The sequence below is a fragment of the Marmota monax genome, unplaced genomic scaffold (genome assembly GCF_021218885.2).
Source record: "Marmota monax isolate L192 unplaced genomic scaffold, Marmota_monax_Labrador192_F-V1.1 WCK01_AAM20220418_F8-fsc00444, whole genome shotgun sequence".
NCBI classification, from domain to species: Eukaryota; Metazoa; Chordata; class Mammalia; order Rodentia; family Sciuridae; genus Marmota; species Marmota monax.
In genome coordinates, this window is record NW_026692644.1 from 238,252 (window position 1) to 310,340 (window position 72,089).

General features: G+C 39.1%; 5 protein-coding genes and 1 long non-coding RNA gene across 6 annotated transcripts in view; 4 read left to right on the forward strand and 2 right to left on the reverse strand.

Moving 5' to 3' along the window:
- Positions 1 to 434, forward strand: part of LOC124093773 (olfactory receptor 2L13-like) — a 939-nt gene extending 505 nt beyond the window's left edge. Inside the window, exon 1 of the mRNA XM_046446335.1 lies at positions 1 to 434. This exon is cut by the window's left edge and continues 505 nt beyond it. Within this exon, the coding sequence (XP_046302291.1) occupies positions 1 to 434 (434 nt within the window).
- A 10,746-nt stretch (positions 435 to 11,180) lies between these two features.
- LOC124093771 (olfactory receptor 2L13-like) lies at positions 11,181 to 12,119 on the forward strand. The gene has a single exon (XM_046446334.1). It carries the CDS (start codon positions 11,181 to 11,183, stop codon positions 12,117 to 12,119), a length of 939 nt encoding a protein of 312 aa, XP_046302290.1.
- Positions 12,120 to 18,261: 6,142 nt separating this feature from the next.
- On the reverse strand, positions 18,262 to 36,712 carry LOC131423145 (uncharacterized). The gene is made up of 2 exons (XR_006852044.2): positions 36,378 to 36,712; positions 18,262 to 18,794 (listed from the first exon to the last, which is right to left on the reverse strand). It is a non-coding gene; the product is annotated as an uncharacterized LOC131423145 (long non-coding RNA).
- On the forward strand, positions 26,005 to 31,886 carry LOC131424237 (olfactory receptor 2L13-like). Its single transcript, XM_058579902.1, has 2 exons — positions 26,005 to 26,086; positions 30,461 to 31,886. The coding sequence occupies exon 2, from the start codon at positions 30,468 to 30,470 to the stop codon at positions 31,419 to 31,421; it is 954 nt and encodes a 317-aa protein (XP_058435885.1). The 5' UTR covers positions 26,005 to 26,086; positions 30,461 to 30,467; the 3' UTR covers positions 31,422 to 31,886.
- A 2,239-nt stretch (positions 36,713 to 38,951) lies between the features above and the next one.
- On the forward strand, positions 38,952 to 39,890 carry LOC124093778 (olfactory receptor 2L13-like). Its single transcript, XM_046446338.1, has one exon. The coding sequence runs from the start codon at positions 38,952 to 38,954 to the stop codon at positions 39,888 to 39,890; it is 939 nt and encodes a 312-aa protein (XP_046302294.1).
- Positions 39,891 to 48,633: 8,743 nt separating this feature from the next.
- On the reverse strand, positions 48,634 to 49,566 carry LOC124093786 (olfactory receptor 2L3-like). The gene has a single exon (XM_046446342.1). It carries the CDS (start codon positions 49,564 to 49,566, stop codon positions 48,634 to 48,636), a length of 933 nt encoding a protein of 310 aa, XP_046302298.1.
- Positions 49,567 to 72,089: the final 22,523 nt, after the last annotated feature.

The window sequence follows — 72,089 nt, forward strand, 5'->3', positions numbered from 1 at the left end:
GGTCCAGAGAAATCAATCATTTCTTCTGTGACATCCCAGCCATGATGCCTCTGGCCTGTATGGATACCTGGGTCTATGAGTACATGGTGTTTGTGAGCACCACCCTGTTTCTCTTCCTCCCTTTCCTTGGCATCATGGTCTCCTATGGACGGGTCCTTTTTGCTGTCTTCCACATGCGCTCAAAAGAGGGAAGGAAAAAGGCCTTCACCACATGTGCCACACATTTAACTGTGGTGACATTTTACTATGCTCCTTTTGTCTACACTTATCTCCGTCCCAGGAGTCTCCGCTCACCAGAAGAAGACAAAATCCTTGCAGTTTTCTACAGCATCCTCACCCCCATGCTCAACCCAATTGTCTACAGCCTGAGGAACAAGGAGGTGCTGGGTGCCATGAGGAGAGTGTGGGGGATGTTTTCCTCCAGGAAGAAGTGAGCATGGCTGTCCCTGCTCCTCTGTATGGCTTCTCTCCATGCAGACTAAGCAGTGTTCAGAAGGGCTGACCAATACAAGTATGAGACACATACGCAATTAAAGTTTACTTGCCAAACATTTAAAAATAAATAAAATTCATTATGATATCTTGATGATTATTAAAAATTGCATTAATTATTGATATTTGTATTGAATTGAAAACATTGCAATCAATGTTAATATTAACAGTGATGAATTAATTAAAGATCAATTTATATCATAAGATATTTTACACCATCTATACACACATTGATATTTATGTAATAATATTTGTTATGATATTGACATTATGTCTACCTATTTATACATGAAATTATTACTGTGCTTTATATTTGATTTTTATTCTAAATTTTCAAGTCCTGTGTGTACATTATATTTTTAGCACATAGAAATATGTACTGTCCACATTTCAAGTGTCCACAGCACATGTGAACTGGCCAGAGTCTACAAAAGTGCAAGACTAGTGGGATTTTTAATCCTCTCCTTCAGGGATGGTTTTTCAAAGATTTCTGTTTTGGGGACAAAGAATTTTCTGTTGTACTCTAAAACACAGCCATTTATTTTTTTCTTCTAATTTTTAATTTTAGTCTTGTGGCTCTTAAAACCTCAGTTATTCCCACCTCTAATTGGTCTCCTGGCATGTAATATGTAAAGAAGCTTTCTTTGCCTTGAGGACAAATGCTAGACTTTTTTTCCTGTTGTTGTTTACTTCCCTGTTCAACTCCTTGATTCAACACTGTGGATGCTCCTTGGCTTTACTGAAACAGTCATCCTTGGCTTTTATCATCATTGGCTCATCTGAGCTGGATTTTGGGGTCTCAGGTTTGCTAAACTATAGATAGATACTGATATGTGCCTCTCTACGGCACATGCATTTCCCAGGCAAAGCATCACAGAGAGACTTGTGCATAGAGTTGTGTTTTCATTAGCAGCTTAACACATGACAATCAGGAAGCAGAGAGAATGGTAGCTCTCCAAGAAGAACACATACCCACAAAGGCACGCCCCCATGACACAACACCTCTACACACCTTCTACATGACTGCAGCTGTCACCCAGTTAATCATAATCACACTCTCATAACCTGGTCATTTCACTTCTGAACTTTCTTGCATTGTCTCAGACATGAACTTTTGGGGGACACCTAATACTAAACCATAACAAGTTATCACTGTGTCTCATCCTTTCTAACCAGTTTGCCTGACCATTTTGGTGAGCCATCTGCAACATGTCCAGATCTCCCTGGAGTAACTCTCCTTCCTGTCCCCTGTCCACAGTCCCAAGTCCATGCTCATGAGCTGCCATCCTGCTTTTTTTGTAAGTGTAGATGGACACAATACCTTTATTTTGTTTATTCATTTTATGTGGTTCTGAGGCTTGAACCCCGTGCCTCACAAATGCTAGGCGAGCACTCTACCACTGGGCCACAATTCGGCCCTGCCATCCCTGGTTTTGATAGTCCTAGAAGAGTTAATACAATTTTTCTGCTGTTTCACTAAGTGGCCACTACTAACAACTCTGTCCATGCATACATGGGACATTGTCCTTGGTGTGCACCTGCAGCCTGATTGCTCTTCTCATCCACAGGCTGGAATTGTCATTGGTGTGCACCTGCAGCCTGATTGCTGTTCTCATTCATGTGCTGGAAACTGTCCTTGGTGTATACCTGCAGCCTGATTGCTGTACTCATTCACATGGCTGGGCACAGTTCTTGGTGTGCACCTGCAGCCTGATTGCTCTTCTCATTCACATGGCTGGGCACTGTCCTTGGTGTGCACCTGCAGCCTGATTGCTCTTCTCATTCATGTGCTGGACATTGTCCTTGGTGTGCACCTGCAGCCTGACTGCTCTTCTCATTCACATGGCTGGGCACTGTCCTTGGTGTGCACCTGCAGCCTGATTGCTCTTCTCATTCACCTGCTGGGCACTGACCTTGGTGTGCACATGCAGGCTGATTGCTCTTCTCATTCATGTGCTGGAATTGCCCTTGGTTTGTGCACTTGCAGCCTGATTGCTCTTTTCATTCATGTGCTGGACACTGTCCTTGGTGTGCACCTGCAGCCGGATTGCTCTTCTCATTCATGTGCTGGGCACTGCTCTTGGTGTGTACCTGCAGCCTGATTGCTCTTCTCATTCATGTGCTGGGCATTGTCCTTGGTGTGCACCTGCAGCCTGATTGCTCTTCTCAATCATATGCTGGGCATTGTCCTTGGTGTGCACCTGCAGGTTGATTGCTCTTCTCATTCACATGTTGCTTTATTTTGTTCCTGAGCCAGAGGACTTGGTAGGGCAAGGGATTTTTAGAATCTTTCTGGTAGTTAAGATTTACAAGCATGAAAATTGGATTAAATGTGACATTTGCAGCAGTGTCAATGTGAAAGTCAACCAAACAGGCAAAAATAAAAAGATAAGTCTTCAAAAAAGGAATTTTCTCTGGGAATGAAGAGTGTAGGACACCAGTGCACAGGCTGGGTAGACTGCAGTGTGTCTGGAGAACACAGAACAGGCTGCAGGTTTATTAGGAGGAGGAATCTTCAGGATTGTTCAGCAAGCTCTGAAAGGAGGTCCAGCAGCTACCTGGAGCAGCTAGTCTCAAGGTCATGGTGGAAAGTTCCATCACAGTTGTTAAGGAAGAAAATGTAGTCTTGAAGATCAGAGACTGATCCCCTGGATTGTCCTGCTGGGGCTGTTGTGCTCTGCTTGTGTGTCACCTTGGTGCCTCCTCCTTCTGGCACCTCAGCTCTGCCTTAGAGGGTGTTACAAGAGTGTTTCTTGTACTGTGTGCTGAACTTCCATGTCAGCAAGAGGGGCTTGAGAGACTCCAGTGCAGACGTGGTGGGGCACAGTGCTCCCATTTGTTCCAAGACATGCACGGGTTCCACAAGGCCATGGTCTTTGAGAGAAGAGTGGACCAGGCTTTCCATTCCCCCATAATTCCCTGCCCAGAAGGAGCACAGGGCCCGCACTCAGCACCTCTGCTGAATTCAATGTCCTTCCAGTTTGTTCCAGAGACAGCAAGTGACCAGAACAGCAATGACTGCACCTTAGAGCAAACAAGCTGTGGTGACAAGAAACCTTCATGTAGGAAGCCTATCAGCAATGCACATCTATTTCTGCTGATTCAATGTGTGGTGGGGGCTGCATCCTGGTGAAACATGGGGCCCTCTTGCTGTATCTTCACATGGTGGAACGGGAACAAACTCTAGGAGCTTGTCCATTTGTCAGATCTGACATTCATAACTGATTGATTATTCCCAAAGACCCTCCCTCCAATGCCATCCCTGTGGGATTAGAACATGCATTTGGGGAGGACACAAACTTTCCCCATTTAACATTCTCATCTATACCTACATTTCCATGATGTCCTTATTATCCTACCCCTTTGTTCTTTCCTTCCTCAGGTTGCCTTGGGACATATGACCTGGGCACCGGCCTGGTGTCTTACGCTCTGAAGCCCCCACATTGATTTATGGCTGTGCTGCTGCCACATTGGAGTTCCTAATTATTTCATCTCTGGTCATGCATAAAATCTGAGTCGCTCAGCAAGTGGCAGCATCAGCAGGGTTTAGTCCAGCAGCAGGGCTTGCACGTTTGCTGTCAAGCAACATGTACATGAAGAAATCAGCTGTGCTTCTCATGGGCACAAAGACTCCTTGGAGCAGCTCATGGTTCCATGGAACTCAGTGAGCTGCAGAGATGGGAAGGGGTGAGATGATGCTAGTGATGGCAGCAGCAACAGCAGCAGATGTAAGAGGTGGGCCTAGTGGACACTCCCCAGAGAGAGCAGGAGCCTCTGCTGGCAGAGGTTCTACCCATGGAGGAGGCTGGTTTCCTCCTCTGTTCATAGCCCTTTCCTGTGGGGTCTGTAAAACTCTTTCCATCTCATCTAAATTCTAGGAAAGGAGATACCTGACAGGCTAAGGATCAAACATCACCATGAAATTATTACAAAATTAAAGTGTACATGTAAGCACATAACGATTCTATGGATTTGGACATGGAAAATACAAAGGGAACTCTTACCACTTTAAATATTGAAAGAAAATGATGGATCACCTGGAGATTTAAGAAATTAAAAGTAAAGATTTTTGAGAGTTAAAATGCTCTTTAATTACAAAGAACAGAATGAACCAAGTATTAACAGTAAAGTAGTTTACCTTGTAGTTGAAGATAGATCAGGTTATAAAATGCATAAATAAGCATTGAAGTATGCATTCCCTCTGGGCTTTTCTTAAACAGAAACAAAACAACACAAAAACAACAAAACAACTTCTATGCATTACCAGAAGGTGAGAATCATGCTACTGGTAAGTTTGTATTTAAACCAAGGCCTCAGGTACAGCTCAGTGGAGAAGCCCTTGCCTCCTAGGCAAGAGACAGTGGGTTGGTCAGTCAGCACTGCCAAAATCCAAATAACCACTGGACAGCAACAAATGCCTCCTGGAGGATTACACACTTCAGCCACCATGAACACTTTATTTAGAAAAACATTTATCAGAAATTCATCACAATACTTTTCTACCTGTAACCCTTCTGGACAACCCTAGAAATATAAGAAATCTTTTTCTCAGAATTAAACTATTAAAATGGATTGTCATATAGCATGGTAAGAATGAGTGAGACCACTTGGTCCACACCTGTTCACTGTCCCCAACCCTCTTCAATAGGCGCATGAAGCACAGCACCTGGGAAGCAAAGCCTCTTCTGCAGACATGGTTTGGTCCACGAGTAGCAGTGCCCCGTGGGGTGTAAGTGGGTTGTGTGCTGAACACGGGGAGGATGCCAGGAATGGCCTCCATATTCCTAACTCCACTCGCCACACTAAACCCTTGACCCATCCATCTTAGAGTCCACCACCCCTCACCCTTTCCTATGCTGGTCCCTCCCATGTTTTATTGTTGGACATTGCATTAGACTTCATCCCCCACAAGAAATATTACACTATCGTGTCATCGAAAGTGAAAAACACTACAGGGCTGGGGACGTGGTGCAGTGATGAAGCACCCCTTGGCACAATTCTTGTGACCAAAAGAAACAAAACACAAAACAAAACAAAAGCCTTCTTGTGAAACACTACAGGAGCCAAGATGAGGTTTGTGCTCCTAAATTACAAGAGTTCAGTCATCATGGCCTGCTGTCTCTCCAGCCATGTGTCAGTGACCCTCATGGATTCTCGAGCCTGCTGACAGGCTGGAGGTGGGATCAGCTGGGCTGGTGTCGAGCAGGTAAAGGCAAAGGCAGTGGGTGACACTGCCCAGGGGAAGACAAAAGCTGCACACAGAAGTCAGCAGTGACAGTGACAATAGAAACCTCTACGTTTCTGTACTTTATCCACTTGCCTTATCCAAAACTTGTTGAGTTTTGCACTTCATCCTATTTCCATGATACTGGCCACAAATATTTATTGAATACAATCTCATGGAATGATATTGCTGTCTCTTTTCCTGACCAAAGGACACAGGACACAGACAAGTACCCCATAAACTTCAAATGCTCACCTCTCTGGTTTAAAATCTGTGGACTGGATGGGAGACTGAGGGATCCTATGTCTGCCCATTCTGACCCTGCAACAGACACTTTGCAAACACTTGGCAGCCATACTTCCAGGCATGTCTAGAGTATCCCTCCATTAGTCTTGTTTTAAGGACTTGGCAACAATCTAATGTCTTCTGTATATTTGCCAATATAATGTCCTAATAAGGGGTAGACCTAAGGCCTCATTTCATCACAAGGCCTCTAAGATTACTTTCTACTTTAGTATAACTGCTGAGTGTATTAGGATTTTTAGTAATCATCTGTCTGCTTCTCAAAGAGAAGGAAGGATGTTGTCATAGCATAATTTAATTTAGTCATAATCACCAATAAATGCCTCTGGAAACTATGTTGGACAAGGTCATTGCTCCTGCTATTATAACTCAGCAAAGTACTAATAAGAGTTGCCTGCTTCATGTTGATCCTAAGTTCTATCCCTTACAAACCAGAGGATTTTGATGAACATTACCAAATATCTCATACAGCTCTCCATCATGTTCTAGATAGCTGGATTCATCCCCCTGGAGACTAATTCTGGGCAGCAGGCCAGAGCTGCAGAGCTGAGCAGGTTGGTGGAGTTGCTCTTAAGTTTGAGCTGAGTTCATCTCCAAGTCAGCAGAGTCAGGTGAAATGGCCAATATACCTGTCCCTGTGGGCTTGGACATTGGGGGTCCATTAGAGGCAAAGGGAGGACATGTGAGGCTTGGTAGAGGAAGGTTCTGCATATCAGGTGCAGCAGCTCATCCTTCTGTCCTCCTGTAGACCTCAAGGAAGCAAGTGTGACATGTCTTACTGTGTGAGCAAAGCAATAACATAGGGAACACTGCACAAGGTGAAGAGCTTTGAGATTTCAGCATAAAGACTTGGTAGAGGTGGGAGCAGTGGGTGCTGCATGTGTCCTGAGGATTCTCTCCTGTGCCTTTGGCTTCTCCTGTCAGAAGAGCTTGGTGAGATCCAGGCCTGCTGCTCAGTGGCAGGAGCTAGCTGCTGAACGCTGCAGACTATTTAAACATATTGAAGAATTCATTAAACTCTCAGCAGACAAACTTTTAATTATAAACCTATTCCTTTCATAGTCCAACTCAAGAACTTCAGACAAGGTGAGTCAAACTGGTACTATGAAACCGAGTCGATTTGGGCTAGATGTAAACAAGAGAGATATTTTTGAAGTGTGACTTTCCTAACATAAGGACACACTTTCTGTTGAACAGAGATCAATTTGTTCCATAACACATTGGAAAAAGCAAGAACAATCTTAAGTGACTGTATTGATGTGAACTGTTAAAATTCTACCCTGGGGTACCCGCCAGTGGTGTGAATTTAATTGAGATATGGATTTTTCTGTGTCTGAGTGTCCTCAGGGATTAATGCAGGGAAGAAAGAGGGGAGAGGGACATACCTTCAGGCCCCTCTATGAGCTGGATACACACAAGTTACTTACTCTATCTCCACAGCTCTTACCTGAGGATGTTGAGACCGAGTGAGCTGCAGGTCAATAATTTCCTCATTAGTCTTGGACTGATTGTCTACAAGACTTTTAAAATTCTTTTCTTACGACTTCCAGAGATAAACTCAGAGTGCCACACTTGGTACTCATACATGTATTTTGCCCTGTCACATGAGGTTAGTTTTTTTTAAAATTCTATATATTTAAGCAGTATGACTTGTAGCATGGTCAAGAGGGACACAGATCTTGCACCCAACTGAAGTCACAAGAACAACACTGTCCAAGTTATATTGTTACCCAGAAGTTGGTGTTTCATGTAATTGTGATGCATGAAATAAGGAAGTCTCCCGCAAGAAAAAAAATCACTATTCATGGATGGAAATAGACCCTCTGGCTAGCTCCAATGTCTCAGATCCTAAAAGCTTCAAATACCAGATGTTCAGGATTCTGAAAATCACTGTCTGCAATGATTGCCTGACAATGTGAAACTTGTCAGTGTAGGTAAAAAATGTACAGCTGTAGTAACTATCATCAAACCATTTATATAATACTCTGAACTCCAATTTAGGCAGCAGATAATCTAAATATAAACAAAAGCCTTCCTTCAAAATGACTGGTTCAGAGAAAATGTAAGTTTACAGTAGACTGTGTGCTCAGGGCTTGGCACTACCAGGACTATTGGTATCTTTCCTCCTCTGAAATTAAGCGAGGACTAAACCTAGAAAGGAGGAAGGCAGCACAAGAGGCTCTTATGCCCTACATGGAAGGATCTATATGTTAAATGTTGATATATAAAATGACCTAGTCACTTTTTCTTAGTTTGGTCTTTATTGCTAATTTACCTCTGAGGTTCATATTTGGTTCTGTTAATCAGCAGAACTTCTGAGAGCCCACTGTGAACTAACCCCTGAGCCAAGCAGTAGAGAGGGGTGGTTCAATGGGTCCTACCCTGTCCCTAAGCAGCACCCAGCTGAGCTGATGTGCCCAGGCCTCAGGGGTCCCTGGCATGCTTGGCTTCCTTTGCTACACCCAGGATAGCCCCAGCTGTCCTCATTGCCCACTGCCCAGTCTCTGCCCTGGGCTCCTCCTCAGCTTTCTCCTAAACCAGATCCTCCTGTGTGAGCTCCAGAAGGGGACCTGACCCCATGCCACACGCACTGGCCTCTCACCTGGTCCAGAGCAGAATCTGAGTCCTCACTCCTCCCTACACACTTGCCCTAGGGCCTGAGCTTCCAGAGCCCTCTTGTCCCTGCTGCTGCCCTGATGACCCAGGCAGGCTCCCTCCAGGGCTGGCCCTGCTCCTCAGTCTGTGCAAAGTGGTCCAGAGCCTGAGGGCTCCTGCAGCAGCACCTCCTTGGAGTGTTGCTCAGTGCTGCTGCCCAGCTGTCCCTCTGTCCTTCCTCCATGCACTTTGGTTCTTGCTGTCACTAATTTCCACACAACTCACAGCATGTGTCTGAGCTGCTGCTCTGTTGTCACCCACTAAATATGAGCTCCAGATTGTGGAATGTTGTCTATTTTAACCACTAAAGCAAGTTGATACCTGAAGCACGGCCATAAAGCAGAAGCAGTGAGCACATTAAGGCTGATTGTGTCATGATGATGTGATCTATGCTTTTTATTTTTTTATGAGGTCATGAGTCTTTGCTTCTCAAAGTTGTTAGAAGCAGAGGAGCCTGGGATCCCACCTCTCCTGCTGCCCAGGGGACATGAGCAGGTATTCTCACTCTCAGCATCTGACAACTGCAGAGATCTAATAATGCACTTTCATTTTTATGATAAGCTCTCTTTCAAAATTTTATTCCTGTTTACCCAGTTACAAAAAGCAACAATTTTGTTTAAGTTACTAAAGGTGAATAATAGTATCAAACTATCAATTACTGTTTTTTTCCTGAGAAAATAGCAATGATCCAAGATGACTATCAAAATTAATTTCTAAGACAGGATCTGGCACCACTGTGGCTTTCAGATGGAAGAGCACCAACATATTAAGTGGAAAAGCCAAAACCAAGTGCAGGGAAGAAGTCAGACTCACATACTGCAATTGAAAGAAATGCTATGATATGTTTTATGCATATTTGGAAAAATGAAAGAAAAACAAAAGCAATTGCCAGACATGGATGGCAGAAAGGGAAAAAGAAAGGCTGTAATGAGTTGAGATAAAAGTTGCCAAGAAAAGACCTGGACATAAAAAGTAAGGAAAAAAATATCAAGAAAGGTAAAGTCACTCATTTTTTCCACTTTTTCATTTTTTTACTGTCCATGCTGAACGTCTAGTTTTTGTTACTCTCTTGTATAATTAACTCTGAAGAGGGCACTAAACTGCACACAGCTCACATCCTTCCTCCTTGAACAGCTTAGCTGCACAGTTGCCCTCCTGCCTGCTCATCTGACAACCATCCACTGGACAGGAAGTGTAGGTGATCAGTTCCCCTTAGCTCTGTGCACCTTAATTAACCTAGGTGGAAATGTGGAACGCAATATGATTTATTTTTGCAGGAGAATCGTGATTACACACATTGAATTGAATGAATAAATTTACACACAGTAAATCATTCATCAATTGCTGAATTTGGCATTTTAGAAGATTAGAAATATGAAGTACGCACACAGATTCAGGGTCTGATCCCAGGCATAGCTGTATTTAATAATGCTATTCTTCACATCAATGAGTGCTACCATTTGCATTTGGAAAATGAGGGTGTTAACACATAAATATATAGATTTGTGTTAGGGATGGGCAATAATAAGTTTAATTATGTGAAAAATAGTTCAGAGAAGTTAGGGAATGGCAATGTTTCACACATAGAAAGAATATGTGAGTGTATGGTTCTGTTGTTCACATCCACGTTATATTTCTGTTAACCACACTGGTTCTAGGTGAATCAAGCAAAGAGCACGAAATCTACATGCATTATTTACTCTGTCACCTTAATCATGGGTTTACACAAAGAAAAGAAAAATGTGCATGAAAATCTAGATGTTGGATATTGGGTTTGTAGGGCCTCAGATAATGGAAGCCTCGTTAGGAAAAAAACAAAACAAAACACTAAAGAACACATTATGACCAGGTAGATCTCACAGGACATAGAAGCCTTTTACAGTTTGATTGTGTTTAGTGACACACTGAGGGACCAGGAGAGGACTGTCTTTTAGAAGGTGAGCTGTACAGTACTGGGGAGAAGATCCCAGTTTATAGAGTATCAAAGTGACATCTGGGGAGGAAAGGTCAGAAATGAGGGATGTGGAAGAGGCAAGGTCGTGAGCACCTAGCGTCACGTGAGCCCACAGGGGTCTTCTGAGCACACAGGTCATGTGTGTGGTAAACGTGAGTATTGAATTAAGGAGGCCAGAAAGGAGGGATCCCGGCTTCCTCGGTGCTGAGACCCTTCATACAGCCTTGAGGAAGGTCCCCTGCAGGAGTCACCAGGAAGGAGCCTCCAGCTGCTTCACTGAGTTTGCTGTGCCTGTTACTAGGCTGTATTTCAGGACCATGTTTGTGTCTATGACTTGCTAAGATGCTTACCAGTGAGCACTGGGAAAGGAATGCTTAATTCAGGTTAAAATGAATTCAACAAGAGCTGTGATGTTGAACGAAAAAGATTTCAGTCTAAACAAGGTCTCATAAAGTCAATTCCTTGTTATTCTCCTGTGCTGATTCATTTGATGTTTCATTCTTAGCTTTTCTATTTATTTTTCTTTCAAGCATATCAACGCAGTGCATTTCCATGGAGAAATGGAACCAAACTTCAAGTGATTTCATTTTATTGGGGCTGTTACCGCAAAACCAAACTGGCCTACTTCTCTTGCTCCTGATCGTCTCTGTGTTTGTTTTTGCCTGTTTGGGGAACTCAGGGATGGCTGCCCTCATCTTCTTGGACCCCCGGCTCCACACCCCCATGTACTTTCTCCTCAGCCAGCTCTCCCTCATGGACCTGATGTACATCTCCTCCACTGTCCCCAAGATGGTATACAACTTCCTGTCTGGCCAGAAGAGCATCTCCTTCCTGGGCTGTGGTGTACAAATCTTCTTCTTTGTGACATTGGCATGTTCTGAAGGCTTACTTCTGGCCTCCATGGCCTATGACCGCTTTGTGGCCATCTGCCACCCCCTCCACTACCCCATCCGCATGAGTAAAAGGGTATGTGTGAAGATGATCCTGGGGTCCTGGACGCTGAGCTCCATCAACTCCCTGGCACACACCATCTATACTTTTCAGATTCCTTACTGCAGGTCTAGAGCCATCAATCATTTCTACTGTGACATCCCAGCCATGATGCCTCTGGCCTGTGTGGACACCTGGGACTATGAGTACATGGTGTTTGTGAGTGCAGTCCTGTTTCTCCTCCTTCCATTCCTTGGCATCACCATGTCCTATGGACGGGTCCTTTTTGCTGTCTTCCACATGCGCTCAAAAGAGGGGAGGAAAAAGGCCTTCACCACGTGCTCCACACATTTAACTGTGGTGACATTTTACTACACACCTTTTGTCTACACTTATCTCTGGCCCAAGAGTCTCCGCTCACCAGAAGAGGACAAGATCCTTGCAGTTTTCTACACCATCCTCGCCCCCATGCTCAACCCAATTGTCTACAGCCTGAGGAACAAGGAGGTCCTGGGGGCCATGAGGAGAATGTGGGGGATGCACTCCTCCAGGAAGAAGTGACCGTGGCTATCCCTGCTCCTTGCTATTGCTTCTCCCAGGCAGACTCAAGAGCTGTGGTGTCCAATAGAAAGTATAAGACTCATATGCAATTAAAGTTTTCCAGTTACACGTTTAACTGTAAAATTAATTTAAATGATATGTTGATGTTTATAAGCTTCTATATTTATTATTAATATTTTTATTTAATTGAAAACATTGCAATCCATGTTAATATTAATCAAACTGATATTTTTTAGTTCTTTTAAAATTATTAATAATAAAAATTATAGATTATTTTATATCATACTCTATTTTACACCATTTGATTGTATACATATTAATATTAGTGTAACAAAATTCTTATGAGGTTGGTATTTACCATGGCTTCATATTACTCTCCACATTTCAAGTATCCGCACCACATATGGTCAGTGTCTACAAAAATGCAAGAGCTGGTTGATTTGTAATCCTCTCCCTCTGCGAGAACTGTTCCATGATTTCTGTTCTTGGGATAAAGCATTGTCCTATGTACTCTTAAAATCAAGCATTCATTTTTAAAAAAATTTTTAATGTTAGTCTTGCTTGAAGTGATGTGGAACTCCATGTGGCTCCTAGAAACCTGTTTTTCACATCTTTAATTATTCTCTGGCCATGTTATGTGTAATTTTGCCTTGAGGACAAACACTACACTTTTTATGTGTGTTTATTGCCCTGTTCACCTTCTTCATTCAACACTTTGGATGGTCCTGGACATGCAGCCTGATTGTTCTTCTTATGTGTGTGCTGGGCACTGTCCTTGGTGTACACCTGCAGTCTGATTGCTCTGAGCCACCATTTGGCTTTCAAGTGTTCCTTCATTTTTCTTCTAGTGGATGCTAATTTCTTTCATTCCCCTTCAATTTAAAATCTTGTGTGATACAATCTGATTTCAATGCCAATTTGAATGTAACTAGAAAATTCTATGGACATTAATGGCTGTGGTTATAATGATGGAGGTGGATAAAAATATTTTTGAATAATTAGGAGATGGAAGTATAAATTTTTTTTTTAAATTTTTTGGACTTGTGGAGTTGGAATAAAAGGACTCATTTAAGGCCAAAATGTTAATCTGACCTCCATTTTATGGAACATTACATACCCACCTTTGGGTGACAGGCAATGTTGTATGTACTCACTACTCAGAGACTTTTGATAAAACACCTACTCCTGGATATAATTGTTTTTTTCCCCCCACACACATTTTAAAGGCAACAAGAAAAAAAGTGATTACCTTGGTTGAGGTTTTTCTTAAATCAGGAAGTTAATCATTACTACATTCCACATTATCACACTGCTGAAAGATATTTGTGAAAAAAAGATATTCATCTGTCAATATAGAAAGAAAGCAGTACCTTTTTCTTTCCATAAATTAAACTTTATTAAATCAATTTATAATAAAACTGTGAATGCACACACTGTCCACTTTAAAACAGATAACACGTGCTCTAAATTTTGCATCTCACAGTTGGAGGATAAAATTTAATTAATGAGAGGAAGGCAATATAATGACTGCAGATTCATAGTTTTCTGAAATGGCTAAAATGATGCATAGTGAAGAGGGCTCTAGGGACACTGTGAGGTGGAGATAATGTGGGTGAGTCTCCCCAAGAGGTAACATTTGCCCAACACTCAAGATTATCTACAGTAGAAGCTTCTAGAGAAGGTATTGGATGGCAGAAATTTGAACTTCTCTCTGTGTTTTCTACATGCAGCTTCCTAATGTCATGGGCTAAGAGGAAAGAAGTGCCTTAGTGGGTGCAGTCCCATGTCAGTGGGTGTTGCTTTATTGTACTCCTGAGCCAGAGGACTTGCTAGGGCAAAGGATTTCACAAAGTCATTTCTGAGATCCTGTGGTTCTCCATATTTGCTGGTCGTCCACAGTTATGGGCATGACATATTAGATTAACTGTGACCTCTGCAGCAACATCAGTGTTACAAGTCAACCAAACATGCAAACATAGATGAATCTTCAGAAATAGATTTTTCTCTGGGAATAAAGCCTGCAGGATACCAGTGCACAGGCTGGGTGGACTTAAGTGTGTCTGGAGAACACAGGGAGGTTGAGGGCTTATTAGGAGGAATCTGCAGGAGTTGTTCAGTGAGCAGGCAAGCTCTGAAGGGAGTCCAGCAGCTACTTGGTAAACCTAGTCTCAAGGTCATGGTGGACAGCTCCATCAACAGTGGTAGTGGCAGTCTTGAAGGTAACAGTTTCCCTGGATTGTCCTGCTGGGGCTGTTCTGCAGGAGTTGTGTGTCACCTTGGTGCTTCCTCCTTCTCGCACCTCAGCTCTGCCTTAGAGGGGTGTTACAAGGGTCGTTTTGTTTGTGTGCTTAGCTTCCACATCAGCAAGAGGGGATTGAGAGATTCCAATGCTGATATTACAGGGCACAGTGCTGACATGAGTTCCCCAAGACCATGGTGTTTCAGAGGAGAGTGGACCAGGCTCCTGGTGGTCTCCACCGTTCACTATCTAGTATGAACACAGGGCCTGCACTCAGCACCTCTGCTGAATTCCGTATCCTTTGGATTCGTTCCAGGGACAGCAAGCGACCAGAACAGCAAAGATTGTACCTTCGTGCATTGAAGCTGCGATAACAAGACACCTTTAGGTAGGAGGCAAATGAGCAATGTAAATCTATCCCTGAAGATTCCATGCAAGGTGAGGGCCGCATCCAGGTTAAATACGGTGCCCCCGTCCTGTGTCCCCATGTGAGGTGAGGGTGAACAAGCTCCTCAGAAGTGATTTTCAGAGCTCCCACTCATTTGTGAGGTCCTGCATTATGACTGATGGAGCACCTCCTGAACAGCCCACCTCCAATACTACCACTGTGGGGTTGCATTTAATATGTGTTGGGGAGGACACAATCTTTCCGTGGTGTTCATTCTCATCTCTACCCACAGCAGCAGAGCTCACACTTTTGCTTTCAAGCAACCTGTGCACAGAGCAATTAACTTGTGCCTTTCATGTATTTACACACATCTTGGAGCTGCTCATGGTTTCCCTGCACCATGATGGCAGTGATGGCAGCAGCAGCAGATGTCACAGAGGGCAGCAAGTGTCTTTGCCTGGAAGAGACAAAGAGCCACTGTGGAGTCTGCAAGACGCTTACCATGCAACCTCCTTGCCAAGGGGAATGCCCATACTTGGGCACTATATTTCACTAGAAAATTATAACTAAATAAGAGTATATATGTGATCATTGCAAGAATAGAAAACAGGCACTTGTAAGAATTCATCAAGTTCAACTTTTTCTTCTATTAGACACAAAGTTTCTGGTTTGATTCCTAGCTCCTTGATCCATTTTGAGTTAATTTTTGTGCAAGGTGAGAGAAAGGGATTCAATTTCATTTTGTTGCATATGGATTTCCAGTTCTCCCAGCACCATTTGTTGAAGATGCTATCCTTTCTCCATTGCATGCTTTTGGCAACTTTGTCTAATATAAGGTAGTTGTAATTTTGTGGATTGGTCTCTGTGTCCTCTATTCTATACCATTGGTCTACCTGCCTGTTTTGGTACCAGTACCATGTTGTTTTTGTTACTATTGCTCTGTAGTGTAGGTTAAAATCTGGTATTGCTATACCGCCAGTTTCACTCTTCCTGTTTAGAATTGCTTTTGCTATTCTGGGTGTTTTATTTTTCCAGATGAATTTCATGATTGCTTTTTCTATTTCTGCGAGGAATGCCTTTGGGATTTTGATTGGCATTGCATTAAACCTATAGAGTACTTTTGGTAATATGGCCATTTTAATGATATTAGTTCTGCCTATCCATGAACAAGGTATATCTTTTCCACCTTCTAAGGTCTTCTTCTATTTCTCTTTTTAGGGTTCTGTAGTTTTCGTTGTATAGTTCTTTCACCTCTTTTGTTAGGTTGATTCCCAAGTATCTCCATCTCTTGGGGTAGGGCTCCAAATTCCTTAATAGGACACTTATAGCACAAGAATTAAAATCAAGAATCAACAAATGGGACATACTCAAACTAAAAAGTTTTTCTCAGCAAGAGAAACAATAAGAGAGATAAATAGGGAGCCTACATCCTGGGAACAAATATTTACCCCTCACACTTCAGATAGAGCTCTAATCTCCAGAGTATACAAAAAACTCAAAAAATTAAACAACAAGAAAACAAATAACCCAATCAACAAATGGGCCAAGGATCTGAACAGACACTTCTCAGAGGAGGACATACAATCAATCAACAAATACATGAAAAAATGCTCACCATTTCTAGCAATCAGAGAAATGCAAATTAAAACCACTCTAAGATACCATCTCACTCCAGTAAGAATGGCAGCCATTATGAAGTCAAACAATAACAAGTGCTGACGAGGATGTGGGGAAAAGGATACACTTGTACATTGCTGGTGGGACTGAAAATTGGTACAGCCAATTTGGAAAGCAGTATGGGGATTCCTTGGAAAGCTGGGAATGGAACCACCATTTGACCCAGCTATTCCCCTTCTCGGACTATACCCAAAAGACCTAAAAAGAGCATACAACAGGGACACAGCTACATCAACGTTCATAGCAGCACAATTCACAATAGCTAGACTGTGGAACCAACCCAGATGCCCTTCAATAGAAGAATGGATAAAAAAATGTGGCATTTATACACAATGGAATATTACTCAGCACTAAAGAACAACAAAATCATGGCATTTGCAGGGAAATGGATGGCATTAGAGCAGATTATGCTAAGTGAAACTAGCCAATCCCTAAAAAACAAATGCAGAATGTCTTCTTTTATATAAGGGGGGCGACTCAAAACAGAGCAGGGAGGAAGAGCATGAGAAGAAGATTATCATTAAATAGGGACAAGAGGTGCGTGGGAATGGGAGTGAGAATGGGAATTGCACTGAAGATGGTAGGAGACCCTCATTGTTATGCAAAATTACATATAAGATGGTGTGAGGGGGAAGAAAAAAGAGAGAGAGAGAGAGAAACGTGTCACAGTAGATTGGGTAGAAAGAGGGGAGGAGAGGGGAGGGTGGGATAGGAAGGGCAGCACAATACAATAGACACTAGTATGGCCCTATGTATAAAAGTGGCTGTATAACCAATGTGATCCTGCAATCTGTACACGTGGAAAAATAATATTAAGATTATGTACCCCATTTGAATCAACTGTATGATATGTCAAGATCATTGTAATGTTTTGAGCAACTAATAAAAAATTTTTAAAAAAGAAATTGAGAAAATGCAAAAAAAAATTCATCAAGTTCATAATCTATGGATTTGAATACTCTGCAATACAAAGCAAACACCCACCTGTTATAAAACAGAAGTAAGAATAAAGGTCATTTAAAGATTTAAGTAATTAATAGTAGAGGTTTTTGGTTGGATAAAACATTATTTCATTATACAGGGCCAGATGAATCAGTTATTAATAGTAAAGAATTACTTGAATTTACCCTGTAATTGAGAAACCTGTGATAACATATATAAATAGGCTTTGAATCATACATCCACACCATGTGTTTCAGATTTTTAAATATAACTTCTATAAATTACCATAAATGTAAGATTCATTTTAGTATTATTGACTGGTTTTTCAATTTAAATCTAAGGCCTGATGTATATACCTTTCTGGTGAAGATCTTACTTCACAGACATAAGAACCTGAGTTAGATCCCTATAATTGCACAAAATCAACCAAACAAATTACAACATCAATAGCAACTCCCTCCACCCTCAATCAATCAATCAATCAATAAATCTACCTATCTATCCACCTCTCTCTCTCTCTCTCTGACTCTCTTTCTCTACACATGCACTCATATTCAGGTTGACATGAAATTCATTTCCACAAAGAGTTACATCTTTTTAGAAAATAAATTGCTCCATGAGAACCATTAGAATCAGACATATTGAGATTTGTATTTTGAAATAATCATCAATTTATCCCAATGGTTTTTAAATTTTTAAAGATTATAAAAAACACTAGAAAAACAAGGAAGAATATTATTCTCAAAATTAATCACAATTAAATCTAATTGCCACCTAACAGGTGCTAGGAGTGCCCACACATGTTCACTTTCTCTAATCCACTTGAATAGATGTTTGATACATAGTATACCAGTCAGCTTTTTTGTTGCTATGATCAAAAGACTTGACAAGAACAATTTCAAGGAGGAATAATTTATTTGGGGGTCACATTCTCAGAGGTCTCAGTCCATAGATGGCCGACTCCATTCCTCAGGGCTGCAGAAGGATAGGGTACATGGCCACAGGAAGCAGAGAGAGACTACTCTGCTCAACAAAAGCAAAATAAAATCCCCAAAGGCACACCTCTATGGACCCACCTTCTTCAACCACACCCTGCCTGCCAACAGTTGCCACCAAGTCATCCCTCAGTGGATAAATGCACCCAGTAGGCTAAGCGGCTCACAACCCAATCGTTGCACCTCTACATCCTCTTACATTGCCTCACACTTGAGCTTTTGGGAAACACGTCACATCTAAACCATCACATGGAGCAATGGGACATCTCGTCTGACAGACATGGCCTGATCCAGGAGTAGCAGGGTCCATGTGCCATGTAAATGGAGTATGCTGAGCATGGAGGAGGACTCTTGATAGAGGAGTGGTCAGGTGCCTGTGAAAGAGGAGATAGTATCCAGAGAATCTCTGCAGAGATGCGTAGGGAGTTCTGCTCCTGATAAAAGATGAAAATTGGACAATTTGCAAAACATTCCCCCAAAGCATAAAGTTTTTATGCTTCTCTATTATCTTACAGCCAAAGTCACTGAATTTATGAGGAAATCTAACATCAGGAAGCAATAAGTCCACACAGTGGAAACTTGCACTAAGACACAAAAACTCACATATATGCATATATGTTAAGTTGAAAGTGATTTGAAGAATAAGCAAGAGAATGATCATTTTAAATAAAAGTTCAAAATTTCAGACATATTTCAAGATATTATTGAAAGGACACACGTATCCTCTCCTCAAGTTTTATAAGAGGAAGAGAATGATAAAATTCTGTTGGAAAGCAAATTATACTGATTGAGAAATGAAGAAGAAAAAAGTTAAAAGACAAACTTGTTAAAATCTCCCAGAAGGAAAACAAAACAGAAGCAATAATACTAGAGGACTGACATTTAGAAAAGGTAGAAAATCTAGGGGAGGAAAAAAAGAGAACTGATGTATGCTTGTGGGCTTTCCTAGAAATGTTTATAATGAAATAATAATAAGTTTCATATTGTGAAAGAAAAATTCTCAGAAATTAAATATCTGTGCTATTGTCTGAAAGCAGCATGAAAACATCACACAATGAATGAGGAATGTTTTATTGAAAGAATTTTCATGAGAAACTCTCTTTGGGAACGAGATCCTAAAGTGTTGGAGAGAGCACTAGTGTTGACAATGAGAAGCCTGGAGTCCACCCTCCCCTGAGCCATCGGGAGGGACACAGCCCCGTGAGAGTCTGGGAGGATTGTGAGCACCATGCTGAGGGTGATGTGGCCTGGAGCCAGTTCCCAGCCTCGGGCCAAGATCTGAGCCAGGAGTTGGTGCGTGGCTGTGGGATTCGAAGAAGAAAAGCATGTGACTTGAGAACAAGTGGGCAAATATGGAGAAAAATGTAGAACTATTTGATGTCATTGCCTGGTGTTGGGAAGACACTTTGTCCTGTGCATTGCTGATCATGTCCATGCATTATTTGAGCTAAATCTTAATGTGAAATCATGTTGAGAATTTAACTCAGAGCGACATCTTTGTACACAGTGAAAGGTTAAAATCTTGTGCATTATGTAGAACAGGGTGAATACACTCGCTTTCCCGGGCTCCATTCAATGTGCAATTGGAGGTGGAGCCTCAAAAGTCACACAAGAAGAATTAAATACAATTATCCTATTTTGGGAAAAAAATAACACCATTGTTATTTTTATATGACATCATAACATACACGGGAAACCTCATGATTCCACACTCAGAAAACTGTTAGAGATAATAAATGACCAGGAGAGTTTGCCCAACAAAGATCCCAGTGACTCAGGAGGCTGAGGCAGGAGGATCGAAAGTTCAAGGGCAGCCTCAGAAAATTAGTGAGACCTTAAGCAACTGAGTGACAACCTGTATTAAAATAAAATATGCAAGGGGCTGGGATTGTATCTTAGTGGCCAAACACCCCTGGGTTTAATTCTCAGTATCAAAAAAAAAAAAGAAATAAAGAAAAGATGGAGGAGGAGGACAACCATCTGTAATCCCAGCAGCTCAGAGGCTAACGCAGGAGGATCATGAGTTCAAAGCCAGTCTCAGCAAAAGTGAGGTGCTAAGCAGCTCAGTGAGTCCCTGTCTCTGAATAAAATACACAATAAGGCTGGGGATGTGGCTCAGTGGTCAGGTGGCCCTGAGTTCAATCCCTAGTACCAATGAAAAAGAGAGATGAAAAGAAAAAAAGTGAAAATTTCAAAGTCTCAGCATCCAAAATTAATAATGATTACATGTTGTATTACTATAAACCAAAAATGACTCTGAAAATGTTTTTGTTAGAATATTTCTATTCACAAAAGCAATTAAAAGAAATAAAGCATTTAGAAGTAAACTTAACTACAGAGACAAAAGGCTTAAACATTGATGATGGTCGAGAGTTGATGAATCCAATTAAAGAAGACAACTAGATAGAAATAGAGCTGCAATCATGGTCTGGAAGGCTTAACACCGTGTCACAATACACAAGTTACCTAAAGTCACAAGGCAATACCAATTAAAATCTACCCCCCCCCCACCGAAATAGAAATCGCATCATAAAATTTATATGAAATGTGCAGGGATTCTGAACAGCAAACACAATCTCAATTAAGCTGCTGGCTGATGATTGGCTCACAGCGGCCCCAGCAACATCTAGCTGATTGGCTCCTCGGCCCCAGCAACATCTAGCTGATTGGCTCCTCTGCGGTGATGCTCATTGGGCTGTTTCCCTGCCCTTTCAGACCACGGAGCTGCTCATTGGGGGACTTTTTTGGCTCCGCCCACGTGACCCAGCCAATCGGCCTCAAGAGCAGGAGGATTGTGGGAGGTGGAGAGAAGCTTGGGTGGGAGAGAGAGGCTTGTGGAAAGCCAGTGGTGGCAGTTGAGGCTCTGAGGGTTTTTCCTGAGAGGCTGTTTTGTTTGGCGTGTGTGGTTCTAAAAATAAAGTTAGTTTCTTTTGACAAGTGGCTCCTGATTGTGCCCAGCCAGACTGCGGCATTTTTTTTTTTTTAAAGAAGGAGAGAGAGAGAGAGAGAGAGAGAGAGAATTTTTTAATATTTATTTTTCAGTTTTCGATGGACACAATATCTTCATTTTATTTTTTTTATGTGGTGCTGAGGTTCGAACCCAGCACCCCACGCATGCCAGGCAAGCATGCTACCACTTGAGCCACATCCTCAGCCCTTAATTTTCTTTTTTTAAAATAAAATTTCAAGACTGACACTTCTTGATTTAAAAATTTCCATCAGCTAAATAATCAAAACAGTGTGGTTGTGGAATAAAGCTGGACAAGTAGACGGTGGAAGGAGCAGAGGGAGGACTTGAACCCTCCACGTACACACAATTATCTATTGAGTGTTGTATTAGGGCATCGTCGTGATCATGCACAGCGTTGGGGCTCCTTTGACACACGATATGAATAAAATCCACTCCAGTTCAGTGTCTAGTACCTCCCTCTTTATTCCCCTCCTCCCTAGTCCTGTTCTCTTTCTGCTACTGAACTGGTTCTCTTCTATTTATTATAAACTTTTTAGCAATGTTGTATACTATGGATATAAGTGAAGGTGAGGTTCACTGTGGAACATTCATGTGTGCACATAGGAAATTTGCACAGATTTATCCCACTGTTCTTCCCTTATCCCATCCTTCCTGTCTCCCCGTCAATCCCTTCCTTTACACCACTGATCTCTCTTCTATTTTCATGGGATTCCAATGGGAAGGAGTTCTCTGCCCACTTCGCTTCCCACAAGATCTGCCTGTTGGCCAGAGTCACACACTAGAGGAACCCATGTATAACTTTGTCCATCCAGGAATGACAGACAGTGCAAACTCCTGGAAGGGCTTCTGCCCACTGAAGCAATCACACAGGCTGCCAAACCCAGAAGATGAACCTATGTCCATGTGCTGGAGAACTGACTGACACCCTCTGAGGCTTGGAAGATTCCAGACAATCAGCCTGCCTCCAGGAGGCTGCTCAGCTTCTCTGAAGGAGGCCACGTCGAAGGCTAAGCTTTGGTTTACCTTTTTGGGAGATCAGATAGTAACTAAATCAGTCCTGAAGGAAAAAGTAACTATTGGTAAATGGGTAAAGATCTGAATAGACACTCTCAATGACGTGGGAATGGCAAAGTCTGTAAAAAGTGGTCAAAATGTCATGAAGAAAATGCAAATTTAAACTGCATTTAAATCATTTAAATCATTAAAATCATCTCACTCATGTTAGAAAGGCTATAATAAAAAAGCAAAAATATATGAATAAATAAAAATACAAATAATCATGAGGCTATGGAAAAGGTGATATCTTATTCACTGTTGGTGGAGATATAAATTAGCATAGCCATTATGGAAAACAGTTTGTGGGTTCTTAGGAAACTAAAAATAGAACTCTCCCAGGATCCAGCAGTCCTATCACTGGGTATATGTCCAGGGGAAATAAAGTGATTCTGTCCAAGACAGGCATGCCCTCCATGGACATTGCAGTTCTATGCACAGGAGCCATGAGATGGAACCCACCAAGGTTCCCAGCAAGAGACACGTGGGTGAAGAAATGTACCCATTCGAAACGGAATATTAAAGAGTGAAACCCTGTCATTTGCAGCAACATTAGATAGCACTCATAGTTATTAAGTGACGTAAAACAGTCACAGAAAGACAAATATCATATGTTGGCTACTGTCATCCATAATATATTCTAAAATAGCTGGAAGCCTGTGAAAATTCCCAACACACAGAAATGATTAATGTCTGAGGAGCTGGAAGTGCTTACTGCAGCACTTATATTTTTCTATAACATACTATAAAAAGTATCAATTATTTTGTGGGACCCCAGAAAGATGAATCAATATTAGGTCTCAATAATAATAACAAATTAGCCCTGGTGAGGCCAACCTCTTGCTGATGAGCTCCTGCACTGACTCTGTCTAAACCACCACAGCCACTTCTAAAGGACCCATGGAGTATACAGCAAGGGACTGGAAGGACTGCTGGAATGCCCTGGAGAGTGTAAATATCTGCAGCTCTTTTGGGACCAGAACAAACTTTTTGTACTCAAATCAGTATATAAATGTGCTAAAAACATAATAACATTCCAAAAGGATCTATTTATATATACCCATTCCCCAAAGTCACTATTCTCACCTAGCTGTTCCCAAACCCCTTAGTAGCCATTTGTCATTATCCACAGTGGTCACTGGTGTATACCCTTCTCCTGGCCTCCTAGTCTTCCAAAGTCAGCCTGACGTGCTCTTGAGGAGTGCCCATCACACCAGCTTTCTCTGGCAAAGTCCTCCCAGGGGCCTCTTCACCTTGGCAACCCACCTTCCCTTGAACATGAAGTGGACATGATCTATCCACGTACACAAGGTCCTCTGGTCCTGGAGACACCACCCTGGAGCCGTCTCTTTCACCCTGGGTGCCCTCTTGATCACCATCCTTGAAAACCCTTCTCCATCATTTCCGCCATTACTCTACCTTAAAAATGAACAACTTCCATCTCTACAGACAGAAAAAGAAACTCAATGTCAGGTCAGCTCCTTCAATTTTTTTTGTAGGTTTAAAGAGCATTATTGAATTCCATAAACCCACCATTGGGCTAAAAACATTATGTTGCAATTTTTTTTAAAGATGCAGCTGAGAGAAAACTAGAACTAGGAGATGAAGTGCAGAACAAAGGCAGAGGGGTGGAATTGCTCAAGCACAGCTGCTTCCTGCACTGTCCCTGGACAGGAGGCTGAGCATGTGGGTGCAGAGTGCATGAGGCCAAGTTCAGTGGAAGGAGGCATCAACGCTGGATGACCAGGTACTGTGAACACACTAATTCTTTTCCACAAGGAGTGAGTCAAGAATGTGGAAGGACTCTGGCATTCAGACAGGGAATGCCCTCCTAAGTTTTAGGGAGGAAGAACATACTGTGACAAGCCAAAGGGGTCAGTGTGGGACCTGTGTTCATAAATGTGAGCCAAGATCCATCACCCTGGATGGCACTCTTCTCCAGCTCCACTCCCTGGTTCCCCATGGACTGTGCAGGTACCAGGCCTAGGAGTTCTGTAGGTCTACAGCAGAAGAACCCGCACACGGGGGAAACAGAAGGCATCCACAAAAGATAAGCGGAAACGACAAGAGCTCTCCTATGTTTATAACTGATCCACTCCTGAGATTTAAAGCAATGGAATCATTTGTTAAGATTAGCACTTCATGATACTTCCATCATATGGGTCGCAACTATGTATTGAATCCAATCTTATTAAGTTAAATGATATTCTATAATTTCTTCCTCAGATAAAAGGCTCTATGTCACAGGTAAGTGAATGCGTTTCTAAGTCCCTTCGTGGTCGGTGGTCACTCAGCTGCCTTGTCACAGTGGTTAGAGATGCAGAATCAACACACAGACTCTGGGACCTGGTGAGAGAACTGGCTGGAGACCCACCTCAGGTTGTCATCCAGTAGCTCAGTTTATTTTTGGAATGCACACAACTGTTATAGGGTTTGAGTGGGGCGTGCCTGTCAATCATACATAAGCAAGACAATATCCACAAGCCAATCATCTTCTGCCTAATGTAACTGCACCGTGAGGAAACTCTAAATATTCCTGTAGTGGCAGAAAGCAATCTGTAAGGGTCTTTAGCCCTTACTGAGTCAGGGGTTTCATGCCCTGAAGCCCCTGACTCTCAGTTTCCTGGCTGGGCAGTTTGGGAATGCAAACCACAAGTGCTGAGGATGTGGTTTCACCCCATTCTGCAGGTCCTCCTGTCAGGCCTGAAGGAAGGTGGATATTTCAGGCAATTCTGAGCTGCTAGTACCTGCTAGCTGAGACTGAAAGTTATTCCAACAGGTAAGTATCAAAACTACCTTGAAATGTGCATTTCTCTCTTTTGACAATGTGTGAAGTGAACAAGATAATAAGAGATTCTCATATCTATTCATCCTATCTCTGCAACTGATACTTTTTGAGCACTTGGCATACATACTTCCACTTAATTTCCAGATGCTATTAGTCATTATTTTAAAAGAATTTGGCAACAAACCATTGTCTTAAAAAAATCCAACTCAGTCTCCCAATCAGTGGTGGATGTGGCAGGCTAGACTCATCTTTCCAAGTCTAAATCCTCATTGCATCATGAGACCTTTGAGTCAACTTTTCACCTTAGTAGAATGTCTGACTGCATTAGTATTTTCATGAATCACTTACCTACCTCTCCTCAAATAGAAGAAAGTATTTTGTGATAGCATTATTTAAATCGATCACAAACACTTTAACTGCTTGTTTCATTCCCTGAAAAAAACGTTAGTCACAAACAACAATTTGCTCTGGAAACTGACTATAGAAGGGATTGCTCCTGGTCAGCTGAAGGTTCATGTGATTCCTGCATATTGTTGATCCTCTAACGTACACAACAAGAGGTTTCAGTAATCTCTGCATATCACCCCTTACAGCCCTCCAAACATGTTCTGGGATAACTGGTTCTTTCCTCCTGAGGCTAGTTTTGGGCAGCAGGTGACAGAGGCAGAGCTGAGCAGGTTGGTGGATTTGCTCTGAACTTGAGCTGATTTCATCTCCAAGTCAGCAAAGTCAGGTGATTGCTGAGGCTTCTGTCCCTGTGGGCATGGACATTGGGGACCAATTAGAGGGGAGGGAGGACGTATAAAGCTCCTGAAGGAAGGCTCTGCACACCAGGTGGAGCAGCTGTCCTTCTCTCCCCCTGTGGAACCTGAGGAAGGAAGTATGACAGGTCTCTTTGTTCTCACTTGAACAAGGTAATAGCAAAGGAGGGTGTTTGAGCAAAGTGGTAACATAGGGGACATTGCACAAGGATGAAAGGCTCTGTGATTCAGCCTAAGGGAGTCCTATCGGTGGGGGTGGTCAGCGCTGAATGTGTTCTAAGGATTCCTTCCTAGTTGGTGCCTTTGTCTTCTTGTGCCAGGGCTGCTGCTCAGAGGCAGGACCTAGTTGCTTAGCCTGGAAGTCTGGAACATGGCTTGGGTTTTAATATTTTAAGGAACTCAATGAACTTTCAGCAATGAATGTCATAATTATAAAATTACTCCTCTCAAATAAAAACTCAGAACCTCAGACAAGGTAAGACCCGTGATATTATTGAACCAAGTTAAGTGTGGGTTAGGTTTATCTAAGGGGGACATTCTGGAGGCTTGTTTTTTTCTAGGGTCAGGATACACTTTCTGTGTAAAAGGATGGGCAGTTCCTCAGCAAATTGGAAAAGCTAAGGTTAAACTTCAACTTAAATGTAGGTGATGGGTACTTGTTAAAATTCAACAATGTGCTTCTCTCAGGGGGGTTGACCATAATTGAGACAGTCAATGCCTCTGGGCATGAGTTTCCTCCATGTTTGAGGTATGAAAGGAAAAGGGAAGATGGACACAGCTTAAGGCCCTACTGTGTGCCGAACACACAGAGCTTGCTTACTCCCTTCACAGCTCCCACCTGGGGATGCTGGAAATGAGTTAAGTTCAGGCAGCTTGCTCATTAGTCTTGCTCATTGATGATTGGCTGCAATGTTTTAAAAACTGCATTACTCTTAATACTTGGAAGATAAACCAAAGTCCTACACTTGTTACACTATATGTCCTGGTGAAATGAGGGTCGTTAAACTATATACTTGAACCATGTGCTTTGTAAGATGGTCAAGGGAGACTCTCATCTTAGACCCACCTTGAAATCCAAGGAACTGTATTCTCCAAGTTATATTGTAACCAAGAAGGTTGTGTTTCATGTAATTCTGTTGCAAAAAAATAACACCTCAATCCAATAAAGAATGAATGTCTAACTCCAAAGCCCCAGATCCTAAAAAATTGAAATCCAAAGTGAATTATGTGATCCTGATGGAACTCTTTTCCTTCATACTTGACAACATAAATATTTTCAATTTAGGGAAAAAATAGTTTTTCTGGTAACTAACATCAATCTATTTTATGATACTCTGAACTCTAATCTATGCAACAAAGAATCTAATATAAATATAGCCTATCTTTAAAATGACTAGCCCTTGGAAGACATAAACTTAAAGCAAGAGTGTGTTCAGGGATTGGTCCTACCAGACTGTTGGCACCTTCCTTTCTCTCAATTTAAATCAAAATAAACAAAGGATTTAGGAAAGAAACTCAAGACTCTGCCATGCCATTATTTCTAGGGTATGGATGCCCAAAACTGATTTATAAAATGATCTAGTCACATTTTGTTAGTTTGAAATATTTTACAAATTTAATCCTCAGGCTATTATTTGGTTCAGTTGATCAGCAGATTTGCTAAGAGCCTACTATGCAATAGCCCCTGGTGCAAGAGATAGACACAGAGGACTCAGTGGGTCCCACACTGTCCCTAAGCAGCACCCAGCTGTGCTGATGTGCCCAGGCCTCAGGGGTCCCTGGCATGCTTGGCTTCCTTTGCTAAACCCAGGATAGCCCCAGCTGTCCTCATTGCCCACTGCCCAGTCTCTGCCCTGGGCTCCTCCTCTCAGCTCTCTCCTCAACCAGAGCCTCCTGTGTGAGCTCCAGAAGGGGACCTGACCCCATGCCACACCCACTGGCCTCTCACCTGGTCCAGAGCAGAGTCTGAGTCCTCACTCCTCCCTATACATTTGCCTTGGGGCCTGAGCTTCCCGAGCCCTCTTGTCCTTGCTGCTGCCCTGATGAGCCAGGCAGGCTCCCCCAGGGCTGGTCCTGCTCCTCAGTCTGCAGAGTGGTCCAGAGCCTGAGGGATCCAGCAGCACCTCCTTGGAGTGGTGCTCAGTGCTGCTGCCCAGCTGTCCCTCTGTCCTTCCTCCCTGCTCTATGGTTCTTGCTGTCACTAATTTTTCCACACGGCTCACAGCATGTATCTGAGCTGCTGCTCTGTTGTTTGTGTCACCCACTAAATATGAGCTCCAGAGTGTGTAATGTTGTGTATTTTAACCACTAGAGCAAGACAATATGCAGCAGCAGTGCCCCCAAATGGAAACTTAATTTGAAGGAATGGATACATTGTGAAGACGCCTTGCAGTTGTCTTTTCCTATGATGTCATAGGTTTTTATCTCTAAGTCATTCAGCACACAGCTGCCTGGGACCCCACCTCTCCTGCTACCCGGTGACCTTGTGGTTCTACTATAGTCCTCTCCATGAAGGTTTTCACTGTCATATTTTGTCAACTAGCTAGTTCTAACAATGCATTGCTACTTTTTATGATAAGCTCTCTTGCATAGTTTTTTTTCATGATTACCACAGTTATATGAAGCAATAATTGTTTTGTTACTAAATGTGAGTTTTTATAACAAAGAATTAATAATTGTTTTTTTATGAAAAATTAGTTACACAATCTGGTTACCCAGTGGATATCTGTTACAGGATGGGACATCAGCATTTCAGTCGGAAGAGCACAAATATATAAAGTAGAAAATCCCATACGGACACAAGATGAGAGAAGATGGAAATCACATATGTTGGGAACTTAAGAAATGATGCAATCACAGTGTACTTGGGAGAATGAAAAACAAATTGCCAGAATTGAGATGACTTAAATTGGAAAGGATGCTACAAAGAGCTGAATGACAGATATAAGTTCCCAATTACAGGCCTGGGCATATTAAGTCAGAAAAAAAATTATCTAGGATGTAAAGTTAATCATTAATTTCTGATTTTGATTTCTTTACTGTGAATGTTGACATCTAATTTATGTTGCTTTACTTAAATAAGTTCCTCTGAACGGGGCAAAAACACACCTGACTAAACTATAGTCTGGAAGCCACCTCTGGTCATGTTCCCTCCTAGGTGAACAGCTCAGCAGCAGAGTCACCTCCTGCCTACACCTAGTGAAACTAAACCACTGGACAGGAAGGGAAATGAACATTCTCTCCAAGGTCTACATGCCTGACCTAGCCTGGAGTATGGAATTAGGCCTGACCTAGCCTGACCGAGCCTGGAGTATGGAGGAGAGCAATATTTATATAAACTGATCAAATGACTCTTGTACTCATGGTAAAGCATTTAATAAACCCCTAGTATGCAATTACAAACATGAAGTAGGCACACAGACTCGAAATCTGATCCTGAGCAAAATTTTATGTGAAAACACTATTATGCCCATCACTGAATTTTACTGGTAATTTATGGAAAATGAAGACATTAAGACTTAAATTTATAGAACTGGGAGTACACAGATTGTGATGAATGAAGTACTGTGAATGAAGGTAGGACATCTCAAAGATTCACCTAAAAACAGAAAGAATATCTGAGTGTATGATTCTGTTTTTCAAACTTATGTTACATGTCCATTATCACACTAGTTCTAGATGGCTGCTGGGAAAGATAGGGTGAAAACCTTGCATAATATTTCATCTTATTCATGTGCAATTTGTTTCTATGAAAAAAAGAAAAAAAAATGTGTATGAATATCTATGTGTTTGATTTTGAGATTGTGGGGATTCAAAAATGAAAACCTCACTGGGAATGAGAGACTGGCCAAAGAGCACATTATCATTAGCATGGATATTATATAATACCTGTATGTTATTAATGATATTACATAATGTCTATAATACCTTAGTGTTCCAGAAGAATGTTTTTGAATGGTGGCCCACTTTTAGGGCCAGCAGGCAGCTTCTGTTTAGGAGGTGAGCAGCACAGCTCTGGGAGAAGACCCTGGCTTACTCAGCTGCAGCAGTGCCAGTGGGGAGGGGAGAGCAGGCACTAAAGGTGTGGAGGAGGCGAGGTCACTGAGGATGCAGACTCAAGCACACAGGGCACTTCTGCGCCCCACAGGCCATGTCTGTGGTGAACCTGAGTGCTGAGTTGGGGAGCTGGGAAAGCAGGATCCTGGCTTCCTCCAGGGCTGAGCCTGGTGCATAGTCCTGGGAGTCAGCAGGCAGGAAGGCTCCAGCTACCTCACTGGGTTTGACACAAGTGGTACTCGAGTTTATATCTTAAGACCTTACATCTGTCTACTACTTCTGAGGTGATTATCTGAGAGAACTGGGCAGGAACATGGAAATCAAGTCTTAAAAGCAATTGAAAAAAGGCTAAGGTATTGAAGAAAAAATAATTCATTTTAAAAAACACTAATAAAACAATGCCTTTTTATTCCACTTTTATGCTTTATTTAATGTTTAGTCATTAGTGTCTACTTTTGTTTTTCTTTCAAGGAAAGTAATGCAGTACAATTTCATGGAGAAATGGAACCAAACTTCAAATGAATTTATTTTGTTGGGGTTGTTACCCCCAAATCATAAAGGCCTACTTCTCTTGCTCCTGATCATCTCTGTGTTTGTTCTCGCCTGTTTGGGGAACTCAGGGATGACTGCCCTCATCTTCTTGGACCCACGGCTCCACACCCCCATGTACTTTCTCCTCAGCCAGCTCTCCCTTGTGGACCTGATGTACATCTCCTCCACTGTCCCCAAGATGGCCATCAACTTCCTCTCTGGCCAGATGAGCATCTCCTTCCTGGGGTGTGTCATGCAGATCTTTTTCTTTGCCACCATGGCATGTTCTGAAGGCTTACTTCTGGCCTCCATGGCCTATGACTGCTTTGTGGCCATCTGCCACCCCCTCCACTACCCTGTCTGCATGAGTAAAAGGGTATGTGTGAAGATGATCCTGGGGTCCTGGACACTGGGCTCCATCAACTCTGTGTCACACACCACCTACACCCTTCATCTTCCTTACTGCAGGTCTAGGGCCATCAATCACTTCTACTGTGACATTACAGCCATGGTGCCTTTAGCCTGTGCAGACACCTCAGTCTACGAGTACATGATTTTTTTTAGTACAGTCATATTTCTCCTCCTCCCTTTCCTTGGCATCATGGCCTCCTATGGACCGGTCCTTTTTGCTGTCTTCCACATGCGCTCAAAAGAGGGAAGGAAAAAGGCCTTCACCACGTGCTCCACACATCTAACTGTGGTAATATTTTACTATGCTCCTTTTGCCTTCACTTATCTCCAGCCCAAGAGTCTCCGCTCACCCGAAGAGGATAAGAACATGGCTGTCTTCTACACCATCCTCACCCCCATGCTCAATCCCATCATCTACAGCCTGAGGAACAAGGAGGTGCTGGGGGCCATGAGAAGAGTGTGGGGGATGTTCTCCTCTAGGAAGAAATGAGCATGGCTGTCCCTGCTCCTCAATATTTCCTCCTTCCATTCAGACTAAGCCCTAGAGCTGCAATGACCAAGCTAACTGTAAGATATAGAGTCATAGCTTTTGTTGGACACACTTCAATGTGAAATTAATTTACAATAAAATGATCATCACATATAACCATTTGTAAGGATTGTTAATATATTAATTAGTTGAAAACATAAGTAATGTTAAAATTAACTGTTGTAATTAATTCTGGTATTTATAGTTTGTTATTATAACACATTGTTTGTTCCAATAGTATTATTAATGTAATAAAACTTGTACTGATATTTACATGTTTTCATTTCTGTGAATTTATTATGAAAATATCACTTTTATTGTTGTCATTCTAAGTCATCAACCCGTGTGTGCATTTTAAATTCATGGCACAGAGCAATGGACAGAAAATGCATTTCAAGTGTCCACTGCCACATGGGGCTGGTATCTCCAAAGTTCAGGACCTCTGTCAGGAATTGAAGGGGAAGGAGAGCCTCTGTGTGCATCACATGGCAGTGGGCATGACTAAAGTATTCTCTCACTCCAGAGGACCTACAGGTGAAGAATTTCAGAGTCATTTCTGAGTGCCTTAAAGTTTTCCATATTTGCTGGTAATAAAGAGTTCTTAGCATGAAAAGTTACACTATCTCTGATCTTTGAAGGAAAGGCATTCAATCAATCAATCAATTTGATTGATTGTGAATCAATCAATCACACAAACAAAAAAAGAGATGGACCTTCAAACAAGGCTTTTTCTCTGGGATTGAAGAATAGGTTCGTAATACAGGGCACTGTGCACAGGTTGGAGGGACTACGCTATGTCTGGAAAAAGGGGGAAAGGAGGAGGCTCATTAGGAAGAGGAATGTTCCTGAGTCATCATGGGAGCAGGCAAGCTCTGAAAGTTAAGTCTAGCAGCTGCTTCATAAAATTAGTCTTAAGGTCACATTTTTCAGTTCCATCAAAACCTGCTGAGAACAACAAATGTAGTCGTGAAGACAAACTGCTGGGCAGTTTGTGAAGCAGTTGTTTGTGATATTAATTATTTCCCCTTCTGGTATCTCAGGACTATCTTAGATCAGTCTTATCAGATTGCTTTTCTTTGTGTGCATGTTAAAATACACAAATAGGCACTATAAGCAAGAGGGGCTTGAGTGAGTCCATCACTGACATTGCAGGGCACAATGCCCCAGGTTGGCTCCCCAGCAAACGATGTTCAGAGTGATGCCCGAGTTCACCAAGGCATGGTTGTTTCAGAGTGGACCACGTTCCTGGTTCCTTTTACTATTCACTGTCCGGAATGAGGATAGGGCCTGCACTAAACACCTCCGCTTAATTTACTCAGTATTTCTTAGGTCCTTTCCAAAGGAGAACAACTGACAAGAACAGAAGAAACTGTACCTCAATCTGCTTTAACAGGATGTTTTAAACTAACTTATAAGTGACACAGTCCATTGCTCATGACCCTGGAACCCGGGAAGCTCAGATCATGAGGCCTGCAGATTCAGTGTGTGGTGGGGACCTTGTCCTGATTAACCCTGGTGACTTCTCCTGTGTCCTCTGAAAAGTTCATATTTGGTGCTTCTGAGGCTTCTGAGGACAACTGAGCTGATAGGAGCCCACAAAGGAGAGGTGAAAAGAAGAAATGAGCTCCCTGCCAAAACAGGAGAGGGTAGTCTAGAGAAGGGACACTTCCTGCTCTGTCAGTGGAAACAAGGCTGCATACCTGGGCCCAGAGTGAAGGAGACCAGTGACTTAGTGCAAGAGATCTGACTTTTGACTGATGGTGTTTTCCTAATAACATTTTTCTTTTCTAAGCTGAGTTAAAGGAATGTAGAAGGCTGTTGGAGCTTGGTCAAGGCAAGCATTGCTAGATTTGGAGATTAAGAACACATAGTGACATCCAAAGGGAAAAACGGAGAGTTGTGTCCATCAAACTGAGCTCAGACCTGTCACCGTGGCTTGCAGTCCTCTCCAGAAACGTTTCATCCTGCCAAATGGACTTGACTGGCTGCAGGGTGGAGGTGGAGTTTAGCTGGCAGTTCTGCAGGCATATGCAATGGGAACCACCCTGAGCAAGGGGCGGGGGAGATAATGTATCCACAAAGATGAACAGCAATGGTAAAATATCTCTTTACAACTGATCCACTAATGAGATTTAAAGCGGGGATAGTTCCATTACATGGGTAATGTGTTTACAAAGTCCTATCTCATTAAACAATATTCTGCCATCACTTCCTATCACAGGAAACTCCATGTCACAGATAAATGCCTGAGATAACATGAAATGTGCACTTACATGGTTCCCAAATCTGAGGTTTTATAAGATAATAAGAAATCCTCATTTTCATTAATTTCCACCCCTGCAAAAGACACTTGGCAGTCTTGTTAGTCTTATTACTCTTTCAGATAGTTCTTCAGTTAGTCTTATGTAATTTCCCAGCTTAGTTTCCCAGTCGGGGGTAAAGTTGGCAGTCTAGATTGTCTCTGAGCCCAAATCCTATTATTATCACAGGACCTGTGTGTCAACTTTTCACTTTAGCCAAATCAGGGTATTTGTTCATAGCATAATTTAGTTTAGTCATGAATGCCAATTTTCCTTTGGGAACTGACAAGACAGTAAAAGGTAATTATCCCTTCTTCTAATATTGCTGTTATTCAACTGAGCACTCATAATTAATTTCTGCATCTTCTTGATCCTACGTTCTCTAACTTACGCAAAGAGGGGATTTCAGAAATCACTATCTAGTATCCTTTACAGCTCTGCAATCACATTCTGGAGTAAGTGCTTGCATCCCTGTAGAAATTAATTCTGGGTACAAAGACGGTTGATATGTCCGAACTTAAACTGGAGTTGATCAGGCGAAAAAATCAAGGATTCTCTTTTCTTGGGGTTGGGATCAATTAGAGGAGAAAAAAGGACATCTAAGAATTGACAGAAGAATATCATATGCATTAGCTTTTCCTATCCCTCTTATATAACCCAAGGAAGTAAGTGTGACATTTCTATCTGTTTTCACTTGAACAAGATAATAGCAAAGGAAGATGTGTGAGCAAAGCGATATCATAGGGAACACTGCACAAGGTGAAGAGCTTTGTGATTTGAGCATAAAGACAGTGGTAGAGGTGGGAGCAGTGAGCTCTGAATGTGTTGTGAGTGTTCCTTCCTGCTGCCTGTGGTTTCTCTGCTCGGGAAGGCTTGGTCAGATTCAGGGCTGCTGCCCAGTGGCAGGACCAAGATGCTTAACCTGGCTGACTATGAACATAGCCTTGGGTTTAAATATTTTAAATAGTTCAATGGACTCTCAGGAGGGGATCTTGTTGTTATAAAACTACATCTCCCACAATAAAAACTGCAGAACTCAGGACATTGTGAGTTGCGATGATACTATTGATCTCAGTTGATTTGGGTTAGTGATAACTCAGGTTGTTATTTTATTTTAGAGATGTGGTTTTTCTTTCATGAGGAAACACTTTATATTGCACACAGACACACACACAAACACACACACACACACACAATACTATAGTAAACCAGAAAGAATATGAGTAAACTTAAATGTAAAATGAGGCTATGTAAACCTGTTGAAATTCCATGTGATGTGACCTTGAAATCATGAATTTCTCTGGGCTTGAGTGTCCTCAATGTTTAATGTATGGGAGGAAGTGAAGGGATGGACACACAATCAGGCCCCTCTATGTGCTACACACAAAGTTCATTCAATTCCATCTTCTCAGCTCTCATATGAAACTGTTGGGACTGAGTTAGCTGAGGCTCACAGGAAAAATTTACTTATAGGTCTTGGGCTGATTATCTACAACACTTCTAAAAGTGTGCATTACAGGCTGGGGATATAGCTCAGTTGGTAGAGTGCTTGCCTCACATGTATGAGGCCCTGGGTTTAATCCACAGCACCAGAAAAAAAAAAGTGCATTTCTTGTGACTTTACCAAGAAAAACTCAGCTTTCTACACTTGCTGCATCTACATGTATTAGGCCCTTTCCAGTGAGAATTTCTTCACTTTCTGTATTTGAGCAGTGTGTCTTATAGGATGATGAAGGGAGAGATTAAACTTTAACCTTATAGCAACCAGAAGGTTATTCTGCAAGAAATAAAGTAGCCAAGAGCAGGTGTATTATGTAATTCTGGGGTATGAAATAAAATTCCATGCCTGATTAAGTAAGTCACTGGTAATCAATGAAAATTGACCCTCATGTCTAATTCCAATGACCCAGATTCTAGAAGCTTAGACTCACAGATGTACATGTCCTGAGCTGATCTCAACCATTGCCTGAAATGTGAGAGTTTCAATTTAGAAAAAAAAATTATTCTAGTAAACTACCATCAAAATTTCTTAATAATATTCTGAGTTGTAGTGTATACAGTAGATAGTCTAAATGTAAGCACAGGTCTCTCTTCAAAATGATGGGCCCAAAGAAGGCATAAACTTATAGCATATTAAGTATTCAGGGCTTGGCACTGCCAGGGCTATTAGCTCCTGTCTGCCTCTGAAGTTAAACTTGGACAAATCAAAGGAGTGGAGAAAGTCCCTGAGAGACGCTCATGCATACTTTTCAGGGTCTATAGGCTAAAGAAGGACTGATAACACCAGTCACATTTTCTCACTTTGGTCTATATTCTGACTTATGTCTGAGGCTAATATTTGGTTCAGTTAATCAACAGATCTGCTGAGAGCCTATGATGCAATAGCCCCTGAGATGGGGACCAGAGACAGAGGATTCAATGTGTCCCACCCTGTCCCTCAGGGTTCCCTGGCATGTTTGGGTTCCTTTGTTAACCCAGGGTAGCCCCAGCTGTCCTCATTGCCCACTGCCCAGTCTCTGCCCTGGGCTCCTCCTCTCAGCTCTCTCCTCAACCAGAGCCTCCTTTGTGAGCTCCAGAAGGGGAACCTGACCCCATGCCACACCCACTGGCCTCTCACCTGGTCCAGAGCAGAGTCTGAGTCCTCTCCTCCTTTCACACTTGCCCTGGGGCCTGAGTTTCTAGGGCCCTCTTGTCTCTGCTGCTGTCCTGATGACCCAGGCAGGCTCCCTCCAGGACTGGTCCTGCTCCTCAGTCTGTGCAGAGTGGTCCAGAGCCTGAGGACCCCAGCAGCACCTCCTTGGAGAGGTGCTCAGTGCTGCTTCCCAGTTGTCCCTCTGTCCTTCCTTCCTGCTCTATGGTTCTTGCTGTCACTAATGTCCACACACCTCATAGCATGCATCTGAGCTGCTGCTCTGTTGTCTGTGTCACCCACTAAATATGAGCTCCAGACTGTGGAATGTTGTCTATTTTAACCATTAAACCAAGTCAATAGCCAGGAACACTGCCATCAATAATTACTCAATATGAAGGAACAAATGTGTCACATGCTGTGGATCTGGTGTTTTTATCTTCTGTGTGAGATCTTGAGTTTTTGTTCCTAAAGTTGTTAGAAGCAGAGGAGCCTGTGTTCCCACCTCTTTTGTGCTGTGATTCTACGCTCCTGTTGGGCTCCTGACCATGAATATTGAACTATCAGTATTTGTCAATTTCATAGCTATCAAAATGCTTTCCAAGTTTCATGATAAATTCTCACAGTTTTATTCATTCTTACTAGAGTTTTATAAAGTGATAGTTGATTTTAAATTATTAAATGTGAATAATGGCAACAAATTATTAATATCTTTTCCTTCCTTTTCAACATTGATAATGCAAAATAAGCATCAGAAGGAATAGCTGGGACAGGGTGTGTCATCAGTATTTTTTTAAGATGGAAGAACACAAACATATAAAGTAGAAAATCTCATACCAAGTCTATATAAATAAAGAAGTCAAAACACATAGACTAGAAATATAAAACACAATTCTGAATATTTAGGAGACTGAATGATAGAAAAACTTGCCATGACAGGAATGATACAAAGAGAAAAGAGAGGCTATGAAGGGTCCAAGTTCCAGGTATAAATTTCCTAGTCATGGCATGGGCAGAAGAAGCAACGATGTTATCTACGAAGGGAATTTTACTCATTTTTATTTTACTCTAAATGATTAACACCTAACTGTTGTTTTCTTTTTCTTAAATGATTAACTATGAAGATGATAATTACAAACATGTAAGCTACAAGTCAGTAAGGCACCACTGCTCCAAATCTTCCTAGTTGGACGGCTCAGCATAAGACCCACCCTCCTGCCTGGACTAGGTAAAAATGCAACTACAGGACAGGAAGATTAAATGATCACCTGAGGTCCCCGTGATCTCACCTGGTCCCCATGTGGAATCAGGCATGATCTCTTGGAGGAGTCCAATGCTAACACGAATTGAATGAATCGTATACAGAGGGAAAGCTTTTTCCAAAACATTACTAAATGATTAAAATAGGAAGTAGATGAGCTCATAGCCTGTTACCCAGAAGAACTCAGTATAAATATGTTATTCTTCACATCAATGAATTCCATTTTTAAAATGAAGACATTAATGCCTAAATTTACAGAATTTGAGCTGTTGATAAATTATAGGAAATGATGTAATATGATGAACAGTTCACAAAGTTGGGGCATCTAAAGATTCCCATAAAAATAAGAATATCTGAGTGTGTGTGTTTCCCATATCTACACCCATGCTATATTTCCATTTCTATATCTACACTGATGCTATATTTCCATTACCATGCTAGTTCTAACTGGTGCTCTGAAAAACAGGGTGAAAACTATTTTGCACATTATTTAATCTGTCACTTTTAACATGTTATTTGCTTATATGAAGACAATAAAAATGTATATGGATTTCTATGTGTTTGTTTTGGGTTTTCAGGCCATCAGAAAAAGGACACCTCTTTAGGAAAGAGAGACTATGCAAATACCTTATTGTAATTAGGTTGGATCTTATATAACATAAAATACCCTTACATTTAAGAACAATGCTTTGGACGGTGACCCACTTCTAGGACCAGCAGAGCAGCTTCTGTTTAGGAGGTGAGCAGCACAGCTCTGGGAGAAGACCCTGGCTTACTCAGCTGCAGCAGTGCCAGTGGGGAGGGGAGAGCAGGCACTAAAGGTGTGGAGGAGGCGAGGTCACTGAGGATGCAGACTCAAGCACACAGGGCACTTCTAAAACACAGGCCATGTCTGTGGTGAACCTGAGTGCTGAGTTGGGGAGCTGGGAAAGCAGGATCCTGGCTTCCTCCGGGGCTGAGCCTGGTGCATAGTCCTAGGAAAGCTCCTGTCTGGAGTCAGCATGCAGGAAGGCTCCAGCTACCTCACTGGGTTTCCTGTGCTTTGTATAGACTTTGTATTCCAAGACAATGTATGTGTCCAGGATGTGCTGAGATGGTTACAGAGAGAACTGGGGCAGGAACATTCTATTCAGGTCTTAAATACAGTTGAACAAGGAAATGGTGTTGAAGGAAAAATAATTCATTCTAAAAAACACAAATGAAGTCAATTCATTTTTATTTTTCTTTGCTGTGTCTTTTCAGGTTTAGGTCTTAGTTTTAATTTTGCTTATATTTCAAAGAAATTAAAGCAGTGCATTTTCATGGAGAAATGGAACCAAACTTTAAATGACTTTATTTTAATGGGCCTGTTACCCCAAAACCAAACTGGCCTCCTTCTCTTGCTCCTGATCATCTCTGTGTTTGTTCTCGCCTGTTTGGGGAACTCAGGGATGACTGCCCTCATCTTCTTGGACCCCCGGCTCCACACCCCCATGTACTTTCTCCTCAGCCAGCTCTCCCTCATGGACCTGATGTACATCTCCACCACTGTCCCCAAGATGGCCATCAACTTCCTCTCCGGCCAGAAGAGCATCTCCTTCCTGGGCTGTGGTGTGCAAATGTTCTTCTTTGTCACCATCGCATGTTCTGAAGGCTTACTTCTGGCTTCCATGGCCTATGACCGCTTTGTGGCCATCTGCCACCCCCTCCACTACCCTGTCCGCATGAGTAAAATCATGTGTTTGAAGATGATCATAGGAACCTGGATATTGGGTTCCATTCACTCTCTGGTACACACCATCTATGCCCTTCATCTTCCTTACTGCAGGTCTAGGGTCATCAATCACTTTTTCTGTGAGGTCCCCACCATGTTGCCTCTGGTCTGTATGGACACCTGGGTCTATGAGTACACAATTTTTGGGAGCACAGTCATATTTCTCCTCCTTCCTTTCCTTGGCATCATGGCCTCCTATGGACGGGTCCTTTTTGCTGTCTTCCACATGCGCTCAAAAGAGGGGAGGAAAAAGGCCTTCACCACGTGCTCCACACATTTAACCGTCGTGACCTTTTACTATGCTCCTTTTGTCTACACTTATCTCCGGCCCAGGAGTCTCCGCACCCCAGCAGAGGATAAAAGCCTGGCTGTCTTCTACACCATCCTCACCCCCATGCTCAATCCCATCATCTACAGCCTGAGGAACAAGGAGGTGCTGGGGGCCATGGGAAGAGTGTGGGGGATGCTCTCCTCCAGAAAGAAGTGAGCATGGTCATCTCTGCTCTTCTGTATGGCTTCTCTCCATGCAGACAGAAACTCTAGAACAGTGCTGACCTATAGATGTATACTATAATCTACATATGTAATTAGATTTTTAGTAATATATTTATTAGCAAAATTAATTAGGTATGTCAATTTCTAAGCATAAGTATAATAATTATTACATGTGTTTTATAGGAAATGCTATAATTAATACAGCATGAACAATGAATTGATTTATATTGTACTGTTGTTACAACTTTTTTACATAAAGTAATATTAGTGTAAATATAGATGTACTGAATTTGACGTTTATCATTTCTACATATCTGATATTATTATTGTGCTTTTATATCTTGTTTTCATTCTAATTTTGCAGACCCTTGTGTGGATTTTATAACTCATACCAACTTGCACTTTACATATTTCAGGTGTCCCAAGGTCACATGACTCAGTGTCTACTGATGATAGGACCTCTGGTGACTTGCAGTCTTCTCCTTTAGTACACAATGTGCCTTATTGTTTTGACTATGTTCCCTTGTCTTGGGACAAAGAATTGTATTTGAAACTCTGTACAAAAAGCCATTTTTCTTTTAATTTTTAGTTTTAATACTTGCAAAAATAATTAGCTTCAAGAGGCTCCTAGTGTTATGGGCCAGGCTATATGGGCAGTGAACAAACAGACTCCATTTTACTCTTAGACTTCATGTCATGTAAGAAATGCTTCTCCCATGGGAAAGCCCAGCCTCTGTACCCATTAATAGTTACCTAGCATGACATACTTGGCAAGACAAAATAGCAATTCTTATACAATGTAAAATTGTTCTCTTTGGTTTCATTTTTCTTGGGCACGTACCCTGTAAGAGACTGTCTAGATGTTAGTAACCACTCTCTAACTTGTACTCAACTAGGATCATTTTGACCCACTTCCCTTCTGCTTGCTTGCTCCTTATGCCAACCTGGAAAGTCCCATGGGAAATACCAATGTACCCATTGCATTGTCGCTCTGACTGCCCAGTTCAGCTTCTGTACCTGCTTGCTTGCAGCTATATCAACCCCAATCTGGGTTTTGCAGTTTTTGTCTTTAAATATTCTAAAATGCTCAGGCTTGGGGCTGTTCCTTGCAGAGATAGTTATGGGTCCTGTGGGGAGCAGTTGCCAGCTGGCTAAATAAAGACTCTTCAATTTAGACAAAACTGGGACTTGGTGTGTTTTCTGAGTGACCTGCCCCACAACATCTGGAGGTCCCACAAGGACCTACTTTTCTTGCTTTCTGCAGATCGCTCAGGACCACCAAGGGAGGGCCTTGGCAGAGAGATCACCTAGGGGAAGGCCTTTGAGAAGATGTTCCTCACTTCTGACCCCCCACCATCTAAAACTACCAAGAGTTGTCTGTGTTTCCCTGGGAAGGTAAGTCTGATCTGTGTGGATCTGCACCTGGAGAGGCTGGGGAAAGTTGGATGCGGCATTATTTTCTGAGTCCAGGGCTAGCCAGACGTTCCTTAATCCTCTGGCCTGGTTTTTTCCTCGGTCCTCTGCTCTGAGTCAGGTTTTTACTCAGCCCTCTGCTCCAAGTCTGGTTTTTACTCAGTCCTCTGGTCTGAGCCTGGTTTTCTGTCAGTTAAATTTGTCTTTGGCGCCTTACCTGTTGTGTGTTTTATTGTCTGTCTTGTGTTTTTGTCTTGTTTGTTGTTTGTTATTGTTGTTCCCTTTTTGTTTTGTGTTAGTTTCTACCTTATTTTTTTTGTTTTTATATATATATATGTATAATATATATATATATATTTATAATATATTTATAATATATATAATATATTTATAATATATATAATATATATTAGTTGTAGTTGGACATAATACCTTTATTTTATGTATGCATATGTGGTGCTGAGCCACAACCCCAGCCCTACCTCAGTTTGTTTCTAGTGTTAACAAATGGTTAAAAGGTTTGTAACTGTGCTCACTAAAGCTTGCATTAAAATGTAAATGGCTGCCAATAGCTCTAAAAAAAGGTCAAAAGTAAAAGCTATAGGTAAAAAAAAAAGAAAAAAAAAAAGCATTCTAGAGAATGCCTTCATTTAGGAACTGGGCCAGGTGGCCTGCAGGGTAGACAATGTCAGTTCCTACAGAGGGCAGATTAGAACTAAAGTGTTTTATGAAATTATTATTTCTAAATTGTATAACAAAAAGCATAATTTTGTCTAGAAAATTTGGCTTTTGTTTCTCAGTATTTGCAAGCATGAAAAACTCCCAACTATTAAAAATGTCAGGCAAAAATTTGGTGGCTGCTATCCAAGACACCAGAAAAAACAGTTTAGAATGGGACCCCAACCTGGGGACTTTCCCAAGGAGACCAATGGAGCTGCATCTTTGGGAAGTTCCTTCAAGGAGGAATAAGGCCCCATCATTTGTCTTATGTTTCCCTAACTCTTTTCACCTTTGATGAGCAGGACCACCTCAGGACAAAGGCCAGGAAGACTTTTAAAATTCTATATTTGTTAAATTCATAATTTTGATCTGAAACGCCTAGGTTAATGTGTTTTTCTGATTACATTTTGCATTGTTCTAAGGCCGATTTATAAGAGTTAACTCTCAATCTAATAGGTTTTAAAAAAATAACCTACCAGGCTTTTGTTTATCTGTTTGTTTTGTGTAGGTGTACAGGTGTACTGTCTATCTACATGTATTGCTATGTCTATTGCTATATTTGGTACCAAAATTGACATACAAGCTCATAAATTAAAATTTAAAAATGGATCCAAATACCTTTGGTTCAGATGATTTAAAAAGTTCAATTTAAATAGGATAAATAAATAAGAGTACAAATATGTTTAAACTTACTAATGCACAGTTTTGTTTCTAGGTGGTCAAACAGTTGTGAATAAAATGTTAATGTCTATAAAGTATCTAATATCCATTGTCTCTAGGATTTTTTTCTTCAATAGGAAAAAAATGACTAATGCTATTCAAGGCTGATATCTTGGCTTTTTTCCAAAAAAATAAGTAAATTAGATCTGACATATATGAAATTAACCATGGATGTGTTTGTTAGAGACATATGATTGGTTTACGAAGTTACAATGCTAACTGTTAAATATAATATCAAAAACTCTTAATTCCTTAAATTTCATAAGGTAAAATACTTAAACATTATTGGTGCTTTTATAAATTGATAAATTAAAAAGACATTTAAAATTACTTTTTGTCATAACTAAAACAAGATTACTTGTTTTGTTGGTTGTGTGTTATTGTTTGTTCCCTTTTTTTGTTTTGTATTAGTTTCTACCTCATTTTATATATATATATATATATAAAAGTTGTAGTTGGACACAGTACCTTTACTTTATGTATGCATATGTGGTGCTGAGGATCCAGTGCTCTACCCCTGAGCCACAACCCCAGCCCTACCTCAGTTTGTTTCTAATGTTAAAAATTGGTTAAAAGGTTTTAACTATGCTCACTAAAGCTTGCATTAAAATGTAAATGGATGAAAACCGCTCTAAAAAAAGGTCAAAAGTAAAAGCTAGAGATAAAAAAAAAAGGCATTAAAAGTTAATGTCCCAACTGGTATAATTTTATATACAAGGGGTCCAAAGGCTTCAACTATAATTCAATTAGAGTACTGTAAATAACAAAGCATTTCATCTTATTAAAATAGAGTAACTTATATAAATTCCAAAATTTATAAGGGTTATTTCAAAGTATAAACAGAAATGGATCAACTGGATTAAAAAGTATTAAAAGTTTCTAAATATAACGATCTATTTAGTGAAAGGAAAAAAATATTTCCAGGTAAAAAAGACTTTATGTGGCAAAGTATAATTGTAATACATCTAAGTAAACAATAAGAGGGTCTAATTAAGTAACATAAAGTCTATAAATAAAGGATAAATATTAAAAGGTTATGTATAACTAAATTGGTTATATATAAGTAACATAAACAGTTAAAACTGTTCACAGTTGTTCCATAAGAACAAATATTAATGTACTGATATAAACCAAAGTTTTATCTATATGTTAAAGTGACAAAAAGTTTTAAAAATACTATTTACATTGTGTCTTATTCTCTAGAGCAATTAGTCTTAGAAAAATTAAGGTTTGTACATCTGTGGTTAAACAGCAACTGCTATTTTAAAGTATTGTTTTATCTTCTGAGAAGTCTGTTCAGGTCCTTGCCCATTTATTGATTTGGTTATCTGGTTTTGGGGGGGTTTTTTGGAATTAAGGTTTTTGAGTTCTTTATATATCCTAGAGATTAGTGCTCTATCTGATGTGTGGAAAAAAAATTGCTCCCAAGATATTGGCTCTCTATTCACTTCACAGATTATTTCTTTTGCTGAGAAGAAACTTTTTAGTTTAATTCCATCCCATTTATTGATTCTTGGTTTTATTTCTTGCACTATAGGAGTCTTATTAAGGAAGTTGGGGCCAAATCTCACATATTGAAGATTAGGGCCTACTTTTCCTTCTATTAGATGCAAGGTCTCTGGTTTAATTCCTAGGTCCTTGGCCCACTTTGAGTTGAGTTTTGTACAGGGAGAGAGATAGGAGTTTAATTTCATCTTGTTGCATATGGATTTCCAGTTTTCCCAGCACCATTTGTTGAAGAGGCTATCTTTTCTCCAATGTATGTTTTTGACACCTTTGTTTAATATAAGACAATGTAATTTTGTCGGTTAGCCTTTGTGTCCACAATTCTGTACCATTGGTCTACCAGTCTGTTTTGGTGCCAATACTATGCTGTTTTTGTCACTATTGCTCTGTAGTACAGTTTAAGGTCTGGTATAGTGATGCCACCTGCTTCACTCTTCTTGCTGAGAATTGTTTTAGCTATTCTGGATCTCTTATTTTTTCAGATGAATTTCATGATGGCTTTTTCTATTTCTATGAGGAATGCCATTGGGATTTTGATCAGAATTGCATTAAATCTGTATAGTGCTTTTGGTATTATGGTCATTTTGATAATATTAATTCTGTCTATCCAAAACAAGGTAGATATTTCCATCTTCTAAGGCCTTCTTAGATTTCTTTCTTTAGCATTGTTTAGTTTTCATTGTATAGATCTTTCACCTCTTTTGTTGATTCCCAAGTATTTTTTTTAGGCTATTGTAAATGAAGTAATTTTTCTCATTTCCGTTTAAGAGGATTTGTTACTAATATACAGAAATGCCTTTGATTTATGGGTATTGGTTTTATATCCTGCGACTTTCACTTACTGAATTCACTTACTATTTCTACAAGTTTTTTGGTGAAACTTTTTGGGTCTTGTATATATAGAACCATATCACCAGCAAATAGTGCTAATTTAAGTTCTTCTTTTCCTATGCATATCCCTTTGATTTCTTTTGTCTAATTGCTCTGGCCAGTGTTTCAAGAACTATGTTAAATAGAAGTGGTGAAAGAGGGCTTCCCCCCTCCTCCCACCCCCCAGTTTTTAGAGGCAATGCCTTTAATTTTTCTCTGTTTAGAATGATGTTGGCCTGGGGATTAGTGTGGATACCCTTTATGATGTTGACCTATGTTCCTGTTATCCCTGAAAATTAGCATTTTTAAAAGGAAATTTACAAAAGTGATTTTCAGATGTTAAATGCACTAAAAAAACACAATTGACACAAATTGCCTTTAAAAACCAAATCTGAATAACCTATAGCACAGCTGCCAATACTATGATGACCTCAGTTGTTTCCATTAATAACTAATTAAATCAAATAAAAATTTAAAAAAGAAAGAAAAAAATGCTCTTACTAGAAGCCATTATTCATCTTCATATAAAAATAGCACCAGTAATTTCCAAGTAGTTAATTGGAATAATGAAAATTCACAGAAGGTAATTTAGTAAGCATAAAGCAGTATTAAGATTATAAAGGGAATCATATAATTAATCACCACTCATGGCAAATCAAATGTAGAAAACAAAACAAAAAAAAGCAAAACCAAAACAATTTAGAATCCATATATAAAAAAAGGAATCACATCCTTACTATGAACTCAGGCTCTGGGTGTTCAGTTCTTTCTCCAGCCTCACCTGTCCATCAAAGCACACTCCCAGGCAATGTGCCCCACCTCTTCTATTACCCCATCCCCCTGCCCAGCCAGAGAGCACATTTGTGAATGGGCTGGAAATCACTTCCTGTGTCCTGTGTTTCATGCCCCAGGATTTCTGCTGAATGATGTGATTAAACATTTAACCACTGGTCCTCAAATTCAACTTCAAATCTATTTTTGAAGCAAACATTTCTCCTCCCACATGATGAATAAAAAATAAATATTTAGATTGGATAAGTGTATTTCATTACCCCTACATTCAAATCTCACTGCCTTGTTTACCTGTGTCCAATGTTTACCAGTGAGCAAGTCACTTTCTGGGCAACCTTCTTGACTCTTTTTCAAACATACCTCTTCCTCACTCCTCTTCATCTTCACATGTTAAGATATCTCTATGGAGAAAGGAAGCAGCCATGGGTCCCGTCTTCCTTCATCTGGGCTAAGGCCAATGACTTGCTTTTATTCATGAGGGTGTCCCTGATACCTGGACAACAGAGGCTACATCAGGAATGACACAGAAGAGCCTTGGGCCAAGGTTGAGGAGTGAGGTTCAGCAAGGTGTTGAGGTGTTTTCAAGGCATGTCAAGAGTCGACAAGGTGCAGAAAAAAACAAATGTATTCACTGAGATTGTCTCAGTATTACTCTGTCCTATGTTTTATATGTTCTTATTCAGTATATGCATATATTAATGGCACAAAGTAATGTTTCTCAATATAATCATTCCTTTCTCAGTTTGGTTTATATTGCAAAAGGTACATTACTATAAAATGAACCTAATTAATAAAAACACATGATGAAATTTCTATAATATTGATTACATGGAATTTATTAACATTTTAGGTATCATAGGTTCACTTTTTTTTCTTTTGGAAATGCCCATTAAATTATAAAACAGGTATCTCCTGTTAAATACTTAAAGAATAGTACTTTATTTCTGTTTTTTTAAAATATTATTTTAAAATATCCATCAATTAGGGCTGTAGCTCAGAGGTAGACGCTTGCCCTGGCCTCAATCTATAGCACACACACAAAATATTATCAGCAATAAAGTTTATATTGCATATAGTAGCTAATATGTTAACACATTTCACATGGTTTTTATTAGATAAAGTAATCTCATTTTCAGGAAGGATAAATTTGGTCCATTTTAAATTTCCAAGGTCTTAAAAATATTTGAATTTTTAATATTTGTTGGTAAGATGCTCCTGGAAGGCAAACTGCACTGACATTTCAATGTTCTTGCATGTGAGAAGTTGGGGCACTTGCTAAGTTTAACAAACTGCCTTTGAGTGGTAGAGCAGGTGCACATCCTGCCCACTCTGAGTTGGGACTATGGCTCCACTAGAGGACTCCACACCTTTGCACTGAAGGAGGAGGTGCTGATTATCCTCATTTGTGTGGGAATAAGGGATTGGAAAGAATTTTTACAAGAAAGACACACTTCTTGAGTGGTGACCCCAAGTACACACTGGAGTCAGGTACTGGGATGTAACACTGGAGACAGGAACATCATGCAGTGAGCATAATACACCAGGCAGGCCATGGTCTGAGTCTCAGAAGAAATCCACCCCTGGATCCCATAATGTCAATGGGTATGGTAAAAAGGAGTGTTGGCACGTCAGGCTGTCTGTGTGGGCGGAAAGAGAAGCACTGAGGGAGAAACCCTCTCAACTTCTACCCAATCCAGGAGACCTGCAAAAGGAAGGCTCCTTAAGTGCCACTGTTGTCACCAAGGGGGCCAAGCATGGAGGCATCAAGCACTTCACACTTCCCCAGAAGAACTCTAGTACTGAGATTGGAGTGATCCAAAACTTTTGGGTTATTCTAAAGGAAAACATGATAATAGAATTTTAAATAAACTGGAGCTATTATAATACTATGTTAAAATTTCTTTGATTCATATGAATAATTCTTAAATTACATGGTCTTTAAGATAGTAATCATGTTTACTCATTTTGATAAAGAAACTCCATACTGTGTCCCCAACATCCAAAATTCTGCTGACAGACATTTATGTGGGTCAAGATGTTGGCATGGCCTCCGGCCCCAATCACTCAGAAGACCGAGGCAGGAGGTTCTCTTGAGCCCAGGAGTTGGACGCCAGCCTGGCACATAGTGCAAATCCTATCTCAGAAAAATTTGTGAGTGATCTGTGAAATTAAAAAAAAAAAACATCATACTTATTAATGGGATGTGGATGAGTTTATTTGATTCAAAAATTGTCATATATATGTTAGAGTATATTTAGTTGATAAACGAAGTTTCTTGATAGAGAAAATATTTTGTTAAAATAAATTATTCTCTGGATTCCAAGTAGCCAGTCTCAAATGCCATCAATTTTATGGTGAACTTTACAGGCTAATACAGGGACTGAGAATAAGTAATCCATATTTAAAGTGAAGTAAATGAAGATCATCAGTAAACAATATCTAGGCATATAGAGAAGACAGGATTTAGCTGCTGATGATTAAGAGCTAATGGTTCTATGGAGTGAGAGTAAAATTGGATAATATAAAATAAAAAGTTCTTATTTCAAATTACAAACATTAGTAGAAAAATTTTGTACAGAGATGAGCAGTTTTCTTATATTACAGATTATGTGTAGTCTCTTCATGATAGTCACAAAATTATATTTTCAGTTACCAACATTACTGAAAGGACTTGCAGATAATTCCTGGGGGATGAGGCAGAAAGTTTATCTACATTACACAGAACAGATTCTTTGAGTCAATCTGCTGAAAGCCCCCATCACCTCCTTGTTCCTCAGGCTGTAGATGATGGGGTTGAGCATTGGAGTGAGGATGGTGTAGAAGATAGCCAGAACCTTGTCCTCTGCTGGAGAGCGGAGGGATCTTGGGTGTAGGTAAGTGTAAGCAAAAGGTGCATAGTAGAAGGTCACCACAGTGAGGTGGGTGCTGCAGGTGGAGTAGGCTTTCTTCCTCCCCTCCCCCGAGTGCATATGGCAGATGGCAAGGAGAATACGACCATAAGAGCAAACAATTACAATGAATGGAAACACCAGAAAAAGTGTAGTGCTAACAGACACTGTGTACTCATAGACCCAGGTGTCCATGCAGGCCAGGGTCAACATGGCAGGGACATCACAGAAGAAATGATTGATGATCCTGGATCTGCAGTAAGGGATATGGAGAGCATATATGGTGTGTGCACAGGAGTTGACAGAGCCCATCATCCAAGATCCCAATATCATGAGCACACAAATTCTTTTGTTCATGCGGATGCGATAGTGGAGAGGACAGCAAATTGCCACATAATGGTCATAGGCCATAGATGTCAACAATAGTGTTTCTGCACCTGCTAAAGTCAGGAAAAAGAAACTCTGAATCCCACATCCAATGAATGAGATAGACTTGTTTCCAAAGAGGAAAGCAGAAGCCATCTTAGGAACAATTGTGGAGATGTAACTTAGGTCAATGAGGGAGAGCTGACTAAGCAGGAAATACATGGGTGTGTGGAGATGGATATCCAGGAGGATGAGAAGGGTCATGGTCAGGTTGCCTATTAGAGCCATTAGGAAGATGAGAGCAATGAAAATGAAGAGGAAAAGGCCACTTGTTGATGATGGGAACAATCCCAATAAAATGAAATCAGTTGATGTTTGATTGTAATATTCCATATAGGTTTCATATGGTTTATCCTAAAGGAAGATACAAAAATTAGTTAGGTCAAATACATTATATGAAGCCTATTTGGAAAAATTCCTTAGTGTAATTAGACTCTGTGGCTTATTCATAAAATCTATGCCTCTTAAACAAAGAACCAGTGTTCCTTACTTATAAAAAAATCTAATATTCTTCCTTAGAGATTGGTACTTTCTGAGACAGAAATTTATGATAAAAATATTTTGTGATAAATCTGAAAATTTATTGAACAAAAATATTTGTGTTTCAACTTCTTAGCATGTATGCTTTATGGTTGCACACAAACTTATAAGTTATCCAAGTCAGAAGGTACACTCAAACTACAGGCATAGAAAATTCATGTAAATGCACAAATGTAGGTTTATAAATAAAAACATGTTAAAACCCTCACAGTATGACTCATTTCTTCCATATTTATTGCTTAAGACTTAAGTCTAAAATTTTATATTTGTTTTTCATTGTAAAGATTTTTTGTTTCTTCTTGAGTAGAATTTGTACAATAACATCATTAGCAACTTCTTTTAAATCAATAATTATTATTTGGTTTTCTGTTCAGAAATCTAGACTGGATTATTATATGGAAGATTGCAAATTAGAGGAAGGATGCACTTCCCAGAATTTACTTTGTACCTGCCCAAGATAGTGGGGTGATTGCTCCATAGAAAGGTGGGTGACTAAGGGAACTCATTGAAACATACACTGAAGTGTAAAGGAAACCCTATATGACACAGAGATTCCGGCAGTTCAAAGACAATGTAAGAAATAATATGCTAGAGATGCATCAAATTGATTAGTAGCAGCAGGTAGCAGTTGCACCTGCTGAGGGGAGGGATGGAATATAGAAAGAAATGAGATTGTGATGGATAAAATAAGAATATTAGAATAATTGCCTTGAGAGGAGATGTGGAATAGAGAAGAAGCTTAACTTAATGGTCCCAGTGTTGGTGGGGAAGTTGTTCAGGAAAACCAACTAAAAATCACTCCACCCATGTGTGGATACTCATCCAGGAACCAGGATCACCAGTGTGGAAACTGGTGGCCAAATTTGGAAACATCTGTAAGTACTACTTGTCAGCACTTTTATGCAGCTTGTAAAAGAAGTTATCAGCAGTCACCAGTTAAGGTCCTAAGAATATGTCTGAAACAGAGTGACTGAAATAGATAATAAGAAAATTCCATGTGGAGCATTAGAAGCTCCAGATATCAAGGAAATAGTGCACTCTTTGTTGTTGATGCCCCTTAAGAGCTATTGGGAAGATGTCTGTAAGAGTCACACGGGTGCATCTGCACTCCAGGGCACATACCCAACAATTTATATTCATAACAGTGAATATAAAATCTGTGGAGTGTTAGTTCCTATGCCCTAGTTTTACCAGTGGCCCCACAAATCCAGATGTTCAGCAAAGTTCAATATCCCCCCAGACATAGTGGGGTGGGATTAAATCTCAAACACTCACCCAAACCCAGGCAAGACTAAACCTCAACTACTGGCACTTCTGATTCATAACTCTGTACAGCCTGCTACAGTAGAGACACAGTTACTCAACATCCCCTAGTCTATTGCACCCTGAACCGGGAGAAAGGGAGGTGACAGTTACTACAACTAGTTTTGGCTTCCAGACACAAAGGCTGTTAGCTGAATGAGAAGCACAAAAATAATTAAATTTTAAAAAGCCTAGACCTTGACTTAAGGCTTACAGAGCCAAAAATTAATATAAATTCTCGCCCATGTCCAGTGTGAGCAGTAGGAATGGGGTTCCCCTTGGGTGGAATGGGAGGTCTGAGAAATAAAACCTAGGAAAATTAGAAAGGTGAAACAAAACACAGAAAAAAGGGAATTTCAAAGCAGGGGCAGGACAGGCAAGCTGATCAGGTAGATGGAGCTTCTAGATAAAACAGAGACGGTGCCTGCTTTATCTATATCAGGGAACATCAAAGAGATTCTACACAATCTTTTCTTCTAAAAACAGTTAAAGGTGGGCAGTTCAATTCCCAATAGGTTATGCCCATGTCCAGAGCTACTATGAGGAGCCTTCTAGCAGAGCGGAGGGGAAGGTCACAGGCATTGGGCAATCTATTGCTGTGGGAGAGCCACGGAATGTTCCCAGTGCCAGACCCCACACTCCCTGGCTTCCTCACCGACAGAAGTTCCTCATGCATTTCATGGATGGCTTCCTACAATAAAAAATAAAAATCTACAACTGCGCACAGTTTTGACTACCTAAGCAAAAACAAGCTCCTCACTCCTCATTAAGGCTTTTTTATATCACTTCTTTTCTCATTTCTTTGTACTGTTTTGGTTATAACCTCACCATTTCTATACAAATGGCAATTAGTATTAAAGATATTTATCTTGAGGCTGTACATCTGTTGCTAACATTAACGCTCTTCCTGGTTCCATTTTCCACCAACAGGGACTGGAGAGTGATTAGAATATGTTACAGAGTAGAGATCCTACAGCTGAAAGTACCAAAACTCAGCCAAGTAAAAGTGGATCTCACCCCATACAGGATCTAATCACATATGAGACTCAACATTATTTCAACACATAGAATTGGGGAGCCTACAATCACAAACCAATAACCAAGCCAAGGAGGAACAACCCCAAAAGATCTCATATCACACTCCTGGACATCTACTTGTATGTGGATGAACTCTGAAACAAACAAACAAACAAAACTACACAAAAAGGACACCCATATTAAAGAAGGGGAATCAAATTCAGATGAAGCCCAAGTGCAAGACCTTTGAACATATGAAAAAAAAAGACAAATAAATTTCATCCCTAAATTCACAATTCACTAACAAAAGATCCTGCAGATGAATTGAATCCAGAGAAATAATATAAAAATTGATTATTAAATGTTCTATGAATTAAAAGAACAAGCACAGGAGATAAAACACCATTTCAATAAAGCATAGAGATGATAAAAATCAACAAATGATACCAGTAAATGAAACAATGAATAAAATTAAAAATCACTTGAAAGCCTCACTAACAAATTAGATTGCATAGAAAATAGAACATCAGCCCTTAAAGACAGAACCTCAGGCCTTGAAGACAGGCTACATGAACTAGAATACTCAGTATGCAATAAAGGAAAAAAAATAAATGAACCTAATCAAAATAAAAAAGAAGTCTGGGTAAACATCAAGACACCAAACCTGAGAGTCATTTGACAGAAGCGAACATGAATATTCACTCTAAAGGCAGTAAGAGTATTTTTAATAAGATCATAACAGTCACCATTTCAGAAATGAAATACACACCCTCATGCACGGTCTATCCAGGAAACCAAATAGACCAATCGGAAAAAAAGTTCTTCATGACACATCATAATCAAAAGTTCTAGCATAGAAAATAAGGAAAGAATATTAAAAGCTGCAAGAGAGAAACATCAGGACACATTTAGAGAAAAATCAATAGGGCTCACTTCTGACTTCTCAAGTCAGATCCTAAAATAAAAAGGAGATCCTAGAATGAGGTATTCCAATCATTAAAAGAAAAGACAAGATTGCTATATCCAGAAATGCTCTCTTTCAAAATCAATGTGGAAATGAAAACTTTCCATTACAAGGATAAACTAAGAGTTCATAATCACTAAACCAGCACTATAAAGAATACTCAAAGATAAACTACACAGAGGATTCTAAAACAAACCCCAAAGCTCCAGAACAGACACCAATCACTAGAACAACCAACTAAATGTAAATCAAGACAAAATTAAGCATAACATGAAAAAGTCAGAAAATATAAAAACATATCCAAAATAATCCTGAATATAAATGGCCTAAAATGCATAATTACAAGACAAAGATTACCAAAGTGCATCCAAAAACAAGATATGACTATATGCTATTTTCAAAAGACTAATCTCACAGGCAAAGACAACAATTGGCTGAAGGTAAGAGCATAGGAAAATTATCTGCAAATGAAGCCCCCAACAAGCAGGAGTAGTTATTCTCATATATGAAAAAGCAGATTTTAAGCAAAAATTATGAGAAGATATAAAGAAAGCCATTATATCCTGGTAAAGATAATAATCCAACAAGAAGATACAAAATAGTAAATACATGTACCACAAATATCAGTGTATATAATTACGTGCACACACACACACACACATGCACACACACAGGTTCTTGACATTGTCACAGATAAACCCCAATACAACTGTACAATGATTTTAACACACCCTTATAGTCAATAGACAGATCATCCAAACAGGCATTTCTGACATATATAATAATACTAATCAAATGGACTTAATACACATATACAGTATATTTAATCTCATAACAGATGAATTTGTGTTTTTCTCAGCAGCTCATGAAATATTTTCCAAAACAGGCCATATTCTAGGTCACAATGTAAGTCTTAGAACATAGAAAAAAAGGATAGAATCCTGTACCTCTTGTCAGATCATAATGGAAAGAAACTAGAAATTACATCAAGAAAAATGATTTAAAACATATAAACATAGAGAGGAATGATTCTATTGTCAATGAAGAATTGATAATAGAAGAAATGAGAGAAGAAAAAAATCAATAAATTCTAAGAAAAAAACAAGAAGAAATACACTACACATGAAAACCTCTGGGACAGTATAAAAGCAGTTTTAAGTGGAAGATTTATACCACTGTGTGCCTACATTTAAAGAGTAGACATTCCTAGAAAATAAACTTATTGTTTGATCTTGAGGACTTAGGAAGAACAAACTAATTAAAAAATAAGTAGACAAGAGAAAATAATTGAGATTGAAGGAAAAATTCAATTCAGAAAAAAATACACAGGATCAATGTAATAATTTGATTCTTGGGAAAGATTACTAATATCGATATACTTCTAGAAAGAGAAGATGCACGCAAGGAAAAACAAGGTTAAACAAGAGATTTCAGAACAGACACTTCTTAAATCCAGAGGATCACTAGAAACTTTTTGGAAAACTCATACTCAATTAAACTGGAAAATATAGAAGACATTTACAAATTTCTAGACATGTATATATGTCCAAATTAAACCATAGTGATATAGAAAACATAAACACACAGGAAAAACAGTAAGGAAATTGAAAGAGCAATTATAATCCTTCCGAAAATGAAAAGCTGAGGAACAATTGCATCTGCAGCTGAGTTCTAGCAGACCTTTCAGAGGAACTAACATCATTCTTTCTCAACCCTTCAAGAAATTGAAAGGAACACTCTCCAACACTTTCCATGAAACCAATATTACACTGACACCAAAACCAGACAGACACATCAAGGAAAGATAATTACAGACCAATGTTCTTATGAGTAGAGATGAAAAAATTCATAATAAACTATTAGCAAACATTCAAACACACATTAGAAAGGTAATACACCACAATCAAGAGGGTTTCATCACAGGGATGCAAGATTGGTTTGACATAGCAAACCAATAAATGTAATTCACCACTTAAATTCAATAAAGAATAAGTATCATACAATCATCTCCATAGATGCAAAATATATTTGATAAACACCTATTCATATTAAAAATGCTGGAAAAACTAGGCATAGATGGATTTGCCTCAGTACTGTAAAGAAATCCAAAGCCAGCATCATACCAAATGGAGAAAAACTAAAAGTATTTTCTCTAAAATCACAAAAGAAATGCACATAAAACGCAAAGAGACACTAATTTCAATCCACTAGGAAAGTTAATCAAGAAACCAAGCAGATAATATATTTTGACAAATGTGCAGAGAAATTAGAAACATTGTTGTTTTTGCAGCAATGTGAAAAGGCCTTGTTCTTGAGTAAAAAGAGCTTAGTGATTCTTTGATTTCTTTGTCATGAGACAGGACCTGGGCACACTGTTGTGGACCAAGGGGGAGGGTCCTGCAGAATCCAGATAAGGCAGTATTCAGGCAGATCTTTATAATGACTCTATACTCTCCTTTGGTCAAAATTATTCTCAATAATGGTTCATTACAAAATAAGGCTAGTTTTATAATGTTTGTTCTAATTAATTGCATCAGTTCGGTAAGAATGAGAATTTACCAAAAAAAAAAGCTTTTTTAAGTTGGCTGTGCAGGTAGTTTTGTAGGTTATCTGGACTTTTTAAAGCTTCTAAATACAATGAATTGACAGAGACAGACTTTGATATCTAAGTAAACAAATGGATACCTTGAATCTTTATAACACCCTCGACCATGCTTTGCAGAGATTGGAATCACTTTTCTTCTTCATCTGAGATACCCTGAGGGTCCAGACCTTGCAGGGTAAACCAGGAGCCAGGTCCCTTTTACTGGGAAGATTTAGATTATGGATTCCATAGAGCCACAGTCAGTTTTTAAGAAAGCTGGTTGCAGTTGCATCTGTAAATGTATAAGAAATATTTTGCATCACCTCAGTTATTTAGAGTTCATGGCTTTGTGCAATGACTCTCCTGAAATCTCTAACAGACAACACTACAAAGTGTCCCCTGGTTTCTGGACACAGATTATCCTCAGAGTGTCCCTGTAGGGTTTCTGTTAGATGTTTCTTCCTTTGTGTATGTCCACATTAGAGTCTACTAAGGAAGGGAGAGAGGGTGTGCTGACATAGGAACAACTTATCTCAAGGAAGATTTAAATAATATGAATTTTCAGCTGTTCAGAAGGGTATAAAGTTGGAGAATCATATTTTATAGAGGAGAAAAAAGTTCAGGACACCTAGTGAATATTTGTTTCTGTGTTTCCAAGTGATATAGCCCCATGATTTTCCACAATGTTGAATCACCATTAATAGATAAATAGGAAGTAGGTAGACAGCTATTTTCATGAATAGATTAAAACTAATTTTGAGATTATATCCTTTGAATTTTGTTTTGCAATGAGGTTGGTTTTATTTTCCTTCATTTTTCAACTTCATGGGAAAATGCCTTTAGTTTTTAACTTAATCTAATTCGATCCCTTCTCTTGAAAGAAATGTCCACATGGTTGGCAAATGTAATAGTAGATATTGTACTTCAAAAATGGAAGAGAAGTTGGATGACTTAATACAAGCTGTCTCTTTGAAAATTCATGTGAATATCTTGGACCTGAAGCTAAAAGTTTTGAATCTCCATCACTGACATTGTGCAAATATCAACATAATTATCATCATATATATCCATATGCTGTCATCAACTCAGCTGCTACAGTGTCATAGTTTTCAAATTGTTTTGGAAAACTGTGCTAATTTGATTCTCAATTTTTTTTCTTTTTTGCTATTGTACATATTATTATTGTTATTTTGTAAAATTTTGTATTTTTTTTGCTTTTTTTAATTGTTTGTTCAAAACATTACAAAGCTCATGACATATCATCTTTCATACATTTGATTCAAGTGGGTTATGAACTCCCATTTTTACCCCAAATACAAATTGCAGAATCACATTGGTTACACATCCACATTAAAAGAGCAAGTTGCAAAAGTTGAGAGCACCAAAACTCACAATTAACACAGATGCACTTTACAGACAAACTCTTAATAGCCTTAACACATGTTCAAATCACAAATTTACCTGCTTTTTTTTCATTGTGTCCTTTACTTTAAAAGAGCAGGTCAGTTTTTCCAAGCACTGGTAATTCTAACCATTGTCAATTTGCCGAAACTACAAGGGTTACTTTAAATTTTCATATAAAATCAACACTGGTAGTTTCCAGGTATTTAATTGGATAAAAGTGAAATCACAGAAGGCAATTTAGTGAGCAGAAAACAGCAATAAGATGAAAAAGAAAGTTATGTAATCAATTGTCACTGTGGAAAAGCCAAACAAACTTAAAGCAAAAACCAAGTAAATGAAAATCCAAGTGAGAAATGGGACATCACCTCCTTACTGTGAACATGGGCTCTGGGGGCCTAGTCAGTCTCCAGCTTCACTTGCCGTCAGAAGCTTCCTCCCAGGTGTCATGGGCTGCTCCTTCCATTACCTCACCTCCCTTCCCTTCCTGACAATGGATTTATCAATTAGCTCAAAATCACTTTCTCTTTTCTGTGTTTCATGCCCAGGATTTCCACTACACAGCACTATTAAAAGTAGAGCTCTTGACCTCAAAGTCAACTTCAAGTCCATTTCTGAAGCAAAGTTCTCCCAGGTAATACATAAAAATAACAAATAAATAGGCTCATACCTTTTATGGCCTCAGCACACTTACTCACTCACTGCCTTGCTGAGCAGTGTGCCCTGAAGTCACCCACCAACAAAATCATTTTTCTGAGTAAACTGCTTGAATATTTTAGAAATGAATATTTTTATCACTCCTCTCCTCTTCACACCATGGAGACATCTGTGGAGACTAAGGAGCAGCCAGGGGACAGCCTCCTGTGTGTTGAGGGTAATGATTTGCATCTCTTGATGAGGGCGTCCCTGAGATGTGGACAACAGAGGCCACATCAGTAATGACACAAGAGGGCCTCAGGCCCAGGTAGAGGAGGGAGTTCCAGGAAGGCACTTAGAGGTTTTCAAGGCATGTCAAGGGCTGCTGCTGTGGTGTGTCGCCACAGCATTGCTCAATGCCTGGTAGTTTCTGAAATCTGAATTTCATGTGTTGTTATTCAATATATGCACAGTAATGGCACATAGTAATGTCTCTGAATATAATAATGTCTCTGAATATAGTAAGTTATTTTCCATTTGCTTTATAATAGCAAAAGGTACAATAAAATGATCCTACATTAATAAAACCATGAGTAAAAATTTGAGTATCTCATATGTTGTATTTATTACCTAATTTTAGGTATTATGTATGCTCAAATTGGTTCCTTTATTGTGAAAATTACCATTAAATAATTAAAGTTTTTTCATTATATTGGTATTGAAAACTTTTTTTTATTATGGACTATTGTAAAATATTCACCAAAAATATTCAGTAATTAAGGTTGTATTGCATATAGTACCTTAAATATCCAAAATATTTTTAGTTTTTGTTTATTTGCTTTATTCACTGACACATTATAATTATATGTAATGGTGCATTTTCATACACTGATATAATGTAACAAGATATTTTGGTCAGTTTTGTTCCCTGGAACCTCCCCTTTCCCTACTCTCCTTTTAACCCTGAACCCCTTTCTCTAATCTACCAGTTTCCTTTCTAGCTTTATGAGATTATTTCATTCTTCTGAAAAACCTACCTATCCATTTTTAGACTTGAAAATTCTGTTATTGAAGAACAATAATTTAATTATCAATCACCACTGGTAAGTGGTATTAGGTACAATTCCAAGCTATTAAGTAAGGACACCAAGAGAAATACTGATGTTCTTTAGTCAGGAAATTCCAGGTGGCAGGGTGCACTGTGCAGGCATAGCTGAACTCACTGCTGACTTCTTAGGTAGAATGACCCCAGTCATGCAGTGATCTATGCTGGCAATTTCCCCTTTATACAGACAACAACACACCTGGATTTTTCTTCAACTAATTTCCCCTTTATACAGACAACAACACACCTGGATTTTTCTTCAACTTGAGGGATATATATATATATATATATATATATATATATATATATATATATATATATATTAGTTATCAATTGACCTTTATTTTATTTATTTATATGTGGTGCCAGGGATCAAAGCCAGTGCCTCACCCATGCAAGAGGCAAGTGCTCTACCATTGAGCCATAACCCAGCCCTCAATTTGAGGTTTTTTTTTTCTTTTCTCTCTATAGTTGAGACTTTTCTTACCTCTCAGGAAGAAGATCAAGAAAACATTTTTCCATAGTGATTTCAGGGCATCTGCATTTCTTACAAAGGTGTGAGCATGTATTATTGAAATCCTTGGGCTATGTTTGGTTTTCTTTTTCTCTGTTTAACAGTTAGTTGAGTGAGCAGCATTGATTGCTAAATTCAGCCAAATGCTTTCAGTAAACTGAACTCCAGGGTTTTTAGTTACATACTTAACCATCTTTTATTTCTATACTCACACTGTTAAGTTTCCATACACTTTTTTGTTGTTGTTGTTTCAGAGGTTGAACTCAGGGACACTCAACCATTAAGCCACATCCTCAGCCCTATTTTTTGTTTTATTTAGAGACAAGGTCTCACTGAGTTGCACCTAGCCATTGCTGCTGCTGGCTTTGAATTTGTGATTCTCCTCCTTCAGCCTCTGGAGCTGCTGGGATTACAGCCATGGGCCACCATGCCCTGCTCCGTACACATTTTGATCTCTGCTTCACCTTTTCATGAGGGTGACATTCAATGCATAGCATCATTTAGTCAATTTAATTCCACCGTTCATCCCTTTTCCCATTTCTCTTCCCTTCCCCTATCCCCTTTCACTACTCCATTGATCTCCCTACTATCTTTATGGGATTTCTGCCAACCTTTTCCTTCCCCTGTTGCCTTCACATATGAGAGAAAATATTTGAACCATGACTTTCTGGGTTTGGCTTATTTCACTTAGCATATGTTCTTTAGTTCTTTGCCAACAAAGGGATCTTTGCTAACAAATGGCATTCTACTTAGCTATATATTCTTTATCCATTCATCTGTTGACAGGCATCTGTGCTGTGTCCATACTTGCCCATTGGGAACTCTGTGGCTATAAACATTGATGTTCCTGTATCACTATAGAGTGTTCATTTTACTCTTTAAAGTAAAATCTGGGTCATATGGTGGTTCCATTTGTAGTCTTTTGAGAAATCTTTGTACAATTTTTCAATGTAACTGTACTAATTTGCAGTCCAATCAGTATATGAATGTACCTTTGTCCCCTCATCCTCCCCAGAGTTTATTATAGTATTGATGATTGACATTCTCACTAGAGTGAGATGAAAATCTCAAAGTAGTTTTGATTTGCATTTTCCTGATTGCTGGTATGCTGAGTACTTTGCATATATTTGGGGGTCATTTCTATTTCTTCTTTTAAGAAGTGTCTGTTTAGTTCTTTATCCATGTATTTATTGAGTTATTTGTTTGAGACTGTTAAACTTTTGAGTTTTTTATACATTTTGAATATTAATGCTTGGCTGAAGAAGCAGATGAAAAAGAATTTCATTCTGAGGCTCTTTCTTCATGATCTTATTTGTTTCCTTTGCTGTTCAGAAGATTTTTAATTTGATACCCTTTCGCTTACTGACTCTTGGTCATATGTCTTGTGCTTTAAGGTTCCTAAGAAAATCAGTGCCTGTGCCACCATGTTGCAGTGTTGACCCTATGTTTTCTTGTAGCATTTGCCAAGTTTCTGGTCTAATTCCTAGAGCTTTGGTGCACTCTGAATTGATTTTTGTTTCAGCTTGAGAGACAGTATACACACACACACACACACACACACACACACACTATGTATATCCAGGGTTCCCCGCACCATTTGCTAAAAAAGTCTTTCTTTTCTCCACCATGTTTTGGCCATCTTGGTCAAGTGTCAGATGACCATATCTATATAATTTTGTCTCTGTGTCTTTTATCATATTTATTTGGCCTTCATGTCTGTGTTGTTCCCCACACCATACTGTTCCTATAGCTTTGTAGTATAATTTGAGATCTGGTATTCTGATGCCTTCAGAATCACTTTTCTCTTCTTCTTTGTTGTTTAATTTTTTTTTAGTTGTAGATGGACACAATATCTTTATTTTTATTTGTTTATTTTTATGTGGTGCTGGGGACCAAACCCAGGGCCTCATGTATGCAAGGCAAGTGCTCTACCACTGAGCTACAACCCCAGCCCTCCAGAATCACTTTTCTATGCCAGGATTGCTTTGGCTATTCTAGGATTTTTACTCTTCCAAATATATTTTAGAGCTGGTTTTCTATTGTGTGAAGAATGTCATTGGTATTTTGATGTGAGTTGCATTGAATCTGTATAATCCTTTTTGTAGTATGGCCATTTTGACAATATTAATTGTATGTATTCAAGAACATGGGATGTCTTTGCATCTTCTAAGGTCTTCTTCAATGTCTTTCCCAGTGTTCTATAGTTTTAATTGTTGAGGTCTTTCTTATCTTTGGTTAGATTAATCCCCAGACTTATTAAAGATTCATTGTGAATAGTACAGTTTTTTCTAATTTCTTTATCAGCAGGTTCATTATTGGAGTTTGAAAAGCTACTGTTTTATACGTATTGACTGTGTATCCTGCTACTATGCTGAATTTATCAGCTCTAGAAGTCATCTCTTAGAGATCATCGAATCTTATAAGATTATGTCATCAGCAAAGAGAGAATTAGACTTTGTCTTTTTGTGTTTGTTTCCCTTTAATTTCTTTTTTTCTCTGATTGGTCTGTCTAGAATTCCAAAAATTACACTGAATAGAAGTGGTGTAAGTGGCCATCTTGTATTTTAACTGATTTTATTTATTTTTTCATTCATATGATGTTGGCCTTGGATTTGTCATATGCAGCCTTTATAAGGCTGAATTATATTCTTTCTTTTCCCAGTTTCAAGAGATTTTTTTTAACATGAATTGGTGCTGGATTTTGCTGAATGCGTGTTCTTTATCTATTGAGATAACCCTATGATTCTTATCCTTCACTCTGTGTGGGAAATTGTATTTTTAAATTTGCTTTTGTTGAACCAAACTTGTATCCATGGACTCAAACTCATTTAATCATGTGTTATACTATTTTCATTTCATTTCTTTCTTTTTTTTTTTTTTTTGAGAGAGAGAGAGAGAGAGAGAGAGAGAGAGAGAATGAATCTTTTTTGTAGACGGACACAACACAATGCCTTTATTTATTTATTTTTATGTGGTACTGAGAATTGAACCTGGATCCCGCCCATGCTAGGTGAGTGCTCTACCACTGAGCCAGAATCCCAGCCCCTATACTATTTTCTTTATGCATCTTTTAAGGTGGTGTGCCAATATTTTCTTAAAATTTTTTGTTTCTATGTTCATCAGAGATTTCAATGTGAAGTTTTTCTCCTTGATAAGTGTTTATCTGGTTTTAGTATCAGGGTGAAACTGATTTCTTAGAATAAATTTATCAGTGTTCCCCTCTTTCTTTTTCATCAAATAATATGAGTTGGGTTGACATTAGTTGTTCTTTAGAGTTTTGATGGAACTCAACTAGGATTTTTTGTTGTTGTTGTTAGAATTGATTTTAATTCAGTTGTGTTGCTTGATATTTGTCTATTTAGGTTTTCTGTATCTTTCTGCTTTAATTTGTGTATGTCACATATGCCTACAAATTTGTCAATGTTCTCTATATTTTCCAGGTTAGTGAATTATAGATTTTCAAAATAGTTTCTAATTGTCCTCTGAATTTCAAAAGTTTCTGAGGTGAAATCTCCTTTTTCATCTCTATTTTTCTTTAAAATTTGGATTTCTATCTCTTTGTTTTGGTTAGTTTCGCTAAAGATTAATAAATTGCTTTATCATTTCAAAGAAGCAACTCTTTCTTACATTAGCTCTTTTTTGTTTTTATTCTTGATTTCAATAATTTTTACTCTGAATTTCAAAATTTTCTGTTCTACTAATTTTGCAATTAGTTTACTTTCCTTTTTATGGTGTTGAGGTTTAACTTTGTATTATTTATTTTAGGATCTTCTTGCTTTTTAAATAGGGACTCAATGTTTAAATCTTTCCTCTTAGAACTTCCTTGATATTTTTCCAGAAGTTTATATATATTGCATCTTTATTTTCCATTTCACTCTCTTTTTTCCCCACTGTTTTTTTCTATAATTATTTCATCATTCTAAACTGTATTATTTATTCTCCAGACATTAAAATGGTTTCTGTTTCTATCTTTTTGTTGACATCAGATTTCATTCCATTATTATCTGGTATAATTCAAGTATTATTTCTATTTTTTATTTACAAATATTTATGCTCAATAATAAAATCTATTTTCAAGTTGGTTCCATTTGCCATGGAGAAGAAAGTGAATTCACTTTTCAATGAATGAAATGTTTTACAGTTATATGTTAGGTCCATTTGACTAATAGTATTTTTTAGTTCTGAAGAGTTGTTACTTAGTTTACATCAAAATGGCCTATCTATTGTTAAAAGTGTGTTAAATCACCCAGTGTTTTATTATTGTGGTCTATTTATAGATTTCTTATATTGAAAAGGGTGTGCTTTAGGTACATAGTGCTCCAACATGTGGATTACAAATATTTACAATCATAATCTTCTTCTGTGAAGTGTCTATTCAGTCTCTTAGCATGTTTATTGATTGGGTTATTTTCTTAATCAGTATAAAGCAAATTTTTGTTGGAGGAAGTTTATCTTTGGATTAATTTTGGCTTAAAATCTTTGTTTTTTAAAATTATTTTATTTTTTATAATATATTCATACATGCACAAAATGAAATGCTATAATTTGATCAATTTTATCCCCAGTACCTCCCCTTTCCTCTGATTCCCTTCTTTCATTCTATGGTCTCCCTTCTATTTTTTTTTTAATTTCTTCCAATTAGTTATAGATGACAGTAGAATGCATTTTGACACACTGTAAAATGAACACAACTTCTCATTTCTCTGGCTGTACATGTTGCAGAGTCACTCCACATATAGGATAATAATGTCTGTCTCATTCTACCTTCCTTCCTATCCCCACAGCCCCACCCTTCCCTTCACTCCCCTCGCACAATGCAAAGTTCCTTCTTTCTTCCCTCCCCGCCACCCTCACTATATATCAGCATTCATTTATCAGAGAAAACATTTGGTCTTTGTTTTGGGGATTGGCTTATTTCACTTAGCATGATGCTCTCTGATTCCATTCATTTACCTGAAAATGCCATAATTTTGTTTTTCTTTAAGATTGAATGATATTCAATTGTGTATATGTACCATATATTCTTTATCCACTCATCTGCTGAAGGGCATCTAGGTTGTTCCATAGATTAGCTATTGTGAATTGAACTGCATCACTGTAGAGTGCTTATTTCAAGTTCTTTGGGTATAGACCAAGGAGTGGGATAGCTGGGTCAAATAGTGGATCCATTCCAAGTTTTCTGAGGAATCTCCATACTGCTTTCCAGAGTGGCTGCACCAATTTGCAGTGCCACCCACAATGTATTAATGTACCTTTCTCCCCACATCCTCACCAACACTTATTATTGCTTGTCTTCTTTAAAATTGCCATTGTGACTGGAGTGAGATGAAATCTTAGAGTAGGCTTTTTTTGTTTGTTTGTTTTGGGGATTGAACTCAGGGGCACTCAACCACTGAGCCACATTCCCTATCCTATTTTGTATTTTATTTAGAGACATGGTATCACTGAGTTTCTTAGCTCCTCACTGTTGCTGAGGCTGGCTTTGAACTCATAATTCTCCTGTTTCAGCTTCCAGGCCACTGGGATTACAGGCATGAGTCCTGGCTCTTAGCTTAGTTTTGATTTGCATTTCTCTAATTGCTAGAGATGAACATTTTTCTATATGTTTGTTGATCAATTGTATTTCTTCTTCTGTGAAGTGTCTATTCAGTCTCTTAGCATATTTATTGATTGGGGTTTTTTTGGTGTTAAGTTTTTTAAGTTCTTTATGTATTCTAGAGATTATTGCTCTAACTGAGGTGTATGTGGTAAATATTTTTTTCCCATTATGTAGGCTCTCTCTTCACATTATTGTTTTCTTTGCTAAATAGAAACTTTTTCATTTGAATCCACCCCATTTAGTGGTTCTTAATTTTACTTCTTGTACTTTAGGAGTCTTGTTAAGGAAGTGAGGTCCTAAGCTAACATGATGAATATTTGGGCCTACTTTTTCTTCTATTGCCATAGGGTCTCTGTTCTAGTGCCAAAGTCTTTGATCCACTTTGAGTTGACTTTTGTGCAGGGTGAGAGACAATTTCATTTTGGTACATGTGGCTGTCCACTTTTCCCAACACCATTTGTTGAATAGAGTATGCTTTCTCCAAAGTATGTTCTTGATGCTTTTGTCTAGAGTGAGATAACAATATTTATATGGGTTTGTCTCTGTCTTCTATTTATACCATTGGTCTATATGTCTATTTTGGTGTGAATACCATGCCTTTTTTTGTTACTATTGTCCTATTGTATAGTTTAAGATTTGATATTGTGATGTCTCCTGTTTTACTCTCCTTGCTAAGCATTGCTTTGGCTATTCTGGGTATCTTATTTTTCCAAATGAATTTCATGATTGCTTTTTCTAGTTCTATGAAGAATGCCATTGGGATTTTAATGGAAATTGCATAAAACCTGTATGGTGTTTTTTGGTAGTATGACCATTTTTACAATATTAATTCTGCCTATCTAGGAGCATGGGAGATCTTTCAATCTTCTAAGGTCTTCTTAAAATTCTTCATTTAGTGTTCTGTAGTTTTCATTGTAGAGGTCTTTCATTGGTTTTGTTAGATTGATTCTTAAGTATTTTATTTTACTTTTTTGAGGTTATTGTGAATGAGGTAGTTTTTCTAATTTACCTTGCAGTGGATTCATTGCTGATGTATAGAAATTCATTTGAGTAATGAGTATTGATTTTATATACTGTTACTTTGTTGAATTTATTTATTAGTTCTGGAAATTTTCTGGTGGAATTTTTAGAATCTTCTAAATACAGAATTATGCCATTGGAAAAATAGTGATAGTTTGAGTTCTTCTTTTCCTATTTGTATCCCTTTAATGTCTTTCATCTGTCTATTTGCTCTGGCTAGAGTTTCAATGACTTTGTTAAAGAGAAGTGGGGAAAGAGGGCATTCCTGTCTGGTTCCAGTTTTTAGAGAGAATGCTTTTAATTTTTCTCCATTTAGAATGATGTTGGCCTTGGGCTAAGCATAGATAGCTTTTACAATATTGAATATGTTTCTGCTATTTCCAGTTTTTCTAGGGTTTTGAACAAGAAGAGGTGTTGTATTGTGTCAAATGCTTTTTCTGCATTTATCATAATATTTATATGATTCTTATCTTTAATCTGTTGAAGTGATGCATTATGTTTATTGATTTCTGTATGTTGAACCAACCTTGCATTCCTGGAATGAAACCTATTTGATCATGAGTCATTTTCTTTTTAATAAGTTTTTGTATGCAATTTGCCAGAATTTTATTGAGAATTTTTGCATCTATGTTCATCAGGGATATACGAGTACAAATGTCTGCTTGCTTTTGGTTCTATTATCTTCACATACCTTTTCCAACTTGTCTCCTTCATTCTGTGGGTGTCTTTACCTTTCAGGTGAGCTTTTTATAAAAAAAAATTGTTTCTTGTTTGTAAAGCCACTATGCCAATTTATGTCTTTGATTGGAAATTTTATTCCATTTCCATTCAATATTATTTTAGAGGGTTTTTAAAATATTTTTTCCAGTTTGATTTATTTCTAATGGTTAATTCATATTTGATTCTTCATTAATTTAATATTCTACTAAGATTGACCCCTATTTATATATATTTGTTTTTAATTTTATTTTTTTTTTAATTTCTTTAGCATGAAATATTTCAATATATCATTTTGTAGTTTAGGCTTCATGGTTATTTCTTCTTATCCTGGAAAAGTTTTATTTCATCTTCAAGTCTGATGGGTAATTTTGCTGGTATAGTAGTCCTGTTGGTCATCTGTTTTCTTTCAGAGATTCTCCAAGTCCCCTTGGTTGTTAGAGTCTGAGCTGGAAAATCAGTTTAAATTGTAATTGGCTTGCCTGTAAATGTGACCTACTGTTTTTCTCTTGTGATTTTAAAACTATATCCTTATTATATCTATTAGGAATTTTAAAAATGTTTTTCTTTTAGTTGTCAATGGACCTTTACTTTATTTATATGTAGTGCTGAGAATTAAACCCAATGCCTCACACTTTTTAGGCAAGCACTGTACCATGGAGCCACAACCATTTTTATTATGAAGAGTATCTTTTTAGATCTTGACAATTTATAGTTCTAAATATATCTTGCATTTGAATTTTGATCTTATTCCTAAATTTTGGAAATGTTCTGATATTATTTTATTTAATAACTTATGCATAACTTTATTTTTTTCTTAAGGCTTCTCAGTAAATTTTTTATTTATCTTGGTTATTTTTAGATATGCATGACAATAGATGTCTTTTTGATTATAAAAGTAAAGAATATAATTTGTTCTAATTTGGTCAATAGTACTTCCCCATCCTGTCCCTTCCTCCTATTCTCCGTTCCCTTTCCTCTACTCCACTGATCTTTCTGCTATTTAGTTACAGTTTTAAAAACTACAGTCTTGTGGATATACGTGATGGTGAGATTCATTGTGGTGTATTTATACATGTATATCTTAAAAGAAATAAAATTAGAAATTAATGATAATTTTAAAAACATAAATTACTCTAAGACCCGAAGATTAAATAATATGCTTTTGAATCATAAATGAGTAGAAGAAATCAGGGGATAAATTTTTAAAACACTGAGCAATAAAGAATGATAGTGGTACAATTTATCAAAATCTCTGGGAGCATACAAGTGCAGTGCTAAGAGGAAAACTCATGATGTTGTGCTCGTACCTTAAAGCATAGAAAGACACCAAATGCATACTCAGACATCACAACTCAGGGATGTGGGAAAAGAAAAAAACAACAACAAGAACACCAAATTCAGAAGACAGGAAATAATTAAAATGAGAAACAAAATCAATGAAATCAATATATATTAAAAAAAAATACAAAACTTTGATGAAACAAAGAGGTGGTTGCTTGAGAGGATAACTAACATTGATAAACTCTTAGCCAAACTAACCAAATGTAAAGGAAAAAAAAACTCAATCATCAAAATCCAACATAAAAAAGAAATATTAAAAAAGCAAAGGGAATTCAATGCAGGAAAGATAGTCTTTCCAAGCCAAATAAAATCATTGTATATTTATATGTTGAAAATGAAGGAAGAGGAGAGATGAAGAAGCAGCTGCAGTAGCAAAAAGAAATAAAATAAAAAATAAGGAATCTAAAAAAAAATATCACTACAGACACTACTGATAACCAGAGAATTATCAGAAACTATTTTGAAAACTTATATTCTAATAAGCTAGAAAATCCTAAATATATAAAAAAATTTATACATCCTTATGACATACTCAAATTGAGGCAGGAAAATCTAAATATATAAATACAAAGCAGTGAGATTGAAGCAGAAATTAAAAGCCCTTTAACAAGAAAACTGTAGGACCAAATGGATTCTCACACTAGTTCTACCAGACCTTAAAGATGAAATAATACTAATCCCCCTGAAATTATTCCATGAATAGAAAGAGAGGGAACACTCCTAAATTCATTCTATGGAGATAGTATTACCCTGATACAAAAACTAGACAAAGACACATCAAGAAAAGAAAAGTTCAGACCAATGTACTTGATAAAAACAGAGGCAAAAAACTTAGTAAAATATCATGACATTACATGCTAACCACTTTAAGAAGACAGTACACCATGACCAAGTAACTTTTATCCCAGGGATACAAGTTTGATTCAACACACAATTCAATAAATATAATCTCCCATATAAATGGAGTTAAAGACAAGTATTACATGATCACCTCAATAAATACAGAAATAGCATTTAAAAAAACCCAGTATTCACTTGTTGGGAACCACAGCCAGATGTTGAGAGCCACAGCTGAGTTGGGATGGCGCCTGGCGTTTTGCCAGGGTGGAGTTTGTGGAGTTCCGGGAGTTCCAGTGGAGCTCTCGCGGAATTCCTAGAAAGTTTGCATGGGTGGAGTTGGCAGGTGGAGTTTCAGTTGAGTGCTCCCTGAAGTGCCGGAGGTTGCTGTTGAGCTCTCAGGGAATTCCTGGAGAGCTTGCGTGGTGCCGCGTGTGGCCTGGGTGCTAAAAATAAAGTTCGTTCCTGCTTCACAAGTGGCTCGTGAATTGTGCCCAGCCAGACTGCGGCATTTGGTGGCCCGTACAGGGAACAACTGAGGGTAAGTGATAAGGTAAACTGCTCGCCCCTGAGGGCAGGGCGAGAGGATGGGTAGCCATTTCAAGATCCTTCTTTCATTTTGTTTCGCTTTTGTTTTAAGTTGCCAGTCCCTGGAGATGGGTGAGATGGAAGAAAAAAACGCTCACATCTGAGGAAAAACTATTTGCATCTGAGGAACAGATAGGGAGAAAGGACGGATGGACATTTCAGGAGGATAGAAAGGCTGATATAATGAATTTTTGTTTCATTTTGTCTCGGTTTTCTTTTGCATTATCTTAGTGAGGGGTATCTTCGTCACAGAAATATGGAATTAAAAATTACTAAGAACCAAACTGAAAGGGCATTAAGTAAAGTGCTAGAGGAAGGAGGTATCTCAGTAAAATCAAGAACAGTTTGGGCATATGTTAAGACGATACAAAGGTGTAGCCCATGGTTCATTAAAGAGGGGTTGTTAAATATATCACAATGGAACCATCATGGTGAGGATTTAAAAAAGATACAAAAGGAAAGCCCAGGAACTCTGCCAGTTAGCACATTACCATTATGGACATTGATACAATCTTGTTTGCTTAGTCTAGAAGAAGACATCTTACATCAAGTAAAAAAGGAAGTCTCTCGAGTTAGTCAGACAAAGGAAAAAGGTGTAGAGGAGGAAGGGCTATCAGGGGAGAATTACACCAGGAGGCTTCTACTAATAACTTTCTATCACCAGAGGGCGTAAGTGTCCAACCAACAGCTCCATCTATAGAGACAACATATGCTGGGGGGCCCCCAACCCCCGTAGTTGATAGATGGGATGCAGAGACAGGACCTCAAAGATTAGCATGCCCAATATTTGAGCAGGCAGGAGGGCAACGAATTCACCATGCTTTAGATATCAAAACAGTGAAGCAGCTAAAAGAGGCTGTAACAACCTATGGTCCTCAAGCACCCTTCACTGTAAGCATGGTCGAATCCATTACCAACTTGAACATGACGCCAGCAGATTGGACTAGTATGTGTAAAGCTGTGCTAAATGGAGGACAATACCTGTTATAGAAGGTTGCCAATGAGGAATTTTGCATGGAGATGGCTAGGCGAAATGCAGCAGCCGGTTATCCTCAGAGAAATCTAGATATGTTGTTAGGAAAAGGACCTTATGAGGGTCAGCTGCAACAAATTGCATATGATCCTGCCATATACTCACAAATTGCTGCAGATGCGGTTAGGGCATGGAAGACTTTACAAGGACATCGAGATTTACAAGGTCAATTATCTAAGGTAATACAAGGAGCTAATGAACCTTACCCTGAATTTGTAGATAGGCTTATTCAAACAGCTACCAGAGTTTTGAGGGATACAGAACAAGCAATGCCATTAATTAAACAGCTAGCCTATGAACAAACAAACAGATGGTGCAAGGAGGCCATTGGACCATGGAAACATGGAGATTTAAACACATATATTAAATTATGTAGAGACATTAATGAACAAGGGCAAGTCTTGGCAGCTGCAGTGCAACAGGCTTTAGATGCCAGGCCAAAAACATGCTACAATTGTGAACAAACAGGACATTTTAAAAGGAATTGCCCCATAGGAGGAGGGTTTAACAAAACTAGGTATCAAAGGGGTAGAATACCGGGTTTTTGCCCACGATGCCGTAGAGGGAGACATTGGGCTAATGAATGCTGTTCTCAAACCACCATACAGGGTACTCCATTGTCAAAAAACAGACAAGGACCAGGTGTTTACCCACGATATCATGGAGAAAGGCATCTCGGGCTCCATTGCCAAAAAAAAAAAAACGGACAGGAGGGCTCAATGCTCCCGGGCCCATGACCACAAATATACGGGGCACTGGAGGAACCCAGCAACACCATCAGGGTAGTGCCCAGGACACATTATAAATTAGATCCCTCACTAGACAAACCAGAGGGAGTGCAGGATTGGACATCTGTGCCTCCATCAGAGCAGTATTAACTCCAGAGATGGGAGTTCAAATCATTCCCACAGGGGTAAAAGAGCCTCTTCCCCAAGGAACAGTAGGCTTATTATTGGGACACAGTTCTTCTACTCTAAAAGGACTTATGATAAGTCCTGGGGTAATTGTTCCAGATTATGAAGGTGAAATAAAAATTATAGCCAGTTCTCCAAGGGGTATTTATTAATTTCACCAGGAGATAGAATAGCACATTTATTAATAATACCCAGCCTACATGATAAATTTTGCAGTCATACTGTAGAAAGAGGTTCCAGGGGATTAGGCTCCACAGGTGTAGATTGGGCTATGCTTTCTTTAAATTTAGATGCTTGCCCCATGCTAAAACTAAATATTCAAGAATATGAATTTAATGGGCTACTGGATACAGGTGCAGACCTTAGCATCATCTCTCATCAAGAATGGCCAAAACATTGGCAGTTGCAACAAGCCACTCAAATGCTTCGAGGCCTAGGAGTGGCGACTAATCCCCATAGAAGTGTGATGGCATTAGATTGGAAGGATCCTGAAGGATGTAAGGGAACTATACAGCCATATGTATTGGATCATCTTCCTATAAATTTATGGGGACGAGATGTCCCAGATCAATTAGAACTAACATTAACAAATAACATCAATTCAAATGTGCCCACTATTATGGCTAGACAAGGTTTTAGGAAAGTAAAAGGATTGGAAGAAAAAGGACAAAGTATATTGGCACCAATACAAATAGATCAAGAAATAGATAGACATGGGTTGGATTTTCAGTAGGGGTCACT

What these genes read in the sequence shown, in the direction of transcription:
- LOC124093771 (XM_046446334.1), top strand. Translation starts at nt 11,181, where the DNA reads ATGGAGAAATGGAACCAAACTTCAAGTGATTTCATTTTATTGGGGCTG.
- LOC124093786 (XM_046446342.1), bottom strand. Translation starts at nt 49,566, where the DNA reads ATGGAATATTACAATCAAACATCAACTGATTTCATTTTATTGGGATTG.
- LOC131424237 (XM_058579902.1), top strand. Translation starts at nt 30,468, where the DNA reads ATGCAGTACAATTTCATGGAGAAATGGAACCAAACTTCAAATGAATTT.
- LOC124093778 (XM_046446338.1), top strand. Translation starts at nt 38,952, where the DNA reads ATGGAGAAATGGAACCAAACTTTAAATGACTTTATTTTAATGGGCCTG.